The sequence below is a fragment of the Choloepus didactylus genome, chromosome 14 (assembly GCF_015220235.1).
Source record: "Choloepus didactylus isolate mChoDid1 chromosome 14, mChoDid1.pri, whole genome shotgun sequence".
NCBI lineage: Eukaryota > Metazoa > Chordata > Mammalia > Pilosa > Megalonychidae > Choloepus > Choloepus didactylus.
Window position 1 is genome coordinate 1,804,188 of NC_051320.1, and position 72,089 is coordinate 1,876,276.

The window sequence follows — 72,089 nt, forward strand, 5'->3', positions numbered from 1 at the left end:
AAAAATTCTGTACAAGTTAAGCATTAACTCCCAATTTCCTATCCCCAACCTAGCCCCTGGTAAATTATATTCTAGATTGTGACCACATGACTTTGCTTACTGCAATTGTTTCAAATCAGTGAGATTGATCATACACTATTTGTTTTTGTTTTTGTTTTTGTTTTTGTTTTTTGCATCTTACTGATTTCGCTCAACATGATGTCTTCAAGTTTCATCCAATTGTTGCATGTTTCAGCACTTCATTCATTTTTATGACTGATTAATATTCCATAATATGTGTATTCCACATTATATTTATCAATTCATTGGTAAATGGACTCTTGGGTTGCTTGCTTCCATCTTTTGGCAATTGTTTATAGTGCCACTATGAACATCAGGTGCAAATATCTGTTTAAGTCCCTGCTTTCAATCCTTTTGTGTATATACCAACTAGTGGGATTGCCAGGTTGTATGGTGGTTCAAACTTAGTTTTCTGAGGAACAATCAAACTGTTGTCCAGAACAGCTGAACCATTTTACATTCCCACCAGCAATGAATGAATGACCCTATTACTCCTCATCCTCTCCAGCATCTATTTTTCATTTTTGTAAGTGCAGCCATTCTAATGGGTATGAAATAGTACCTCATTATAGTTTTGATTTGCATTTCCCTGAAGGCAAATTATATTCAGTTTCTTTTCATGTGATTTTTATCCATTTATATATCCTCTTTGGAGAAACATCTACTCATTTTCTTTTCCATTTTTAAATTGGTTTTATTTGTATCTTTCTTTTGGAGTTGTGGAATTTCTTTATATATTCTTAAAGGTAAACCATTAATGGATATGTGGGTTTCCAAATATCTTGTCCTATTGAGTAGAATACCTTTTCTCTTTCATGATAATGACCTTTCAGTGACAAAAATAATTTTCATGAGGTCCCTTTTATCTATTTTTTTTTTCTTTTGTTGCTTGTGGTTTGGGTATAAAGTCTAAGAAACCATAGCCTAACACACAGTCCTGAAGAAGCTTACTTATATTTTCTTCCGGAGTGTGATAGTTCTAGTTATTATATTTAGGTTTTTGATCCATTTTGTGTTGATTTTTTGTATGAGGTGTGATATAGGGGTCCTTGTCTTTTTGTGTCAATGGAAATCCAGTTTTCCCAGCAACATTTTTTGAAGAGACTTCTTCCCCAATTGAATGGTCTTTTCCTCCTTTTCAAAAGCCAGTTGGCCATAAACATGAGGGTTAATTTCTGAGCTATCAATTATATTCCATGGTTCAATATGTCTGTCCTTCCACTAGTACCATGCTGTTTTGAATAATGTGGCTTTGTAACAAGTTTTCACTACAGAAAGTGTGAGTCTTCCAACTTCTTTCCTCTTTTTCAAGATGGCTTTAACTATTTAGGGCCCCTTACACTCCTATACAAATTTGATGATTAGCTTTTCCATTTCTGAAGAAAGGTTGTTGGAATTTTGGTTGGGATGGTGTTGCATCTACAAATTGCTTTGGGTAGGAATGTCATCTTAATGATATTTAGTCTTCCAATCCATCAACACAGAATGCCATTATTGAGGTCTTCTTTGATTTCTTTTAGCAATGTTATGTGGTTTTCTATGTACAAGTCCCCCTAGATATTTGATTCTTTTATTTCCTACTGTGAATGGAACTTTTTCTTGATTTCTTCTTCTGATTGTTCATTGCTTGTGTATAAAACCCCTACTACTGTTGTGTGTTGGTCTTGTACCCAACCACTTTGCTGATTTTTTTTTATTAACTCTAAGGGTTTTATTGTGGATTTTTCAGGATTTTTTGTACATAGGATCATATTGTATGCAAATAGGGAGAATTTTACTTCTTCCTTCCCAATTTGGGTAGCTTTTATTCCTTTCTTTTTTTTTTTATTTCCAATGTAGAATAATAGTGGTGACAATGGGCATCCTTGACTTGTTCTTGATCTTAGAGGGAAAGCTTTTAGTCTTTCAGCATTAAAGGATATTAATGGTGGGCTTTGCATAATTCCCTTTATCATGCTGAGAAAATTTCCTTCTATTCCTAATGTTCTAAGTGTTTTTATCAAGAAGTGTGTTAGATTTTGTCAAATGCCTTCTCTGCAACAATTTAGATAATCATGTGGCTTTTTTCCTTTAATATGTTAATGTGCTGTATTACATTAATTGATTTTCTTATGTTGAAATAATCTTGCATACCAGATATAAATCCCACTTGGTCATGATTTATAATAATTTTAATATTCTGTTGGATTTGGTTTGCTAAGATTTAGTTGAGGATTTTTGCATCTACTTCTATAAGATATTGGTCTGCCCTTTTATTTATCTATATTTAGTATGCATGTGATGTTGGCCTTATGGAATGAATTAGGGAGTTCTCAATCTTCTGGAAGAATTTCAGCAGAAATGGAATTGTCTTCTTGAAATGTCTGTTAGAAATCCCCTGTAAAGCCATCTGGTCCTGGGATTTTTTTTTTCTTTTTTATTGTTGGTAGGTTTTAGATTGCTGATTCAATCTCTTTAATAGTATTTTGTTTGTCAAGGCAAACTATTTCTTCTTTAGTCAGTATAGATACTTTGTGTGTTTTGAAGAATGTGTCCATTTCATCTAGTTTATCTAATTTATTGGCATATAATTCTCCATGGTATCCTCTTATAGTGCTTTTTATTTCAATGGGCTTGTTAGTAATACACAGTTTCATTTCTGATTTCTGTTGTTTGTGTCCACTCTCTTTTTTCCTTCCACAGTCTAGCTGAAGGTTTGTCAATTTTCTGGATGTTTTCAAACAACCAACATTTGATTTTGATGATACTCTCTACTGTTTTATTGTTTTCTGTTTCATTTATGTCTGCTCTAATCTTTGTTAATTCCTTTCCTCTGCTTGCCTTGGGTTTAATTTGTTTCTCTTTTTCTAGTTCTTCCAGTTTTGAGGTTATGTCTCTGATTTGAAGTCTTTCCCTTTTTTAACATAAGCATTTAGAGCTATAAATTTCCCTCTCAGCAATGTCTTTGCTACATCCCAAAAGTTTTGGTATGTTGAATTTTCATTTTTATTCATAGGTAGATACTACCTAATTTCACTTCCAAATTCTTCTTTAACCCATTGTTTGTTTAAAAGAATGTTGCCTAATTCCCACATATTTGTGAATTTTCCATGTTTTCCTCTGTGAAAGATTTCTAGCTTCATTCCATTATGGTTGGTCAATATACATGGTATGATTTCAATATTTTTGAATTTATTGAAACATGTTTTGTGACCTAACATATGAGCTGTCCTGGAAAATGATCCATGTACACTCAAAAAGAATTTGTATTCTTTGTTGTGTGAAGTGTTCTATATGTGTCTGTTAGGTCTAATAGATTTAAGGAACTATTCAAGTATTGTATTTCCTTAATGAACTTCTGACTAGATGTTCTATGCATTATTGAAAATGGTGTATTAAAGTCTCCTACTATTCATGTAGAACCATCAATTCCTTCCTTCAAATCCATCAGTATTTATTTCATATATGTTGGGGCTCTGCTGTTGGTACATACATATGTTCCCAATTGTCATATATTGTTGAATTGTTTCCTTTTCAGTATATAATGACCGTCTTTGTTCCTCATAATGGTTTTTGACTTAAAGTCTATTTTATCCAATATTATAGTAATCCCAGCTCACTTTTGGATACTACTTGAATGCTATGTATTTCTTCATCTTTTCACTTTCAACCCACTTGTATCTTTGAATTTAAAGTGTGTCTCCTGCAGACAACTTATAGTTGGGTCATGCGTTTTATTCATTCTGCCAATGTCTTCCTTTTGACAGGAGAGTTTAATCCATTTACATTTAAAGTCATGACTGATAATACAGAACTTTCTTCTGCCATTTTGCTAACTTTTATAAGTCATACCTTTTTGTTTCTCACTTCCATTATTGCCTATTTGTATTTATTTAGTTTTTTGCATATTGTACCAAATTGAGTGCCTTTCCATTTTTATCAGGATATAATTTTCATCAATTTTCCTCCTGGTTAACTTCATATTAAAATTTAACATCCTAAATATAGAACAATCATAATTGTTTTAATACCAACTGCAATTCAATAGAATGCAGTTATACTTTTCTTATACCATTCTGTCACCCCCCAGTTTTAATTTTGTACTTGTTATCACTTAAATCTTTGTGCATTTTATGTCTAAAACCATAGTGTTACCATTACTTTTTATGCATTTGGATTTTAGCACCTGCAGGAAGTAAAAAGTGGAGTTACATACCAAGCAATATACTACAGCTATACTGGCACTTATAGTTACCCTAATGGTTACCTTTACCACCATGTTTTATTTCCTTATGCTTCTTTGAACCACTGTCTAGCGTTCTTTCTTTTCACTCTGTACAGCTCCATTTAGCTTTACTTGTAGGACATGTCTAGTAGTAATGTATTCCCTCAGATTTAAGACCACCTAAAAGGTCTTAATCTCTCCTTCATTTTTTTTATTATTCATTTTATTGAGGTATATTCACATACCATCATATAGTTGTGCATTCATCACCCCAATCTATTTTTTAATTCATTTTATTGAGATATATTCACATACCATGCAGTCATACAAAACAAATCGTACATTCGATTGTTGACAGTACCATTATATAGTTGTACATTTATTACCAAAATCAATCCCCAACACCCTCATTACCACACACACAAAAATAACAAGAATAATAATTAAAGTGAAAAGGAGCAACTAAAGTAAAAAAAAAACACTGGGCACCCTTATCTGTTTGTTTGTTTGTTTCCTTCCCCCAACTTTCCACTCATCCATCCACAAACTAGACAAATGGGAGTGTGATCCCTATGGCCCCCCCCAATCCCACTGTCCCCCCTCATAAGCCACATTTTTATACAATTGTCTTCAAGATTCATGGGTTCTGGGTAGTAGTTTGATAGTTTCAGGTATCCACCACCAGCTACCCCAATTCATTAGAACCTAAAAAGGGTTGTCTAAATTGTGCATAAGAGTGCCCACCAGAGTGACCTCTCAGCTCATTTTGGAATCTCTCTGCCACTGAAGCTTATTTCATTTCCTTTCATTTCCCCCTTTTGGTCAAGAAGATGTTCTCCATCCCATGACGCCAGGTCTACATTCCTCCCCGGGAGTCATATTCCACATTGCCAGGGAGATTCACTCCCCTGGATGTCTGATCCCACGTAGGGAGGAGTCTCCTTCATTTTTGAAAGAAAGTCTAAGCAGATATAAAATTTTGGGTTGGCAGCTGTTTTCTTTCAGCACTTTTGAGTATTTCATTCCATTGCCTTCTTGCCTCCTCTGAGAAATTGGCACTCAATCTAATTGGAACTCATTTTTACATAACACGTTTTTTTTCTTGCAGCTTTCAGAACTCTCTCCCTGTCCTTTACATTCAATAGTGGATTAATATATGATGGAGTGTATTCTTCTTCATGTTTATCTTGTTTGGTGTTCTGTAGGCTTCTTAGATGTGCACATTCACATCTCTTACATTTGGGAAATTTTCTGACTGTATATCTTTGATTACTCCTTTAATACATTGGTACACTTGATGGTGTCCAAGAGGTGTTGTTTTAGTTTGGTAGGCTGCTCAAAGCAGTTACAGTGAAATGGGTTGGCTTTTAACAATGGGAATTTATTAGTTTACAATTGAAGCCATGAGGATATCCAAATCAAAGAATCATCACGACTATGCTTTCTCCTCAAGGACTATGATCCTTGGGTTCCCTGCCACAGGTCAAGGCACATGGTGATGCCTGCTCTTCTCACCCTTCTCTTCCAGTTTTTGTTGCTTTCAGATTCTTGCTTCTGTGGATCTGTCCCTATCTATCTATCTATCTATCTATCTATCTACCTACCTACCTACCTACCTACCTATCATCTCTATCTCTTTCTCTGTCTCTCTGTCCATCTCATTTATAAAGGACTCCAGTAAAGAGGATTAAGACCCACCCTGAATGAGATGAGTCACACTTTAACTGAAGTAACCTAGCCAAAAGATTCTATTTACAGTGGGTCCGCACCCACAATAATGGGTTAAATTTAAGAACATGCTTTTCTGAGGTATGCACAGTTTCAAACCTCCACAGGCATCTTAGCTTAATTTTGATTTTAATAATTCTTTTGTCTTTCTGTTCCTGAACCTGACTCATTTCAAATGTCTTGGCCTCAAGTTCACTCATTCTGTCTTCTGCCAGCACCAATCTGCTCTTGAAACTCTCCTGGGAATTTTCAATTCAGTTATTGTGGTTTTCAACTCTTGTAGTTCCATTTGGTTCTTGTTTAAAGTTTCTGTTTCTTTACTAAAATACTTATATTGCTAATTCTTTGTTTTCCTGATATGCTTTAGTTCTTTCTCTGTATTTCCTTTCATCTCCATGAGCATTTTTAAGATCATTTTTGTAAGAGCTTTATTCAATATGTTCACATTCTGATCTTCATTGGTGTTTTCTGGATTTTTATTCTCTTCTTTGGATGAGCCATCATTTCCTGTTTCCTTGTCTTGTACATTTTTGTTGCACACTGTACATTTTCATATTTTAAAATGCTAACTCTGGGAATTATTCTCTGAGATGTCTGTTTCTTGCTTTTATAACAATCCTGTGATAAGACAGAATTTTTGTTTTTGGGCTTCAGTTTCCTATTAGGGAGATCTGCCCAAGGAATGCTGGGTGCAGTTTTCCTGCCTTCCTCATCCTCTGTATTTTCTTGCACTTTTGCTTATTAGTTGTTTTGAAGTCCCCCTCTTTACAGGAGTTTGGCTGTCCCCTCTGTTTCTTGGAGGCAGACCACTTTCTCATGGATGTTTGAAGCCAGAAGGCCTTTGCCCAGGTTATCTGCTTCTATAATTTCTTACTCCCCTTTTCTTTTCTCAAATTATCTTTGCCATAATTTGTCCACCTTTTCCTCCCACTTTTCCTTGGCTGCTTTACAGTGTTCTTCTGGACTCCAGAGTTTCAAAATAGTTATATCAGACAGTCTGTAACTGTTTAATAGATGTTTTTCTAGAAGTACTGATTCCTAGAGCTCCCTATTTCATCTTCCCACAGTTCTCCATTATTTTATATTATTTTAATACAGAAAATTATGGAATAAATTTTCCTGCCATAAGGAAAATGACATTATATTCTGATGCTACCAACTTTTGGAACATTTTTGTTTTTTTTTTTTTTCCTTTCACACTTTAAATACCATTATATGGACTTTAGTTGTCACTATTTTATTGCCCCATTTTTAAATGTGAAGGGCACTTTGACTCTCAGAAGGAAATGTAGATATAGCTTAGGTGTGGTCAGAGAGGTTTTCTGAGTTTCATGCTAAAGAATCACTTCTGTATTTTTATGATGGTCTTAAAATATGATCTTATTGTGAGCGCCTTTAACTCCAAGAGCTTTGCCTTACTCATGAGAACTTTCTACATTGAGTTCCTTCAATGCTATAGCTATACATGTCTTGCCTTTCTAAGTAGTTCTCTGTACTTTCAATTTGTTTTTGCTGCTGTAACAGTACTTTCTGGGACCTACATCCTCCAGAGCTACCTCCCTTATTTGCAACTTCCTTCCTTTGTTTCTGCCCTACTCATTTTTCTTCTGTACATCTTGCCTCAGTTTCATTCAATTTTACTTTTAGTATTTGTTGCTTTATTCTCTCTTTCAAATATTGTGTTTACTTAAATGTCTTGTGTTTTTGTTTGCTAAAGCTGCTGGAATACAAATATACCAGAAATGGGTTGGCTTTTACAACAGGAATTTATTATCTTACAAATTTACAGTTCTAATACAATGAAAATGTCCAAATTAAGGCATCAACAGGACAATACCCTCCCTGAAGAAAAGTCACTGGCATCTTGTACTTCTCTGTCACAGGGAAAGGTGCACAGCCAGCATAGCTGGTCCTTCTCTCCCCAGTTTTGTTGCTTTCAGTTTCTGGCTTCAGTGGCTTCCTCTCTCAGCTCCTCCAGGGCCTTTTTCTCTCTAAGCTCTCACTGCTTTTTCTGTCCTTTATCCTCTCATAAAGGACTCCAGTAAAAGGATTAAGACCCACCTGGAAGGGGGTGGGTCACATCTCAAATTGAAATAACCTAACCAAAAGGTCCCACCCACAACAGGTCTGCACTCACAGGAATAGATTAAAAGAACATGGCCTTTTATTGGTACATAACAGCTAAAAACCAGCACATCTGGTAATCTTTACTGTCTGCTCATCTTTTAAAGCAGGTCACCAAAAGGATTCTTAGTATTAAGTTGCATCACTTGTTTCAGACTCGGGCTCCAATGTCACCTCATCTAAAATATATCAGACTGCCAACAGAGCACTGCATTTTATTCCTTACCCCAGCTTTGCTTTTCCTGAGAGTGTTCATACTCCATGATCTTATTTGTTGTATATCAGCCCAACTTATAGGTCCTAAAAATTATTTTGAATTAATAGCCCAGAGAATTGAAAAAAAAAGTTTTAATTTCTGTGGTTTCTTCCTTGTTTACCAATGTTAACTTTCTGTATTTGGGTTCTGGGTGTGTTAGTATGGGTGGGTTTGTTAACAATTCTTCTTAGTAAACTATAAGTTTCTGAATTCACAAAATTGTAATTACTTAAGATTTCCAGAGCCTTATACTTTTTTATGTCTGCATTTTCATAGGCCTATATAAATTTTGTAATTTCATTATCACTGAATAATCATCCACTCAAAAGTTCAAAATGTACACGTTATTCTCTCCAAACACAGCACATTAGAAATTAAGCTGTGTGGAAGTAAAATGAATTTGGATCACTATAAACCTATGTTCTAGAATATGCAAGAGATATAGTGTGGAATGATATTATTATGGCTTATCATATTTAATTATTTGTTGCAATTTAATATTGGTTACATTGCCAAGAAGTGGAAACTGGGCCTCAAAGAACTTAAGGAGTAACTTGTGTCAGAGCTATCATAAAACTTTATGTGTTATATGTTAAGATATCTTATCTGTGTTTTTTGTTTGTTTGTTTGCTTGTTTGTTTTTGTGGTAAGTAAGAGAACTCCAAATTGGATTTATGCTTTCATTTACCAATGGGGGAGACTGTCCATTTCAAAATAAGAGCAACAGAAGATCATGAAATCTGTCAATAGAGGGCAAGAATCCTTCAATTTTTCAGTGGTTTATTTTTTTAAATAAAGAGGAAAATTGATTATTTCTTAAGCTTATTTTGCTAGCTACATAATCTAGAAGTGATTTCGTATTACTACATGTAATATAGTCTCTTGAGCATAGTCTCTTTGGTTAATAATCTCTTTCCCTTGTTTTAATGGCTCAAGAAATACCTGTAACCTCAAAGACCCTGTTTTGTTTTATTTCAATATAGTGGCAAAGGGTGGTTGCAGAATAAAGTCATAGTACAATAGGAAGCAATATATGACTGACGAGTACATGCACACAAAAGATTTGAGTTGAATTTTGCTCTGGCTTGTTTTAGCTGTGGACATTGCTATTAAAAAGAAAGAAAGCAGTGTGCATGTTTTAGTTTCCCAGAATGCTTAAGTAAATACCATAATATGATTCAGCTTAAACATTGGGAATCTATTCACTCATGGTTTTGAGGCCAGGAAAATGCTCAAAATAAGTCATCATCAAGATGGTGCTTTCTTTTTGAAGCCTGGCTGCCAGTGATCCTTGGCTCTTCTGTCACATGGCAAGACACAAGGTGGCATGTGATGATCTCTCCATTCCCTTCTGGGTTTTGCTGATTTTAGATTCTTGCTTCCATGGCTTTATCTGTCTAAATTTCATTCTCTGTAAAGGATTCCAGTATTAAGACCCATTCTGACTGTGTTGGGACACACTGTAACTGAATGAACCTCATAAGAGGTCCTACTTCACATGGGTTTACATGCACAGGAATGGATTAGATTTAAGAATGTTTTTTCTTGGGTACATACACTTCCATACCACCACAGTGCACAAAATTCCATTACTGCAGCAAATTCTCAATAAATGATAACTTTTATTTTTCTCCTGCTTTGCAAACTTTGTTGAGTTTCAATGTTGAGTAGAGGCACCTGGAGTATCCTATGTTCTGTTAAATGTTACTTATGGGAGCTACTTTAAGTTAATTTATAAGGTTGTTCTATTATTAAATTCTTTAAGAATCACAATCATTTTCTCTTTTTAACTTCTGAGTCATTTCAATATGTGTTAATATTGATTTAATCATATCTAGTATAACTTTTCTTTCTGCATCCAGAGTAAATAAATATGTACACATATATATTTATGGAAATTAAATGACATTTTAAAAACTTACAGTAATTTGGGATATGAAAAATTAGATTTATAAATATTGTACTCATAATATGAATCATTAGATTTAAACCAGATAGAATGTGTACCTATTACTAATCACAAAACAAGGCTCTTATCACATGCATTTTTGAGAATTTGATTATATTATTAATTTTGAGAGCCAATATTTAATTTAAAAAATAACTTAAAACATTTGAAGATAAAAGTTCAATTTTGTTTCTTCTTCATTTATAACAAAAATTAAACTATTAAAAAGGAAATTATTTTTATAATGGTTGCTTTATTTATTTAATTAGTCTGCCAGGCCTCCATCATTGTTTCTGCTTAGTCATTCAAATGCATTGCAGTTTAAAGACCAGTGAACTTTTGGACAGTGGGCTTAACATCACAGGCAGCTTTTATTCATGGAGCAGGGCCATGAACACTCTTTCAGATTCCAAATTCTATGTATTCATTTTTTACCATTGTAGACTCAGGTATATCATTGAACTGATGGCAAAAAATGTAGCAAGACTGGTATTTTTCTTGTAAGTCCTAATCACTTATAAAGAATAATAGATTGATTTCATCATATTCATCAAAGTTTGTTTTTATAACTCAAATCTCTTCTTGCCACATCTATGTAAATATTTTTGTCTCACCCACCCTTCAGTTAATATTTTTCAATCACTCCCACTGTGGCACTTTCAAAATAAGAAAAGACAAGACTTTGGGGCTTCCCAATCAATAATTAACTCATTTGTTAAAATTAAGTGAAAAATTTGAAATATTTTATAGCATTATAGTCACTCACAATATTAGGTTAATTAGAATAGGTAGCTTGGAGTTCTAATTTGTTTTGTCTTATCATATTTTAATTCAAATAAATTGACTTCAACTTAAAATCTGCATTCTCTAACACTTCATTTGAGCATTTTTTTTCTTTTACTCTGACTTTAATCATTTCATTAATTCTAATTGGCAATTCTAAGTAATCCTGACATTATCTTGCCCAGAAAAATGTTGGAATGTGGCTTGTTTCTCCTTACAACATTATTTCCTCTCCAAATGCCTTTTGCTTTTACTTATGGGAGCTGTGTCAATATAATAAAACTGGATCTTGACATATATTGCAAATTTATTTTCACAAAATTATTTGTAGAGTATGTGACCTCAGGTATGAGTCAAAATTCCTATGGGGTGAATACATAAAATATAAAAGTAATTGTAATAAAAATGAATAAAATCTATCCATCTACCAGTGTTATATATGGGCTCATAAGTGAAACTTTAGATCCTGGTACTGGTAACTCTTTGACTCTTAATTTCTTTAATAATAGGACTATCCAGAAAGATTTTTATTTTATTTTTCTGAATTTCTTTTGTTCCTGCCTTTTTCCTCTTAAATGGTAAGCCTTATGTCTAAGTGCAATATTTTTGTTCATTTTTTTCACTATACAATGTACAGGTTTTTAATGAGTGTTTTTTAAAAGTCTAAGCTATTTGAAAAACACAATTGAGCCATGACCCCTTTTTATAATCTAGAAGACACAAATCAAATGTGACAATCTGGTTTTCTACCTTTAAAATGAAGAACTAAAAGTCTCTTCTTGATTTGCAGCTAAAGACATGAAATTAGTTTCCAGCTCCTTTTGCTTCTGGAAAAGACCCTAAGTTCTGAGAGTCCCTTAAGAATTGCATGCTGTCAATCCCTGTTTTTCACCAAGTTAAGATTAAGAAGTGGATTCCTGAAATGGTCAGACTCAAATAGTTGCTGCTGTTCTTAGTCAGAGCCATGTGAGTTTTGATACTGAGGGTCCTGGTTTGAAGGCCTGGATAATGGTGCATCTGGATCAAGGTAATAGATCTCTTTGGTTTGGATGTAGGGAATAAAATGGGATGATTCAGAAATCCCAGCTGATAATTCTGTTTGACTACCTCCTGAGATCACATTCTCTCTTTCACAACTAATATTTTTAAATGGGAAATACAATGTCTGAGTTTATTGGGTTCTGTTTTTCACTGCTGGAATTTGTGGTGACTGAGACCTTTTCTTGATGAAAGAATTAGCTTTTGGAGGTTCTTCCTTCTTGACCAGATACCAAGAACACCTCGATTCAGTTTCTTGATGATATGAATGAACTACCTGTGGTGAAGTGCCTCCATGTTGAAACAGTTGTCCAGGATTATTTCTTTCTAACAGATGAAGCAATTCCATCTACCTTTTTTACTTTTTTTTTTTTCCTTCTCTCTGCTTCTGAAGTTGTTCAGGATACTTTTCTGATTCTGGAATACATCTTCTGAGTGGCTTATTTATATTCCAATATGGACTTTTAAGACATTTCTTCATATGTTTTGTTTGTTTCTCTGCTCTTGTGAACTGATTGCAATGGTCATTATAGCAACTATCTTCTTTCTCTATGTTGGCTCCTTTATCTTGACTTATTTGTTGCTTGTTTTTCTTAAGGTGTCCATGAAATTCTGCAGAAATCTCAGGAGATAGATGATCTAGCATTTCCTTCTCCATTACTGACCCACAGCATGATTCTGCATTGGTGAATGTACCTGTATTTAGGTCATCTGTTTGCACACTAGTGTCCTTCTTGGGAGAGGTTGTAGAATTGATACCTATATTCATCTTATCACTGACTTCATCAGAGTCAGTTCTTGAATTTGAAATGGTGTTACTGGATGTGTAATATTCTATTTGTATTGCATCAATGCCAAAATTTTTAATCAATCTAGAAATGTCATGTCCCTTTTGAGTCAATTCTTGGATTCTCTGTTCTTGTTTCAGTCTCTGTGCCGGCTCCTGTGCTCTCTACATCATCTGGAATAGCTCATTTGTCTTGAAAGTCATGATTTCTTCCTTTTGCTTTTGCCTAAGTGGGTCTTCTTCATACTGTTTCTGCATCTCTTCTCATTCCCATTCTAAGTGATGTTCTTCTTCTTGTTCTTTTTGTTCCTCTTCTAGTTGCTTCTTCTTGTGCTTGTCTTCTACCTGTGCATTGATGGCTTTCCGATGTTCTGTTTTTGTCACCATCTGTTTCATTCTTCATTCTCAGCTGGGTCCAAGAGCAGTCATAGAATGGAGAAAGATTTTTTTTCCACAGGCACATCCCTAACAGCTTGTGCTATATGCTCCTCCTTTGAAGGTTCAATCTGGCTTCCAGTTGTAGGTATATACACATTGCCAATGTCAGCTAGCTCCTGAGTGTCAGGAGAGACACAGAAGTATTCTGGCTGTTTGTGTGTTCACTGAGAGGACAGTTGAGACTGAGAACCAGGATAGAAAGAATCAAAATGCATTGTCCATCTGTCATCTTCCTCACCCTCCAAAATGTGACTGGCTCTAAGCACTGAATGTCCATCAGCCTAGAATGATATCACCTGACTTGGAGACTATGACAGGATGCTTAAAGAGCTAGCTGAAGCCCTAGATTGATGAAGAATTTGAAGCATTTCCCATCCTATTTTATCACTTTCAGATTTTTTTGAAGGATTATTATTCCTTTGTTCAGAAGATTCTTTTCTTTCTTCTTTAAAGCAAACTGTTCATCTAGCTCCTTCCTCCACTGGGCTTTTTTTGCTTCCAACAAACATCTATCATATTCTCTTTACCCCAAAGTATGGATACATCACCTGGCTTCCATATATTCTCTATGGTAATTTCCTGCTCATACTGCTTAGACGTCTCCTTCTGATTATTTAAAACAGATTTATTTTCATTTGTGACAGTTAAAACAGCCTCAGTTTCTAGTAATCCCATAATGTTCTCTTTCTTTGGCTGATTAGGAATACTGTTTAAATGTAGATTATACTGACCAGTTTCCTCCTCCTTTCCATTCTCAGTCAGGGAAATAGATCTATTTCCTTGGTTTACTGTCATCAAAATCTATTGCAGTTGGTCTTGTGTTAGACACACTAAACTGCTCTTTGTATTTTCACCTGTGATGTTTCTGTGAGGCTTCTGTTTAGTTACTACATAAGTATTTAAGATGTTTCTAGTTTTCTGTATATTAGGACTTGCAGGTGAAATATCTTTTTGGATATATAGATAGTCTTTATCTGCATACTGCTTACAGAGATCTTTAGTGGGTGAAAAAGTCATTCTATTTTTTTCACCTTTTGTCAATGAGGTTTCTGAACCAATTCTTTTATTTTGCAAAAGTTTTTCATTCCTGATCAAGTATTTTGTGTTGATTTCAGAATTTGTCCAGTCTGTTATGTTCTTCAAGGACATTTTGCAATCTTGGTCTTATTTCCCATCTTCAAAGAAATTTTTGATTTACACTCATATGGAGACAGTATCAGCTTGGTTTTTCCATCCAATAATTAAGATTCAAGCTTTAAACCATCTCTCATGGAACCAGACACTGCCACCTGGGGTCACACAGGCTGGGAAAGCTCTCCACAAAGGACTCCAAAGCTCAACCCATCTTCACCCTGCTCTCTGCTGAGGACCTCCTTCCTCATCCCAGTTTACCCCAAGTTCATGACCTGACCTTCCTCATTTTTGTTAATTTTTGCAGCAATATTTAATTTACACTCTTTACAGCTACTTTAATTATGAATTATTTAGTTTTATTTCACTGAATCCAAAATCAACAATACATGAATAAGCATAATACATTCAATGAAAAATAATTTAATTCTATCCTCAGAATAATTCTTATCAATCCTACCAAAGTTTTGAGGGTATAGAAAAATAAATGGATTGTCAAGAAATTAAAATTCCAAAAAAGCAGTAGAATTAGCAACATTTTTGCTATTAAAGGAAAACAGTGCTATGTATTTAAACAAGATATTTCAATGAAACATAAACTGTCATGCAAATTTTAATTCTTTCATAATATATCTTCCCAACAAATATCTTGATTTGTTCTGTTCAGCAAAACCCCAAAAGACCTAATGTTACTGGAAAATTTTTAGAGATTAGCTCATGAAATATTACAATATATGAGTCTTTGTCTGTGATTTCCAAACTAATTCAGACATTCTGTATTTAAAATTATTTTAAAGATTAAATTTTACTAACATGGTTTGTCCTTCAATATTTATTCTTATCTCATTAGATAAATAATTATATCTTCATTCTATGAGTGAGTAGATTATAGCAAATCACTTTACACAATTGCTGAAAGATATAGATATATCTGCTGTTCTATTTCAAAGTTCTGTCCACTGATAGACCATTTCATATGTTTGGATGAGAGAAGACAATTTCTTTTAGCTGTTCACTTTGTGGGGTTTGTGAGTTAATATGAAAACAGCTGACAGAATTCAGTGGTAAAATGATCATTTGACCTGATGGTTTTGGAAATGACATGAGTTGAAAAAATGAGCCATAAATATTTGGACAGACATCCTGCCTGTCTCGGGCAGAGGCAGCCACTGTATTCTGTATGATTGTCACTCCAAAGCTTAATCAACTGATGTATAGTTTGAGGAACAAAGATGTGAAAAATGCTTCCTTGAGAATCATGTTATAGAAACCTATATTCTGGAGTAATATCTGCATGTTACAATTAAAGCAAACCCAGATGGTTTTAGCATTCAATTACAGTGGTACCTTGGTACTCATCATTAATTGTTTCTGGGATGTGTGATGAATACAAAAAACAATAAGTACAAACCTTACAGCGATGAAGCTGAACTCCTCCAGTAAGTCATCCTCCAATCCTGTAGGGTGGACAGGCACATTGCCCAGATGTAGGAGAGCTTTCAGAGGCAAATCTTTCTCCAGAAAATATTTTTTTCACTGAGGGACCAAACACTTCATTTATTCAGTCAATGAAAAATTGCCTCATGATCCAAGCTCTGCTATTTGCCCTCCATATCACATGGAATTTGCTTTTTATGACATTATGCCTCTTGAAAACTCATGGGTTTTCACTAAGATAGATGAGCAGAGGCTTGAGCTCTAAGTCCCCACTAGCATTTGCACACAAAAGAGTGAGCCTGTCCTTCATTGGTTTGCAGCTGGTAATGCCTTCTCCTCTTTTGTGATGTAGGTCTACTCAGCATTTTTTTCCCCAAAAAAGTCCAGTCTCATCAAAGTTAAAAACTTGGTTGGGAACAAAACCCTCTGCCTCTACATAATCTTGAATCTCACTGATAAATTCATTAGAAGCCTTGCCATGTCTTACAATGCTATGGATGCTGGTCCTTTTTTTTTTTAATTATCTAACCAGTGTGGCTGGGCTTAAAAACTTCAACACTCTCATCTCTCAGTCCCTGTTTGTTTTTCAAAAGATCAGCATGCGACACTTTTGCTTTTTCACATATCACAGCTTCTGATATGCTATCACCTGCTAACTGCTTCTGGTTTACCAAAATTAGTAACAGTTTTTCAGCTTCCTCAAATATTTGGGAATGTTGCTTTGTCACTACTTTAACTCCTTTCTCAGCATCAGCCTTTTATCATTTCTTTGTTCTTAATGATGGTGAAGAAGACTAGGCATGCCATATTCTTGCTAAGGAATTTGAATACTCTCATATTTGCAAAAGTACAAGAAGTACAAAAATACATGAAATGACCACAGAAGCTAAGAGAAGACCACAAGGGGATGTACACAGGGCAAGAATTATGACATGATTAATGTGTGACCCTTTGTTTTGGTTGAGAAAGATAGCAAATCATGAGGCAACCAACACTGACAAGTTGTTGCTTGCACATCAAGCACCAAACAAACAATGAGCACTAGGACAAAATTTTTGAGTCAATAGTGCTGAGTATCAAATTCAATGAATTTCAAAACAGTTGAGTACCAAGGTACCACTGTACTTCATTAATTGGTAAAAATTACAGTAACATCAAATGGCATAACACAAACCAATTGATCAACTATTGTTTTGAAATTTGGGGAATGAATTATGATTTGTTTTGGTTTGGATTAAACACTGAATCACTGTATAAGGAGGTCATTTATTCACATCAAGTATTCAGAACATAAACCTATGGAAGTAAGCAAAGAAACATCTGAGCAATACCTGAAATTTATGCCATACCCACATGTGAACACAATTCATGCTTGTAACCTGTGAAAAATATTAAATAGATGCTGGTATAGCTAGACATTCTGCTTTCTCAGCTGTTAGCATATTGAGAGCAAAATGTTAACAGATAGATATGAAGACTAAGTTTTACTAACATAAGAAATGGCAGCTGAGAGACAGAGATCAAGCAAGAAAGAGTATAAAACTAACAAAAGAAAGTATAAACTACTCTAAAAGCATTGAGTCATTTCATTGAGCTTAAAGTGCTAAAGAAACCATCAAGTAATATTAATAATATGGCGTCATATTGCTATGATAGTTAAAGTTTGGATCATTGATCTGTGATTAGGCATAGTTTTCATATTAGGTTATATAGAAAACATTTTTAATTGTTTTTACTCAAAAAAAGTACCCAATTAAAATATTAATAACCATTCAAAACAGGTAAATTTACACAGCAAATTATAAACTGAGTTGAAATAAAATTTCAATTCAGATTAAATTTACCTTGTGAATCATAATGAAGATTCATTAAAATGTAAAACTGACACATTCACCCAACATGCTATTTGTATAATCCTGACCACTTACACAATAAAATACAGCTTTTTGGGTAGTATTTATGTAAATATTGAAGCCTTGTAATTTACAGTTGTTAATAACAGTCTCTATAGTCATTAATGCAAAAGCCTAATAAATGTGAACAAAGTTTAAAACTGGGTAAATCCCCCTGGGGGGGTGGCCATCCCTGCTAGTCCTCCACAGCTCACCCCCAGCAGTAGGGATACCAGGGAACCCAATCTCTAAATGTACTAACATCAATTTATCAAAATATGAGAATTTATAAATGGTTTTACAGATCCTCACATAAACACCAGTTCAAATCAAGTCTATTATATAACATACATTCCATAAAATGTGTACTAAGGTGAAAAAAAAAAAAAGCAAACTTAGATAAAACAAATCTCCAGAGATAATAGAAAAGAAGGGCTTATATTACTAGAAGATGTAAAGTTTAAAATATGCATATACAATGCAGGATGAGCCTCTGATAGCTGCACATGTCCTTTTTGGTTTAAACAAACTGAACACTTTGTTACTACAAGAGTGTCACAATTATCATAGTGATGAACAATATCCAAGCTGGTCAATTGTTTAAAATTTGATTTTTTATCAAAGGTAAAAATAGCATACAATGTGACCAATACAAGTGCTTCAGAAATCATTTGACTGAAGTAGATTTTGAGAGTTCTATATCCTTAACTGCTTAATATTAGAAAACTCCAAGAAGTGTCAAAAGACAGTATTTAGCAATGGTTCTGATACTTCAGGATAGGTGTTCCATCCAGGAAACTACTATTTCAGAAAAGAAAGCTAAGCTACCACATCAGGGTCCAGCAGCACCATGGATACATAGGCGGAGTATCCCAATCATTATCAGGGGGTATTTTAAGAAAGTATAAAACTTTAAAAAAGAAAGCAATGTTTTCCTAAAAGAAGGAAAAAATGAGAGAAAGAAAAGGAAAGAAAAAAGAAAAGTTAATTAGTTGCATGTTACAAAAAGGGTCAATGTAATCTTCATTTTCTTCTATTTTCTTTTTGTGATTTGAAGGGGTGTGAATTTCATATATTATTCTAAGAAGGGATCACTGGTTTATCTAAAGAATACCAGGAAATGGGCTAATTTATCAAGTAAGAAATCATATTCACTTCTGAGAAGACCCCACTAAAAAATGCAGGCCCTGATGCTAGGATGCCTGAGACCCCCCTGGATGGTTTTCTCCCCTTAGCCCCTTCATGGCACTTACTCCTGCTCACAGTGCAAACAAAAGGCAATATATCAGTCAGACTTCTTTCCAATTGGTTGGAAAGAAAGAGTTAACTGCTGCTACTGCCCTGCCCTCTTCCCTCCTCGGGAGATCAGGGTGTTGAACTGCCTCTGTTTTAACCCTTTGTTGGACCAGAGGTTGAGCATGCTTACTTTCCTTAGTATAAATTTCCCAGACAGGGGCTCATCAACTTTTGATGAGGAATCAACAGGGTCCCACGCTTTAAGGCCCCAGTTAGGGAGCTGAGATACACCTAACTTTCCCTTTGGGCAGCTTATGCCCTCTTACCCTAGTGTACTGGCCTGCCAGTATTTCTAAATTTTATCCAGAGCATCTTTCAATTCTGCTTGTGCTAGCCTCATATCTTTTCCTAGATTTAATTTATCTCCCAGGTGGCTTACAGCTGCCTTTGCTGCTAAAGCTTCCTTAGTAATGGCACATACAGCCTCTTAACAATGCCCAGCCCACCACAGCTGCAGTCTGGCTACTAATCCTACTGGAGAGGTGCAAGCACCTTCATACTCCCTTGGCAGGTACCATCCATCCAGGAGGGTAGCCGCTCCTCCCCACATTGAAGTTCCAGGCCACCTCAGTATCCCTCCGGGGGTCAGTGCTCCTGTGCCTGCTGCATGAAGGCTTCTAGTCCAGCCAGAGAGTTATAAACATTTCCATACTCCCTCAGCAGGTTCCACTCTTCTAGAAGGGTAGCCACCCCTCTCCCCATAGACATCCATTCCTCCAGAGGGGGCACTCCTCCCCACATAGATGTCACGGGTCACCCTGATCCCCTGCCCAGGTGCTTCTCCTTTCCCTTCCCCAGGTTCATGTCCTCAAGTCCTGTTATTTCTTTAGCCCCAGGGCAGTTGGTTATTTGATTCTCCTGGTGGTGTTCACCATTTGTGGCCCATGAGGGTTTTTCCAGTCCAGAGGCCAAAGGAGACACTGGACATTGTCTGATACATGAACTTTCATTAGAGGCTGACCAGCAGGGTGAGAAGTTGTGGTGAGATCATGCTGGCTCTCTTAGGCTGGGTGGGCATCACAATCACAGGGAAGTTGACTGCACAATTGGAAAGGACAGCAAGCCAAAGAAATGAATTTTGAAGTGTAAGAAAGAAAATATAACAAAAGTGAAGTTTTAAGGAGACAGATGCTGGCAGTTCACTATGAAATGAAAAGTAAGAGTAACAAATTTCTGTCCATGAGGTTAAAAAAAGAACAACAAAAACAAAGCAACCAAACCAAACTGCTCTAAGAAAACAAATTTAAAATGTCAAGGACAACATCTCCTGTATACACGTTTTATTATTTTATTTCATTTAAATGTTTCAAATAACTCAACAGAGCAGTATTTAAAACTTCTCCATTTTGTCATCTGTTTGAGGAGAGCACTGTAGAAATGCAGGAATATTAAGAGACCTGTCTTACAATATTTTGCAATATTTTAATCCAGATCCCAGTGTGTTAAAATGTAAAGTTAACCAAAAGTTAAAAAGTAGGAATGTATGAAATAAATGAATGAATGAATAAATAAATAAATAAATAAATAAATAAATAAATAAATAAATATTTGCTCCTGGTAAATTCCAATTGTCCTGGGGAATTAATCGATATGATCCAGACATTTTGTTGTTTTCAAATGCATCAGGGATAATCAACAAATTGCCTAGTGTCTCCTCAGGGAGCATCTCAAGGTGAAACATATCCATATATTAATCTCACTCTGTCACCTTACGAAGCAAATGAAGAAGTCAAGATAGAGTCTTCATTACAGGTAAGTAGATAATTTCTCATAGTGCAATATTTTATCAATATCCACAATATTTCAGTGACATTTGCAATGCCCCACTATTATTCAATGACAGAGCCAAAACATATTAGGAATTCTGATTCACTGCTGTGTTTATTCTACCACACAAGTGTCTGAGCAAAATAGGACCTCTCCCTTTTTCTTTTCATGCTGATTTTTCAATTATATTCTCATGGTCAGCAGGCTAAAATCTCCTAAGCATCTTTGAAACTAAAAATTGTATTGTCTATATATATCTATGATTTATTAAAAAATTGTATGAATAATGGAAGTCAAAATTGAGATTAAATGAAACCTAACTAAAGAGATAGGAATAAAAAATTATCACAGAATTATGAGGCCACCAGCATTCAGTCTTTAATTTTGATGTCTTTCCAAACTGTTTGTCATTTAATGTCTATCCTTTCCTTCTCAAAAATAATCTAATATTTAATGCATATTTAAATAAATATATAAATGTGCATTAAAATTAAGAATTGGAAATTCAACAAAGAAAGAAAACTATAGTAAAGCAGTTTCTTTTCTTCATAGAATTCCAAATTTGGTAGGAGAAATCCTTTTTATTCTTCCTTACATTACACAAAATTGGTACTTAGCACAGTATTTTTCTTTGGCCTTACATCATTGAAACTATGCAAGATTTTTTATTGCTTTTTTATTTCATTCACTGAAAATATTATTTCTCATTATAATATTTACAGATTCTCAGTTCAGTATATCTGACATAAGAAAATTGTTTGCACAGGACAGGGTAAGATATCGGAAATTCACAACCTTATCAGCACAGTTTCATATGAGATAAGTGCACATTTCTTATAATCACTTTTATTTACATGCTTAGAATACACTCAGAGACTTCTGGCACTGCTATTTTCATTGTTATCAAGATCATTCCTTTTTGTTTTTGTTTTTATCAAAGTAAGCATCAGTAGTCACAAATTTTTAAACAGCATTCTTTTACCATAACCTGTCATCCTTATCTCACTCTGGTATTTTTTTTTTTTCAATCTCAGGTTTATTTGGGATATGCATACACATTTTCTTTGATTGTGCTTGTGTTTATTTGCATCATATACTTATACAGAGGAGTGCTTCTGGCATTAATTGTCAAATGAATTCAAAATAATATCCAGGAATCCATGAATACCTCATCTTCAGTGTATTTTAATTTGCCTCTCTGTTGTTGTGTAATATAGTGATTTTATACTATTTTTCCTTTAAAAGAAGGATCTTTTTATAAAAGGGAATTTTTAGGAGTCTTCGCTATATAAAGGCAATACCAGTGACCTTACTTTCTTGCAATCTGCTCAAATTCCCTCATATTATCCAAGGTTGTTTCATGACAATGTATATCTTATTTCTTAGAAACCCATAAATCAGTTATAATGAAAGTGCCCAATACACTATATGGATGCAATTGACAGTGCTTTTGCCCCTGTATAGAGTTGGTTGCCTGATAAACCTGGATGGACAAACAGAATCTAACAGTATTGAATGAATTCATTTTGACTGGGATCACAGACCGCCCTGAGCTGCAGACTGTACTCTGGGCTGTTCCTCATCATCTACTTATCTCCATGGTGAGCAACTTGGGCATGATCGTCCTCACCAAGATGGACTCCAGGCTACAAACACCCATGTACTTTTTCCTCAGACACCTGGCTCTCACTGACCTTGGTTAGTCAATGACTGTGGGACCCAAAATGTTAGTAAATTTTGTAGTGGATAAAAATACAATCTCCTATCATTTTTGTGCCATGCAGTTAGCTTTCTTTCTTGTGTTCATTGTTAGTGAAATTTTCATTCTGTCAGCAATGTCCTATGACCACTATGTAGCCATCTGTAACCCACTGCTCTACTCAGCCATCATGTCACAAAGGTTATGTCATGTGCTGGTGGCAATCCCCTATCTCTACAGCACATTTGTTTCCCTTCTGGTCACCATCAAGATTTTTAATGTATCCTTCTGTGGCTACAATATTGTGAGTCATTTCTTCTGTGACAGCCTGCCATTGTTGACTCTGCTCTGCTCAAACACACAAGAAATTGAAGTCATAATTCTCATCTTAGCAGCTTTTGATTTGATTTCATCCCTTTTAATAGTTCTTGTGTCTTACCTGCTCATTCTTGTAGCCATTCTCAGGATGCACTCTGCTGAGGGCAGGCACAAGGCCTTCTGCACATGTGGATCTCACCTGACAGTAGTAATAGTATTCTATGGCACTTTAATTTTTATGTATGCACAGCCCCAGTCCAGTCATTCCTTTGACACTGGTAAAGTGGCTTCCATATCTTACACACTGTTTACCCCCATGTTGAATCCCTTGATCTACAGCTTGAGAAACAAAGATGTAAAATATGCCCTGTATAAGGGTTGGAAAAAATTATATAATATATTTTCTTAAAGTTCAGTGTATACTATAATTTCTATAAATTAGATTACAGGCTTTGAATCTTGTTTTGTGTACCAACAGAGAGGGTAGACATTTCAAATAAGTTCAACATATATCGATAGGTTATCTGTTATGTACCATTCACTCTTCTAAATACTGTAAATAAATTATGAACAAAACAGTAAGAAAATAGCCTTCCTTGTGGGTGAGAGATGGATTATGAACATAATAATTAATATTAAAGAATAATAGAATGCCTTGGGGTGTGTGGTGTTTTGTATTGTGTACCCCAGTTTGGACATATTCTTGGTGTTGATCTGCATTCTGGTGGGTCTGGACCCATTGTAAACAGGATCTCTTGAAAATGTTACTTCAGTTAACATATAACACAACTGAATCAATTTGGGCTTTAATCCAAACTACTAGGGTTTTTGCAAGCAAAATGAAATGCAGGCATAGAGAGAGAAAGCACAGGAAAAAGCCAAAGTAAATGGAACTCAAAAGACAAAGGAAAAGACATCACCATGTGCACTGCCATGGGGCAGAAAAGATGAGGACCGTGTTGGCAGTCAACCTCAGAATACCACAGTCTTCAGGGAGAAAGCATCACCTTGCTAGGACTGTGATTTTGGACTAATCCTCGCCTCAAAACTTATCTACTAATAAATTCCTGTTCTTTGAGCCAACTCATCATGTAGTATTTGTTTTAGAAACTGGGAAACTAAGACAGGAAGATATAGACCAAAAAAGATAGTAAGAGAGTTGGTTTTGCTGAATGAGATTTAGGAAGAATTGTAGCTACAATGGGGTTGTTACAAGGATCCTGATTTTCCTCTCCTGTATTGGAATAAATTTTGCAGTGTCCCTGTGTGTGTGATGGTGCATTTTCATGTAAGCCCTTTGCATCTGTCTTAGCTTTCATACTCTTTCCAGAGATGTTTTAGAATTCAACTCAATTCTGGTTACAACGAGTCTCAGTGCCTCTGAATTTGCTCAAATGCTTCCACTCTAAGCCTTGAAATCCCAATCTTTCCTCATCAGTGCCATTTTTCAAATATGAGTCTATGAGTCTGTTTACACAACATACTTTGTAATTATTCAATGCACAGGATCTGATCAGATCTATTTTTGGTTAATCAGCCTATTATGTCTACATCATTTGATATGAAAAGTAAGATAAATTTCTTGATGGCAGCCATAGAAGGCCTCTGGCTTTGACTTTCTCAAAATGGTTATCGTTGTTTAATAATGTGGTTTACTCATGGACTGTTAAGCATTCTTATTTATCTGAAAAACCTGCTTAAAAGTTATGTTTCAATTGTTTTTTGGATCCTTGGGTTAAAAACACTATTCAATGAAGAATGAAGTTTGTTTCCTTTCTTTCATTGGGTTGACTTCCCTATTTTTTGGTCAATATATATTATGGACTATGTATTCATTGATATTCATTGTTTGATCACCCTACCATGAGAAGGAAAAGGAGATAATGTCATGTTTTCCACTAATCTGTATTCTAATGCAAGTAATTTCTGATACATGGCAATGGGAGAGCTATCTACTTTTAGAATATAGTTGCTTCATGCCAATCCCCACATCTTCCCATGTTTATTTTCATTTTAATTTTTGTATTCCTAGGATTTTTGTTAAAGCTATTAGAGTCTAAAATATCTCCTTAGTTTGCAAACATGAAATAAATGTCCCTATGTATCTAATGCAATGGAATACTTTATCAGAGTAAAATTAAAAAAAGTATTTAAAGATTGTCATGTGGGGATAAATATTACCAAAGTGTTGAACCATTTAGAAGGCATTTGGGGTGGTCATAACGGCTATCAGGTAAAAATAAAATCTCATGCTTATTGACTAAGATAGGCATTCTTTGTGTCTTAATTAATATAATCATTGCAACAGCTCTGTGAGGTATATTCTATTAATATATCCATTTTTTTTTCAGAAGATAAATGGAGGATCAGAGAGGGTTAGTAATTTTTCCAAGTTCACAGAGGTATTAGATTTTAAAACCAGGTTTCAAACACATATGGTCTAGCTCAAGATTTCATGCTCATAACAGTTGCCCTAATCACCTCTTTTTTTTTTTTTTAATCTTCATTTTATTGAGATATATTCACATACCACGCAGTCATACAAAACAAATCGTACTTTCGATTGTTTACAGTACCATTACATAGTGGTACATTCATCACCCAAATCAATCCCTGACACCTTCATTAGCACACACACAAAAATAACAAGAATAATAATTAGAGTGAAAAAGAGCAATTGAAGTAAAAAAGAACACTGGGTACCTTTGTCTGTTTGTTTCCTTCCCCTATTTTTCTACTCATCCATCCATAAACTAGACGAAGTGGAGTGTGGTCCTTATGGCTTTCCCAATCCCATTGTCACCCCTCATAAGCTACATTTTTATACAACTGTCTTCGAGATTCATGGGTTCTGGGTTGTAGTTTGATAGTTTCAGGTATCCACAACCAGCTACCACAATTCTTTAGAACCTAAAAAGGGTTGTCTGAAGTGTGCATAAGAGTGCCCACCAGAGTGACCTCTCGGCTCCTTTTGGATTCTCTCTGCCACTGAAGCTTATTTCATTTCCTTTCACATCCCCCTTTTGGTCAAGAAGATGTTCTCCGTCCCACAATGCCGGGTCTACATTCCTCCCCGGGAGTCATATTCCACGCCGGGAGCCTAATCACCTCTTAAAGTCAATCTTTTTTGCTTTCCTGGTGACTTCCCTGATGGTACAGAGAGCAAAACTCCACTCTTCCAAGTGTCAGATTAGAAAAGGAAAAAAAGCAGGGTGTTTAATAAAATAGTGAATACCTACAATAGTTTCTGGCAGAGAAAATTAATTCAATAAAGGTATAATTAGTGATTTAATAAATTGACTCAGAAAGGTAAACAAACCAGTACATTTTGGATGAGTCAACTCAAAAAATGGAAAGCTATCACAAAGTGAGTATAAGACATAGTCTGCGCGGGTTTATAATAAATTTGAGATTGGAGGGCAGGAATTAGCATTAAGTCATTAGGAATGCTGAAAAACAAATTAAAACAGGGCTGTATCTATTTTAATAAAACATTTCTATCCTGAGAAATTCAGCCACCATTTAGGAATTAAGATTGAGGAGAAATACAATTCAAAAAAACAAAAGCAAAAACAAAAAAACAATAAACAGCAATTACCCTGATACATAGGAAGAAGTTTGCCAGGGCTTTGCCAAGTTAGATACTCCTTTCTGTAAAAAAGAGATGTCTATAAGGAGAGTATTTCTTCCTGTCATCTTCTGCTTCCTGGATTTTGAATGTTGTTATGTGAGTTTCAACTATTTAGGGCATTAATTTCAGGGATACTGACTCCGAGCTACTGAAATTATGAAAGTTATCTGCCCCTCTAACTCCACAGTTAGACTCTTTTTTGTAAAGAAAAGAAACACTCTTCCTCGAGCCAATAATTGTTGGATGGTCCATAATATGCTTGGGAAAGCATTCCTAAATGATACAATGGGGAAAGGCAGAAGCACAACATGTAGTTGTGAAGTCTGGACAACATGTAATGCTAAGTTGTATCAATTCATATAAATAATTTGTGAAAGACACCCTCAATGATGTGCAATATATTGGATATTGCCATGATTCATGTGAAATCCAAAATCTGACAACACAGTTCTTAGGTAAAAAGGGAAAACATATAACTCAGAGATAATAAACAACTCTATTCCTCCTATATAAGTTGTCATTGAAGAAGCTCCTGAATACAAGACAGGAGAAAAAATAGAGAGAGAAAATACTACTGGGGAAGCTTGAGAATGCAAGTTAAAAATCATTACCTTTACTGTAAGATGTTATCTGTGATTCAAGAAATTATTTAGTGATCCACAATTATCTTTATAATCCCAAGTGTCAAATTTATTGGCAAATGATTTCTTAATTGGGGAAAGGTACCACTGGAGAAGTGGAAGATAGGGGAAATGGCAAATTGGTACTACATACATCCATGTATTCACTGGAGAGTTAGTAAACAAGTGGAAAGCTGAACAGAAATGCTATGAAGTAGACAGGTCTCGGGTGACGGAGAAGTTTTGGTAATGGATAGTATTGATGGTAGCACATATTGTGAAGGCAATTAATACAATTGAATTGTACTTTTGAAAGTGGTAAAATGGGAAATTTTATGTTGTATGCATGTTACCACAATAAAAGGTAAAAATGAAAAAGTCAAGCAACAGGAAAGGCTTTGTTTTAATTTCCAGTATATGTAAATGGCACATTTGGAGCTTTGAGGGACATGCCCTTCCCAATAACATGTGATGTTTAATTCATTACCATTATGTCATATATGAGCAGAAGTTTCCATGGTACTTACAGCCAGTCTTATTTGATGAGAAGAATTAAAATATTTTGTATGATATAAAATTCTCCAAATCCCCCCAAATATGTGAAGTAATACATGCAATTATAGCAAAATGTGCATACAGATGCATGTGTTTATGTAATTCATAACTCAAGATATTGGTTTATCACTCAGCAATAGAAATCAGTCAACCTTAGAGTAGGCAAAAAATAAAAATTCAGTTTTTATTCTATCAGAGACAATGTTGTTATTTTTAAAACTCACCTCTCCACAGAATTCCTTGGCAATCACATCCATCATTTATTCCATGTAAATTATGGACTTATTTTTAAAATACTGGATTTAGAAGTATAATAAAACAAGTTTTTCAAGATTTTACATTTTTGTGAAGTTGATAAATTTTCATGCATTTTTCCTAACCATAAAGAAATATAATATCCACATGAATAATCATTGTTCCTGCCTCTTGCAGAGATTGATTAATCTGTTGAAATCAAGTCTAGATATAGTCAGATTAATTGACATTTTTAATTGTTAGTTCTATCTTTTATAACAGATTCGTTGAGGAATAATTTGAAGAACATATGATTCACCCAACTGTAGTGTTAAACTCAATGGGTTTTAGTATATTTACAAAATTGTACAACCATCACCACAATCAATTTTAGAACATTTTCATTGCATCATAGAAAAACATCACACACATTAGCAGCCCCTTCTTGCTTCTTGTCAACTTCCACCACCAGACCTAGGCAACTAATGATCTATTTTTCTCCTCTATGGATTTACCCATCCTGAACATTTAATATAAATGGAATCATAAAATTTTGTCATTTTTGACTGGCTTCTTTCACTAAACCTGATATTTTCAGATTTCAGCCATGTGGTAGCAAGTATCAAACTCCATGTTTTACCCTATATAGTATTCCATTGTATGGATATTTCACATTTTGTTTATCCACTAGTGAACTGATGGACATTTGAGTTGTTTCCATTTTGTGACTAATAAAACTAACACTGCTATGAACACTTGTGGATGTGATTTTGTGTGTACATGTTTTCACTTCTCCTCGTTATATACCTGGGAGTATAATTAGCAGGACTTATGGTAACTCTATGTTTAATTTTTGGAAGAACTGCCAGACCATTTTCTAAAGTGGCCAAACTAATTTACATTTCCACCAGCGGTCTATGAGGTCTCAGTCTATCCACATCCTCACCAACACTTGTTATTGTCTGTTTTTTTTTTTCATTCTAATAATCTTAGGAGGTAAGAGGTGGTATTGTAGTTTGATTTGCTTTTCTCTGATGGTAATGTTGAGAATAATTTCATGTGTTTATTGGTAACTAGTATATCTTAGTTACAGAAACGTCTATTCAAACCTGTGATGGTTTTTAAATCGGGTTATTTGACTTTGTGTTGAGACACTGCTTGCAACTCCAAACTGTCAGCCAGACAGAGAGAAACCTATTGCCACCTCCAGGGGAGGGGACTCATTGCATGGATGGTAGCAAAGAGTATAACAGTGCCTGCTACCAGAAGAAGAAGTTTTAGGGTCCCAACCTCTGTGATTTGCAGGTATCAAGGCCACCAGCAAAACACTACTCACCCAGGTACTGGACAGAAAAATGTTTTCTCATACAGAGAAGAGACAAAACACAGCTCCAATAGTGGGCATCAGTCCTGCATGGCCAGCAGGTCTCAATCTGCAGTATATGCAGGGAGGTGGTCTATGCAGACTTCTTTTATCATGGTGCCCTCCCTGCCAGGAGCAGCAATATCAGCAGGGGTAACCTGGGTGTCATAAAACTCATGTACTTTAGCTAGTCTCTCTTCTAAGCTAGTCTTAGAAGATTTGCATATGCTAATGGCAAAAGGAGAAAGAATGTACAAGTAGGTGGCCACTGTCTGCTGTATTTAACCTCCAGGTACTCCCAAAAGGGAGTCAAAGCACAGTCATCTCCCACCCTAAGAGTCAGACTAACACTGTCCTGAGGTTTATTTGTGGGTCACAGGGAAAGGTGACAGGCTCTGCTTGGACTTCTCCCTACCACACTTTTTATTACTGAGCTGTACACATTCTTTATATATTCTAGATTCAAGTCCATTATCAGATACATGATTGGTAAATATTTTCTCCCATTGGGGCAGCTGTCTTTTCACCTGTTTGTATCTTTTGAAACATTTATTTTTATTTTAGTGATATCCAATTTATTTGTCATTTCTTGGTTGTGCTTTTGGTGTCCTATCTAAGCAAATATTGACTAAACCAAAGTCACAGATTTCAGCTTGTTTCTTCCAAAGATTTTTCAAGTTGTAGCTCTGATATTTAGGTCTTCACTCCATTTTGAGTTGATTTTTGTATATGATGTGAAATACAGGTCCAAATTCATTCCTTTGCATGTGCATTTCCAGTTGTGGCAGCAACATTTGTTGTAAAGAAAATTCTTTCTTTATTGAATTCTCTTGGCATCCTGTTAAAACTATTGACCATAAATATGAGAGTTTATTTTAGAACTCTCAATTGTATTCCATTGGACTATATGTCTATCCATTTGCCAATACTAGACAACTTTGATTGTTGTAGCTCTGTAGTATGTTTTGAATCGAGGAAGTCATCTCCATATTTGGTCTTCTTTTTAAGATTATTTTGACTATTCTGGGTCCTGAGAATTTCCAAACAAATTTTAAGATCAGATTATCACTTTGTGCAAAGAAGCTAAGTGGGATTTTGATAGAGATTGGCTTGAATCTGTAGAACAATTCAGGAAGATTTGCTATTTTAGCCATATTTAGTCCTCTGATCCATAAACTTGTGATGATTATCCATTTATTTAGATTTTTTTGAATTTATTTCACCAATGTTTGTGGTTTTCAGAGTGTAAGTTAGCACTTTTTTTGCCCAAATTTAGTCCTAAATACTTTATTCTTTTTGATGGTCTCATAAATGGAATCATTTCCTTAATTTCCTTTTTGGTCTGTTCAATGCAGCTTTTTAGACATAAAATATTTTTTGTATATTAATCTTGTATCCTGTAATTTTGTAATACTATTTTATTTATTCTAGTAGATTTTTGGTGGATTTCTTAAGATGTTCTGTATATGAGATAACTTCATCTACAAAGAGATATACTTTCACTTCTTATTTCTAATCTGGATTTCTTTCTTTATTTATTTTGTGTTTATTTATGCTATGAACATTTGCAAACAGGTTTTTGCCAGGATGTAAATCTTCATGTGCTGGGATTGGTACACAGGTGTGCACTTGATTAGTCATAAGGTAGTTTCATGTTTAGTATTTTTATTTTTTGACTGCAAGCCTTTTTCAGAATAGCTGTATCATTTTGTATTTCCACCAACTGTATACAAATTATCCAGTTTCTCCATAGCCTCAGCAGAATTTGGTGTTATCACTATTTTTTCAGTCATTCTGATAAATCTGTTTTAATTGTCATTTCTCTAGTGACTAGTAATATAAACATCTTTTTTGAGTGCTTACTGGACATCTGTATGTTTTCAGTGAAATATGCCTTCATGTCTTTTACTTATTTCCTGATGGGCTTAGCTGTTTTCTTCATGGTCAATTTCTGAATGTTCAACTTCTGAATGTTCTTTTTATTTCAGATACTAGTTTCTCTCTTTCTCTCTTTCTCTTTCTCTCTTTCTTCCTTTCTTAAGTTCTTTTTGCCTATATATATATCCAACTGTGCATGCACCATTTATTGAAATGGCTATCTTTACTTCATTTAATTGCTTTTCCATCTTCATCTAAAACCAGTTGGCCATATTTTTGTGTGGCTCTATTTCTAGATTCTTTATCCAGTTCCATTGATGTATGTGTCTTTCTCTTCACCCATACAACACAGTCTTGATTATTATAGATATACAAGGGCTTTCAGATAAAAGGATTCCTCAAACTTATTCTTTTTTCCAAAACAATTTTTATCTGTTTGGATTCCTTTGCTTTTCCATATAAATTGTATGATAAGCTTGTGTTTATAAGCAAAAAACATGCTAGGATACTGCTAGGAATAACTACATTTAAACTGCTTATCAATTAGGGAGAATTGACATTTTTACCCTGTTGAGTCTTCTGATCCATGAACACAGTATGTTCCTACATTAATTTTATATCTTCAATTTCTTTTATTAGCACTATGTAGTTTCAGCATACAAGTTTTCCACATTTTGCTATATTTTTGACTGATTATAAGGGTCGTTGCATTTTTATTGTATTTTGCATGTGTTCATCACTGGTATGTAGAACTACAATTGATTTTGTAAGTATAGTTTGTATATTGCAAACTTCCTGAACTCAGTTATTGTTTCTCAGGATTCTCTATATGGAACAGGTAATGATGGAGCATCAGCACAGCAGAGAGCCTCTGGACAAGAGAATTACAAGTGTATGAAGGCACCTGGGGACTTCTAAACAAAGAGTTTTATCTTATCAGTGGGAATCAGATGGACAGAGTTTTGGGGGCTATGCAAAGCAGGTCAGCTCTGAATGGCTAAAATTTGTTTATTTTGGCTTTTTTTTTTAAACATTTTATGTGTAAGAATGTGACTTTTGCACCAGTGAGATTTTCTAATGGATAAAAGCTGTGAAGAATTAAACAACACACATGGTCACTAAACAGAGGCCATCTTTGGTTCATTTATATAACATAAGCTATGAATTGTGCCTCAGGGTTGAATATGCAGTACTAATAATCTATAGGGTGATATAATGTTTCTGTGTGCATGATTATCATGCTGCAAATACTCAAGGAAATGCCACCTATGTCAGCTTGACCCACTGCTGCAACATACCAAAAGTGGCTTAAGGCACTTGGGGACCATACTTTTTGCACTGAGTATAATACAAATTTTTTTTGGAAGTTCACCACCATTGGAAGGATAGGTTTACCGGAGCTCTTGTCCACTAAAATGGTTATACTTTCAATCTTCTTGTAAATGAGATGAAGTGAAGTCCAATTGTCCTGTAAATGTTATTGAACAGATGAAATATCACACACAACACTAATCTGAAAGAGAACTCAGGAATAACTTGCCAAAATGAAGATCCCAGTCTATGTGATAAGATGAGGGAAATAAAATAAAGTCATTTATTTGTAACAAAGGAAAGTATATCTTTTGGAAGTTGGCATGATTGTTTAGGTAGAAAAACAATCTACAAAAATCTAGAACTAATAAGTGAAAATAGCAGTGTCATAGTATGCAAGGTAAACTTACAGAATTCGATTGTATTTCTGTATACTAGCAGTAAACAATTGTAAGTTGAAATGTAATTATAACATAATAAAACCAAAAACATATGAAATATTTAGATATAAATCTAACCAAATATAAGTAAGAGCTGCATGATGAAAACTGAAATACACTGATGAAAGAAATCAAAGGAAATAAATGGAGAGCTATATCCTGTTCATGGGTTGGATGACACAATGTTGTTAAGATGTGAAACTGATCTATAGTTGCAGCACAATCCTGATAAAATCATCCCAACAGAAAAAATCAACAAGTTATTTCTAATATTTATAAGAAAAGGGTAAATAATCTAGAATAGCTTAAGCAATTTGTAAAACAAGAACAAAATTGGAGGACTCATGCACTAGTTTTTTTCTCTAAGCACACAAGCTTAGAGCAAGGCAAGATGGGAGCTATTTCTTAAAAACATAACAAATAAAAGAGATAAAATAGTAACAGATTTAGAAATGTAATGTAGAAAGATTAGGAAAATTGTTGCTTTTTCTGTCTGAGAGTAAAATTTCACATATAGTTCTTCTCATGCATCATGGAATGATTTTTGCAAGATTAACAGAGCATAATGATAGTATTAGCATTTTTCAAACCTGAAGATGTTCATTCTCTATGCATATTGTCAATGAGCATTATTAATATTGCAATGATCATGATTATTTTTTGATTGGAACTAGTATTTTATGGTATTAGCTTCTTATCCCAAATGATTGTCTTAGATGATTTTAATTAATTGATACCCATATCTTATGTGTTCCAAAATCTATTTGCAAAACCAGTCTCTTTTACAACTGTATTTTCTATGATAGACATAACTAAAAACTTTTTCTCCTGTTTTAAATCTAGAGTTTTTGTTAACAAGTTGAATGTACCTGAATAGTCAAGTATGAACTAGCAATTATAAAGACATTTGAATATTTTCTAACTGTCAAATAGGCTTTAAGAATCTCAGATTTCCTCCTCTAATTTCACTAATAAATAGAGCCTCAAAAATACAGAAAAAGAATGAATTTAATTCCAATTAATTTAATGTTAAGGCAAATATATTCCCCACTGCATTTTTGTTCATTGTAAAGGTTGGCATTATAGAATAATGGAAACACAGAATCACAAAATTAATAGAGAATTGATTCAATAAATAGATGATACTTTTGATTACCTTATTCGTAGTTAATGTAATGGGATTCTTATAAAGGAAAAGTTTCTTGAATTTGAAACATCTTTTTGGCAATTAAAAAAAAATCTTGAATGAAAATAAAGGAGATTCTTAAAAGTAGAAATAAAATGAATGTTGAAAATTAAATATTCTAAAATTACACTTCAAGGCATCCTATATATATGTAACTAAAATTTTAAAACCTGAGGAGATAGTTGCATGAGGCTCCTTTTATAGTCTCAGAATTAATTGTAAGGGCAGCCAGACTCTCCCTTCAGAAATAAAGAAATTAAGGCCTAGAATACGGGAAAAAACAAACAAACAAACAAACAAAAAGCTAGCCAAAAAAACATATTTATGGAAATGCTAATTGGAAACAAGCTTTCATTTTTTTTATTTGAATAGGAGTCTCTCATTCTTTAGAATATTTAAAATATAATTCACACTTCAAAAATGAAGAAAATATCCAGCTATATGATTTGATTATTTTTATATTCTGGCAATGCAAGGAACTTCATCCCCCTTTCCCCTTAGGAAGCACTCTATATCTTTATGTCCTTAAAGAAAACCTTATATCTACATTTATTTTCTCCAAATAACAGTGAAATATATATGTAATACTGTATTTTATATTGTATTTTTTATTGATTCAAAGATTAATAAGCTAGAACATCAAAAACCTGTGTGATAGGCTACAGTTTTATGATACAGTTATACAAATCACATAACCTTCTCTTTCAGGCTTGCCTCCTTATATGACAAGTAAGTATATAGAATGAAAGGTTCTGTACACTGCTAAAAGCATTAGCATTCATGGAATTCTTATGAATGTTAATAAATTAGGACTGACTGGCAGAATGCTATGAGGATCAATGGTGATTTAAAATCAATAGGGAAAATGCTTCATTTCTATGGCCTTTTTCACAGCATCCTTTACCTCTTTGTTTCTCAGACTGTAAATCAATGGGTTTAACATGGGAATCACCAGCACATAGAACACAGAGACCACCTTCTCCTGTTCTACAGAATACTGGGAGCTTGGCTGAATGTAATTAAAACTTACTGTGCCATAGAGTATGGTCACAGCAGTCAGGTGAGAGGCACAGGTGGAGAAGGCTTTCTGTCTGCCTAGTGCTGAGTGGATCCTCAGGATGGCAACAACAATGAACATGTAGGAGATGATCACAATCAAGAAGGTGCCCATGGCAATGACCCCAGAGAAGGTTAACAGCAACAGTTCATTCACAGAAGTATCAGAACATGACAGCTTTAGCAGTGAGGGATTATCACAGAAGAAGTGACTGACAGCATTCGGACCACAGAAGGACAGTCTCCCCAAGCTTATGGTGTGTATTAATAAGTTAATTATCACACATACCCATGACCCAATGACCAGCACTACACACTTTCTCTTAGACATGACTGCAGTGTAAAGCAAAGGGTTCACAATGGCCATACAATGGTCATATGCCATCACTGACAGCAAGAAGCCTTCTGTGGTGACAAACACCCCAAAACACAAATGCTGCACCATGCAAGCATGAAAAGAAATGGTGTCCTTTACAACCAGGAGGTTGATCAGCATTTTGGGGGCAATTGCAGTTGAATAGCAAGCATCTACAAATGATAGGCAGCTGAGGAAAAAATGCATGGGTGTGTGGAGTTTGGGAGTGATTTGGATTAGGAAGATCATGCCCAGAATCCCCACGAATGTAATGGCATAAATCACTAGGAACAACAGAAAAAGCACAACTTTTAGTTCAGCATGGTCTGTCAGGCCCAAAAGAATAAACTCAGTAACCACTGTGCCATTCTCTTCAGTCATTTTCTGGTTTTCACAAAAACTGTTCTGAAAGAAAAAGACACAGGGATTATAATTTATTAGAGGAACATAGAAAAATATATATTAACATCAAATACACACAGTTAGTGCTTTTCATCTTTGGATAAATAATATTCTTTCTTTGGATCTGAGTTCTGTCATCAATGAAATGAGCAGGTGGATTAGATGGTCTCTCTTTTCCTTTCCAGTGTTGGCATTTTATCTGCTTATATTCCGTAAAAACCAGTGGGCAAAACAGTTTGTCTCTCACAGCTTCAGTCTGTCTAAAATTCCTACCTCAATAATAAAGTGACTAGCATTAAGAAAAAGAAAAAAACTAATGACAGTTGGAATTAGTAGAAGTGTATATAATGCATATTGTTGCAAAACTAAATTTCTCTCAGTGAAGCTCACTTCTGACCACTTTTTTTGTCTTTATTACTCATCTACCCATACTCTGGATAAAGAGAGTGTCAATCACACAGTTTTTGCAATCACAAGCTGACCTGTTTTAAATATGAAATTATTGGGCATCTAAAATGATCTCTTTCTTGAACTTATCTGTAGAATTGATCTGTAGATGCTTTATTATTGACTCCAAAGTGACCACAATTATGAGGTAAAATGGCACAGGTGTCTACAGGGATGGCATTTAAAGGTACCAAGGACTCTGCCTTCTGGGACCAAGGGCATCTCCTAACTAAAACTCATGATATAAAACCTGTCCCTTGCATGACACTTTTAGAAAGTATTCCAGACTCTAGTTTGGGGGCAATCTTCCACATGGCCTGGTGGAAGAGCAACCCTGAAAGGTCACTGATTGAGACTAAGACACACAAGCTGTATCTCACATATCTGAGCCAGATGGAGGTTTCCTGCTTTTACTGAGACCACAAACAAATTTAGACAGTTAAACTGACTAATTGCTTTCTGAAACTTTTTTTTCATATTCTTCATCCTACAACAGATACATAAGACAAGTCAAGGCTTTCTAAAACTATGATTTCCATCAGATGGTTGGTTGTCTTTTACCTTCTCTACAAAGTTGTCTGTATTTACTGAAGAATCAACTCCTTTTTTCCCCTTTTTCCTCTATTAAATTGGAAATGATGATAAATGAATTGTGATCAATTTAGCTTACCCATATTTTATATCACTTATTTATCTTATTAAAACATTTCAATTTTCACAATGCAGAAGAGGTAGAACTCCATCAGACCTGAGCCAATTCCTATTACAGCCAAAAATTGCCTTTATGATGTTGGACCATTTATTTAAGTTCTTAGATTCTAGATCTACTTATATTTCCTCCCCCAAGACTGCTGTCAGGATTGAAGGAGATTAATTCCAACAAAGAATTTCCTGTTGCTTTGACTATAAAATTAGCAACTAATAAAATAATATTATGTAGCTATATGAGCTACAGCTAGCTAGATAGTTAGAATAGTGATGTTCTGATGTTTTTTGTTCAAGGTGATGGATGTAAGTTTGAAAACACTGTAATCAATCCCTTTCAATTTTAGAGTAATTCAGAATATTTCAGCAGTATTAATTTACTTATTAATTATTGTCATTAGTATTAGTAGTTTGAGGGATCAAATTGTCATTTCAAATGATTGCTTGAAATTTGCCCTGTTAAATGTGAGATAATACATACTACAAATAAGTATATACTTTTGTGATTTTTTCATGTGCTGTTTAGAGATTGCCAACAGATTTGACAACTTGGGTATTCGACAACTTATTCAGCTTACTTAGCCGAGTTATTTATCTGAATGAAAGATCAGCTCCTATAGATATGGATTTGACTGAAAAATATAATTTAGGAAATATGTGCTTAAAAATAATTAGAAATTAAATTATATTAGCTATCCTGTGTGATGTATATAAACATCAGAAAAAATTTGGTGGCAATCATGAAACAAGAATTAATAAGATAAGGAATAGGCTGAGGTCAACTTTAACACTCAAAATACTTATAATATTCTATCATATTTAAAATTTTAAGTTATCTGCAGAATGAAAGCCAATTATGGGTAAATTTAAAGAAATAGGAAGACAATAAAAGGCATTAATGTAACTCACCAAAAGAAGTTAAAAAAAGTTTAGGTTACCAGATTATTTAAAAAGCTCATGTCCATTTCCATGGTTTCTAACCCTCCCCTCAAAAACAGAACCAGTTAATGTATTTCTCACATTCAAAATGGTCCACATTTAAACAGGAAACACCAGAAGATGATTCCAGGTAAAATAATTTGAGTAAAATTTAGGTTTAATTACCAATCATAATGGAAACAAACAAAATAAAGTATTACATCTTTAATATTTCCTCAAGGAGGACAAATTTGAAGGATGGGACCAATGCATATATATACATTTTTTTGCTCTAATGAGGCCAGAGTACCTGTGCTTCAGAAGCTTATTAAACTAGCATAATCACAACAACACAATTACATTTTGGCTTGTGGTCCGGTTTCTTAAGAGACTTTCTCAAGGTATCCCCATGGAAGTGGTTTTATCTAAGGTGTGAACTACAGAAAAAAAGTTACAAAGAATAGAGGGAAACATGAAGCAAAAGATGAGCAAGTATTAGAACGTGGGTTGTAAATAATTTGTATGAATGGAATAGAATTCCAGTAAAATATAAAGTGGACTGGGATACCCTTTGTAATTCAGAAATACATAAATAAGAATCCAGATTGATAATATGTTATTTTAGCTCAACCCTCTTCAAGCAGCAGCAGCCATTTATCAAATATTGCTTGAAGGACAAAGACAAGCCAAGCATTGCATTAGACATTAGAAAGAAAAGAGTTATTAAAAATATACAAGAAAACTGGTTGGACTTCAACTTCTAGCAAGATAGAAGACTAGGTGTAATTCTAGATATGTTAACTCATAAAATAAAAATGAAATTATCATTGGGTTCAAAATTAAGGAAAGCAGAAAACCAGAAGTGAAAGCTGACATTGACAACATAACTCACTCATGTCTTTTGCAAAACTTTATAACCGAATATGTGAAATCCAATATTTCACAAAAGTACTATAGCTTTCAACCCATGAAGAAAAGAAATTCTCATGTAAACCTTGTGCACTTTGAAGAACTGGCATTCTCAGTATAAGTGCTAACTAAATTAATTCTGCTTATCAGCAAAATTTTAAATAAACATTCAAACCATGACCCATCATCTTAGCAGTAAAAACTTCTCTTCTGAGAGGCAGTAACCACAAGCTTGGCCTCACATGCATTGAAGTTTGGATTTGCTGCCTGCACAACTAGGCAACTTCAACCTGAGAAACTAACTTAAGGTTATACACATTGGTAGCACAGTGGCACCCCTGAGAACAATAAAGTAAAAACTTCTATGGAAAGATGCAGTCTTAACAAAGTCATCCAGGGTTATCATAGAACAGTTCTATTAAATGTAAATACACCATTCACTTACAAAACATAATGAGTAAGCACATCCCCGAAACCTAGAATATAGAAAGTCATCAATATATTTAAAATATTTAAGAAATAGTTGTTGTCAAAAGGTTAAAAAACAAACAGTAAAAGGAATGAGACCTCTTCCAAAAAGACTGGTGACAGGATGATTGAATTGGCACTGCTCTAAGCAATGGATCTGGAAAATAAAGAAATGGTAGATGGATAGATGGATGGATGGATGGATGGATAGATAAATAGATTAAAAACAAAATAAAACGAATGAATTTGTGAGGAAACCAACCTAGACAGAAATAATTTATGCCTTGGTTTGGTAAATAAATGGTAGCCCATTGCTGTGAGAGAGATTAGGATATAGTAAGAAACTAATTGAGGGAAAAGATGTTAGCTTGTTCATTTTTTATGTCCCAAAAATTGTCCAGGCAGATCACTACCTATCTCTCACCACTGATTCTGACTCAAAGCAAAGCCAACTCAGCTCTACCTCTGAGGTCATAGGAAGCTTTAGGTTGCATATAAAATAAGAATGGATGAGGTGCTTTGGATGACCACTGCATATTCCAGTGTTCTGATATTCCTTTTTACCTGCTCATTTACTTCAGGATTAAATGCTTTTAAAGTGTGGCACCCTGGAATGTTTTTTTGCAGGCAGATTGCCTCATAGGGGACTTACAGGGGAATAGCATACAAGATTAACAGGAAGGGTATTAAATGACAATTCCTTGCTTTGAGGAATAGTCTATAAATCACCAAATTGAGTAATGGACTTGTCCCTCTTACACAGGGGTGTACATGACTGGTTAAGAGATACAATTCTCCAGAAAATAAGAGTTCAACTGGGAAAATAATATCTGGAAAGAACAACTTTAACTGTACTTCCTGTAACAGAAATAATTTAAGAAACAGATGAATGCTATAAAATATGGCAAATGAATATCCTCAAAATGGTCAGGGAATGATGTTGGTAATATAAAGAAGGACTTCACCTTCTAATAGTGTATTGAATTGCATCTCTAAAATAATGCTCTTTTTTTGTATACTGGCTGAGCAATGCATTTCAAAGTATTGCTGCATTGCAGGAAGAAAGAACAACCTGAAAAGCTAACAAAACAAACTGTAAAAGCAAACGAAAGCACATTTTGAGCTGAAAGCTTGGCAGTAAAACCAAAACCAGTATGGAATGGAAGATAAGTCTGACAGAGCTGAATTGGAGGCTCTAGTAGAAATACAGGTATTATACCTATCACTCAGCCAAAGCAAATTTCTATATTCCCAGAATGAGATTATTATATACAGTTAAGCTGGTTACTCAAAATACCATGGTATTGCTAGAATTTTTGGAAAACAAAATATATAATTGCATGCATATCATCAAGTAGGCCAGCAACCAAATTTCCCAGAGTCTAAAGAAAAGGAAACATACATTCCAGTCAATAAGAATTTCATATATATGAAGTAACATATTCATATCATAAAATGAATATGAAGAAATATTTTCAGATTCTTAAATGATGTGAAAATTTTGAAAGGTAAAGAATGCATTTATACTAGGAAATATTAAACAAAAGAAAGCAGGATACCTGCATTAATGTTAGAAAAGTGTCTTTAAGAAAAATTGTTGAGATATAGTCAAGACACAATAAATAAGGTTTAAATAATTAGTGAAATATAATTCTAAATTGGTATGTATCAGTTTCAGTTACTGGGGTAGGTCTGTTACTTCTTCCCCTTTTTTTTAAGGGATGCTCTAAAAATGTTGACTCTACTAAAAATCCATGTAAACATGTTGTTATTTTATCAGAAGGAAGATAACCAGGGAATTTTTCTCTAAAACATGCCTCGCTTATCATAAATAATTTAGAAATTCATGATCTTATGCTGTCCAAGTAGCCAGAAAATGGAAGCAAATATGTATAATTGTTTTATACATGTGTGTTTACCCAAATGTAAAACCTAAGAAGCCCTAAACCCAAACTCAGTGAAAGTGGCTAAGTGGATAGATAAAGAATGCCAAGCACAGGAAAACTTAGCAAAACAACGCTATTATCCCCTGCATCTTATTAGAAAAATTGTTGAAAACTAAAACAATAAGGCAGGAAATGGAAGAAAATATATTAAGGAGTAAAGAAACAGAAGCTTTCTCAAATTTCTATGGCCATCTGGGCAAATAACTAACCATGGATTACATGGAAGTCTACGAAAGTAGCTAGTGTCCCAGCCAGGTAACCTCAGAATCCTAAGAATATTTTGTGAAAGCACAGGAACGCTTTACAGAGAAATGTGAATGGAAATCTGATAGTCCCATGACAACATACATTCTCTGAATAAAGAATTAGATGGCATATTGCCAATTGCAGATACAGCTGAAGGAACGGGGTCATTGGATTGAAACTGATTATCAAGTGAATACAAACTTTTGTGAGCTGAATTTTCTGAAAGGTGTGACAACTGACTTCTACTGGGTAAAGACAAGGATTTGGCAAATCTGCCCTGACAGAGGCAACTGCCCACTCTCTCATTGGCTAAAAAATGGAACACCCCTTCTGACTCTGTAGGAGTGTTATGGTTGCAGGCAACCCCAAAAATGTTGGTTTTACAATCAGAGAAAGCATGCCCAATTTAATGCTGTTGACACAGATATTGATGGGGGAATCCACATTACTGTATGTAATCTCACTCTTGGAGGGTCAGGAAAATATTCAGGAAGGAGTAACTGATCTGTTAGTTAAGTTAACCAAACATAAGGCTAAATTTTGGGGAAAAATTAATATTATAATCTAGAAATAGATGGTGCTGAAAGTTACTCAGTGTTGTCACTGTAATTAATGTTGAAGAATTGTCCACTTAAATGGCTTAAATGATTTTGTCAGGTATATTTTAGAGCAATTCAAATAAATTAATTTAATAAAAGAAGAAAAAGAGTAGGTAAGATGAAAATATTTTAAAAAGAGGCAGTGTAAATTTTAGATGACTTTTAAAAATATAATTAAAAAGTTGAGGGATTGCTGTCAGATATTTGAGAGGGTATTATTGATATTTAGGGAATGAAAAACTGACTCCTATCCTAGCTGTGAACCACATCTCTTAAAGGGACCTGTCAAATTAACTCCATAAATGTTAGCTTTGGAAAAATAAAAATCCCATCATGTAGATTATAATTAATAAAAGAAAAACTTGAACATGAGCTGAATTTATCCTATCAATTAAAACCATACAATTCAAAAAGTCTGACTAAAGGACCTAGGTATGTTCAACCTGCCATCGTCTTGCCACACAGAGGATCCAAAGTCTTATTTGGTGTTTTGGGTGAAATGGCTTATGTATGGTAAGCAAATATTTTGAGATTACTAGAAATGGGTGATCAATTTTAAATCACTCCCAGGGATAGAGATGACATTATGAAAGGCCAAGGATTTGGAGATGCTATAGGAGAGTATGCTAAAGTCATTCTTGAATGTCAAATTGGGAATTTTATCTGGAAGGAATAGTCTGTGGTTGGATCATCATTACCTAAATGTACTTGAGACTGTATTATGTGCCACCTGGGTACTATGCCTCTCTCATTCCCTAATGGACTCTTGCCCAAGTGCACCCTTTCCATGATTTTAATTGAATATGCAAAATGAGAACTTTGCACTGCTGTGTAGCAAGCATTAGCTATTTAGAAATATGGGCCATCAACAAAAGATTGCTTTTTTGATTAAGGAAATGGTTGGAACAGGAATACTTATCCAAAGAAAGCAATCCTAAGAGAAAAGTGCCCAGCTGAGTCTTCCCCCAAATTCTGACATATAGAATCTATGAAGAAAATAATATGGTTGTAATTCTTATTCACTAAATGTTGGGGTATTTTGTTACACAATAGCAGTAACCAGAACAATGAAAACTGATTGATAAAAGTATTGATCAAGTTTAACTTTATTAGACTTAAGGACTACTGTTCATCAAAGTACAGTATAAAAAAAGCACAGGCAGGATTTTGTGTTTTTTTTATTTTTTGCTTTATGTTTTTAAAAAACACTCCCCCTTCCCTCTCCCCACATGCCCCAGTGGACTCTAATCTGCTGTCAAGGTTCTTCCAAGGTGCAGCATGTCTTATAACTGCTTTTTATGGCTGAATAAGATTCCATTGCATATATGTGTGACATTTTCTTCATTCATTGGTTGATGGACACTGGGTTGTTTTCACACTTAAGCTATTATGAATAATGCTTCTATGAACATAATTGTGCAAATATCTCTTTGATACCATGTTTTTGTTTTCTCTAGGAATATACCTAGAACTGGAATTGCCAGGTCATATGGCAAGTCTATATTTAGGTTTTGGAGGAAAAGCCATATTGCTTTCAACAGTGGCTGTACCACTTTACATTCCCACCAACGCAATTGAATTCTGATTTTTCCACATCCTTTCCAACACTTATTTTCCTTTTTAAAAATAATAAATAATAGACATCCTTGTCTTTGTGAAGTTGTATCTCTTGATTTTGATTTACATTGTCCTAATGGCTAATGATGTTGAGCATCTTTTCATATGCTGATTGGCCGTTTGCAAATTGCTTTTGGAGAAATGATGTTCAGTGTTTTTGCCCAGTTCTTTAATTGGCTTGTTTGTCTTTCTTTTGTTGCATTGCAAAAATTATTTCCATACTATGGATATAAAGCCCTTATCCTATATATGGTTTGCAGCAATTTTCTCCCGTTCTGTAGGTTGTCTTTTCATTTTTTTGTTAATTTTTTTCAATGCACGAAATTATTAATTTTGGTGAAATCAAATTTATCCATCTTTTAGTTAAAAGATATAAGAATTTATTGTCAAATTCCAGGGGATGAAGATACACCCCTATGTTATAGTCTAAGAATTTTATGTTTTATCTCTTATATTTAGGTCCTTCATCCATTTTGAGTTGATTTTTCTTTATGGTGCGAGGTGGTCTAACTTCATTTTTTGCATGTGAATATCAGGTTTTCCCAACACCCTGATAATAGTGTATATGATAAAAATGACAGTAATGGATAAATTTGAAATCATGTAATAGAGATTTTATATATTGGCTTTAAAATAACAACAAATAATTGGTATAGGGAATGCAAAGACAAGATGGGGAATTTTGGCAAAGAATTGGAAACTACAAAAATATACTTAAGTGAGACTTCCTCTTCCAGGTAGGAAAGGAAGAGGAAACACAAATTACAGTGGGGCAATAATCCAACTTACAAACTATAAAAAGCTATATAACTTTCATAACTTTTTAAAATCGTATTTTATAGCATCAATGAAATGTGAAAACTTTTTTTTTCATGCACTCAAATTCCAAATGCAGATACTTTTTTCAAGACAACAAAGAATCTTCAATGATTTCTGTCTGGGGTTATTTGCTTATTCTGAGATAGACTGTGGGCCAAACTTGCCCAAGTCAGCATCCCTGATGGGGTAAAGAAAATCTGCAAAGCTTCAGTGAACAATGCTAAGATGACAAATATGAAATTTGAAACTACACAACTGCATGACTGATTCTCAATGTGAGATTATTTTGGAACTGAAACTAGGGTTAGAGAACTGAACAAACCTGTAAAATGCAGAGCACATTCTTCTTTAGTCTGACCAGTGTGTTAGAAATGAAAATTTTCCAGAAAATGCATTAATCATAAAATTTATATGAAAATAGGGGCTCAAAAATAGCTGAAGTCTTCTAAAACCAAAATGAGAAATACTACTTTCCCTAGATGCCAAGACATATTAGGAAGAATAGAGTATAATAGTATCACAGAAATAAAAAATAGATCAGTGGAACAGTAGGAAGATCAGATCACTGGAAGAGAAGAGAAATCAATGAGTCAGATCCTTTCCAATTATACCAGTTGTTAACAGAGATTCAAAAATGAAGAAAGATGTAGATATTATAAATAAATATTATTTGCAATATAAATATATTATCCACAGCACATTTGGCAATACATAATCATTTTTAACATGATAGGAAGGTACCCATTCAAAAAATCTATCAGTACGGAACTGAAGGTCTGAACCTCTGGGGAGGCATCAGATTTGAAGATTTCTGGATAGTGGTATGTGTGTGTATGTCTGGTGTGTGTGTGTGTGTGTGTGTGTGTGTGTGTATAATCTTAGATGAAGTTAAAGGGGATTCTTCAAAGGAGAGTTGGGGAGAATACTAACTTTTATCTCCCCCAAAATTAATTTTGAATTATTTAGACATGCATCTAAACATTTTAAAAGTGGATTCTTTATTTCAAGCTGAGAATTTTAATATGTTCATTTGCTCTGAACTCCTCTTTTGTTGTTGAGGGCACTGTGGTCTAAGAATAGGAAGAAAAGAAGGAAAATAACTAGTAGGTAGAAATTACATTTAGAATCAAACCCTCCAATTCAGTTAACTTGGAAATTTGCTAATAATTATAATTGAATTTAAATTTTAAGAACAAAGACCAGTAGACATCTTAATTTCATGAATAATTTAAAAAACATTTTCCTTTGAAAAATTCTAACCCCATATAACTCTAAAATGAAAATACACATATATACTCAGTAATCCAAATATTAGAAAATATACATGCACTTGCAGCAGATTGATTGATTCAGATATTAATGGCCTAGGATCTTAAGAGAGTTGAGTTTTGAATTACTATTTCTAAAATGCTTCTCTTCACTGTCACTTTCACTTTCTAGGATTGTTTCCTCATAGAAAAGATGAGTTTGTGGAATAATATTATTTGAACAATCCTTAGAAATTCTGGAATTCACTGAATTTCTGTGAATGTTAACAAGTGGAAAATTGACTGGTGGAAAACTGTAGGATAAATAGTGACTTGAAATTAACAAGGGAAATGCTTCATTTCTATGGCCTTTTTCACAGCATCCTTTACCTCTTTGTTTCTCAGACTGTAAATCAATGGGTTTAACATGGGAATCACCAGTGTGTAAAACACAGAGACCACCTTCTCCTGTTCTACAGAATACTGGGAGCTTGGCTGAATGTAATTAAAACTTATTGTGCCATAGAGTATGGTCACAGCAGTCAGGTGAGAGGCACAGGTGGAGAAGGCTTTCTGTCTGCCTAGTGCTGAGTGGATCCTCAGGATGGCAACAACAATGAACATGTAGGAGATGATCACAACCAAGAAGGTGCCCATGGCAATGATGCCAGAGAAGGTTAATAGTAACAGTTCATTCATGGAAGTATCAGAACATGACAGCTTTAGCAGTGAGGGATTATCACAGAAGAAGTGGCTGACAGCATTCGGACCACAGAAGGACAGTCTCCCCAAACTTATGGTGTGTGTCAGTGAGTTAATCACTCCACTTGTGTATGACCCAATAACCAGCACTACACACTTTTTCTTAGACATGACTGCCGTGTAAACCAAAGGGTTCACAATGGCCACATAGCGGTCATATGCCATTGCTGACAGCAAGAAGCCTTCTGTAGTAATGAACACCCCAAAAAACAAATGCTGTGCTATGCAGGCAGAGAATGAGATGGATTCTCTCACAACAAAGAAGTTGATTAGCATTTTAGGTGCAATGACTGATGAATAACAGGCATCTACAAAAGAAAGACAGCTGAGGAAAAAATACATGGGTGTGTGGAGTTTAGGACTGATTTGGATTAAGAAGATCATTCCTAGATTCCCCACCAAGGTAATGAAATAAATCACCAAGAACAACAGAAAAAGCACAACTTTTAGTTCATCACGGTCTGTCAGTCCCAAAAGAATAAATTCAGTAACAACTGTGAAATTCTCTTCAGCCATTTGTTAAATCCTTTTCTTGAAATCTCATGTGGCAAACATAAACAGAATAGAATGGATACAGGAGAATCAATTATGTAATAAAATCAAATGGAAACATTTATATTCATCTTGTTGGATAAATACATTATTTCACTGAACATAAGTTTCCATATTTATAATAATAGGAGACTGACTAGATTATCTCAATTTTTTTTTTTCTGTGCTAATTAGGTTTTTATCCCATTAAGAGGTAGTAGAAACAGTGTTGTGGCTCATAAAATTTCAGTCTGCTTCAAAGTGCCTGCTTCAATAGGATGGTGATACCAGCATGAGGAACACTGATGGCCATTGAAATGAGGTTGAAAAAATAAATTTAAGCCCTTTGAAGAACTGTCTGTTCATTTTGGATATGACTGGAGTAAATGAAAAGATCTAACATAAGCTCTTCTATTTAGTTAATCCACAAATGACTACAGCATAACTAGAGAAGTAGCAAGCATTACTAGATAGGCAATGTGTCCTCCAAAGATGATGACATGATACTCTAAAAGTGTCAAAATGTCCGGTCTTTTCTGATGCTTCCCTGTAGACATAATAGAGAAAGACATGTCATGGACATCTCAGAGACTCACATAAACACACAAACATATTTGAACTAATCTCACTTCAAGTGCTCAATAATCATTCACTGCTAGTGATGACCACATTGAACAGAACAGATTATAAAACATTTCTATCACTGTAGAAATTCCTATAGGTTAAACTATCTTCTGACATTCTGCCTCATATTTTCGAGTAACAATTGAATAATGTTTCCCAAAGAAAAAAATACCATAAATAATTTCCATGGCAATCATATTAAGGAAATTATACATCCCAATAGAATTTAGAAATTCAATTGTGTCACTCATTCATGGTTTGCTCATTCTCTGCAAAATTTGAGATGAAGTTGTAAACAGAATTGGATGATAGGATGTGCAGTTGGAGTAAATGACCTCTAATATTCTTAACACTAATCTTATTCTACCAGATTTACAACTTAAACTTTGTACCTGATCTACCAAATATGAGGATATTAAAATAAATAAGGGAAAACATTTTTATAAAGTAAATTAAACTTACCAAAATAAAAGATTTTAAAATTCAAGCTTTAGAAACTTCATGTCCATTTCATTTCTACCTCTACTTAAAAACAATTTTAGTTACTGATTATCTGATATGCTGAATTATTAAGTATTTTAATAGTATGTAGCTGAAGATAATTTTAGGTAAAATAATTGAAGGTAAATCTATTCATTAATACAAATCAAACAGAACAAAAAATAATAGGTTTTAATGTATTTATTATTTTCTCTAAGAGGACAAATTTGGAAAAAAGGGACAGCCATATGTGTATGTGTGTATATATATATATATATATGTATATAAACTGCACCCACACACACACACACATTGTTTTTTACAACCACCACTAATGAGCTCTATCACTGATTAAAAATTATACTGTCCAAGTTGAACCTTGGGAAGCACTCAGTTTCTTAACGGACATCACATTTTCCCATGAATTACCTATCTCCCTAAAGTGTATAACTAACCAAATTGCTACAAAGTGCTCAGGAAAACAAGAGAAGGATGGGGAATGTTTTGATTCAATAAAAGACCATGAAAGAAATAATCAGAAATAGTTGGCTTGAATAGAACAAAAAATAACAAATAACTAGATGCTAGTAGGATAATTCAAAGTGTGTCTTTAGAACAATATGAATGAGAAGTATTCATGAAAATTGCCAATATTTTAAAGGCTTCTTTAGAGGCAATACAGACACACAAAGTAAGTAAATGAATTTCTGTCAGTTGCCTATCTCTATGTTCATTTCAGTACGCAGCTTTTGCAATGGAGGAATTCTGTGACCAATAAGGTTTAGATTCAATATTTACATTCATTAAAATAATATTTGCTGAAGGATGATATACTCTAGGCATTTTGTTACCTACTATCAATAAAGGGATTGCAAAACATTCTTTGACATTTAAAATTGATAGTTCAAATCACAGGAAAAAATGAATAATCACTGTGAGAGTAAAAATGAGAAGGGTGCATAAAATTAGGCTAAGGGATTTGTCAATCTTTGTAACTGGTTTTGGGATTTAATAATTCTGCTGCTGAAAACAACTGGATAATTGGAGAAAATATATACAGCAAGTATTCTTAGACACTTGACAAATGGTAGCACAGGACTATAATCTATGAGGGAAGGTAGACATCCAGTGGTCACTGACAAGGGGTGGGAATTGGGCACAAGGACAGCACAAGAGTAAATGAGACAAACAGGAAATCTGGAATATGTGCCTGGAATATGTGGAGATAAGTACCGGATTAGGGAAAATTAGGCAGGGAAAGATGGAATATTTTGCAATACAGAATTTAGGGAATAAAAACTAGATCTTAGTAAATTTATAATATTCAAAATCTTACTGAGTGCTACAGCACACAAGATGGCAAAATCAAATATTTAAGCTTTCAAAATCAAGTATTTTGGAAAGCTGGAATCTAGTCAAAACACTTGTAATAAGGAGGGGAGGGGTGAATGAAGAAATAGCCCTGCAAATTTCAGTGAACCTTGTTGTTTCACATAATTGTGTCAAGTCCAAGTCCCGCAGCCCCAGCCCCAAGGCAGGCAGCTAAGTGGATGGCCCCCTGCATTCCTGCCATGGCTTGCCTGTGCCAGGGTGGACAATAATGTCCTGCTCCTCCAAATGTTGGTGCTGTGTGTTTTAATCTGACTTATGATTCACTGAGGAGCCTGTACAGAGTTGGCCATTGTTTTAAACCCCTCAGGATGAAGGAGCTACTGAGAAATATCCCTTGAAGGTGTTTAAAGAGATAGATAACTTTTTTCCTTTCTTATTGAAACCAGGAACTTAAGGAAATCATTGTTAGAGCCCTTGATAACCACAGAGATAATGAAACAGAAATTTCAGTGACCATACATGCATAAATAGTTTAGAAAAGTCACTAAACAAACTGGCATCTGCAGCCCACAACAAGTCTCAACATCGTGGGTATGGAAGAGAATTTTATTTTCAGATTTACCACATTTAATATTGAAAATATCCAATTCTCAAAAAAAATGCATAAAATGATACATGAAAATAAAATCCATTCAAATGAAGAAAATAAATTAAAAGAAACTATCTCTGAAGAAGCCCAGACTTTGAATTTACTAAACAAAGGCTTCAAATTAGCAGATTAAATATACTCTAAAACCTGAAAGAAACCATGTACAAGGAACTGAATTAAATTTGGGGAATGACATATGGACAACAGGGGAATATCACTTAAGAGATAGATAAATATAATAAAAGGAGCCACATAGAAATTCTGGAGTTGAAAAGTATAGTAGCTTAAATGAAAAATTCACTAAATGTTTTCAACAGCAGATTTTAGCAGAAAAAAGAAAGAATCATTGAATCTGAAGGTAAAACAACTGAAGTTACCTGGTCTGAAGAGCAGAAAGAAAAAGAATTAAAAAATGAACAGATCCAAGGGAAGTGTGGGACACCATAAAGCATGCAAACATACACATTATGAGAGTCCCAGAAGAGAGGAGGGGGAGGGAGAAAGGAACATAAAATATATTCACAGAAATAATGGCCTAAAAATCCCAAATTTAGTAAGAAATCTAAACAGACTCCAAGCAAGATACACTCAAAGAAATCCACTCTAAGATACATTGTAATCATATGGTTGAAAGACAAAGACAAAGAAAGAGTTTTGAGAGCAGCAAGAAAAGAAATTTTCATGTACCAGGGATCCTCAATAAGATTAACAAATAATTTCTTTTTAGAAAAAAACAGGTCAGAAGGCAATAGAATTCTGTATATAAAGTGCTGAAAGGAAAAAAAAAAAAAAAACGTTCAACCAAAAATTCTGTATCCAGTAAAATTATCCTTCAAAAGTTAAGACATTTCCAGAAAATGAGAGCTAATGGAGTTTTTATTAGTAGACCTAAACTACAAGAAATTCTAAAAGAAGTTTTCAGGCTGAAATTGAGACATTGGATAGAAACTTGAAATCATATAAGGAAATAAAGATTATTGATAAGGAAAATATAAAGCAGATATTGTGGTATTTGTGGTCATAACTCCTCCTTTTGTTCCATATGACATAAAAGACAAATGCATGAAACAATAGTTATAAATCTATGTTAATGGCCACAATGTATAGTGTTGCAATTTGTAACAATAGCATGAGGGACAGAACTGTACAATGGCAATTTTAATGAATGCAACAAAAGCTAGGTTAGCTCCAATTAATACTAGATTTTTGTAAATGTAATATAATGATATTCCCATGTTAACTTTTATACAGTAGCAGCAATATATGGAAAAGGATATAGGCAGGGATGTAAATGGTACATGAAAAAAGCAATAAAACACAAAAGAAAGTAGTGTTAGAGCAATTGAGGAACAAAAAAAAGAGACATGATGTAGGAAACAAACAGCAAAATGGCAGAAGTCATTCATTATCATAATCTCTTTAAATGTAAATGGGTTCAATGCCTATTAAAGGACAAAGATTGTCAGGATGGAATTAAAAAAGAAAAACATAATTTGACTATATACTGCTTACAAGAGATTCACTTAAACCCAAAGATACAAATAGATTAAAAGTGGAAGTACTGAAAAATATGTTCCATGCAAGCAGTAACAAAATGAGAGCTGGGAGAAGTATAAACATTAAAGACAAAATAGACTTTGAGTCAAAAATTGTTACAATATGCAAAGAAGGACACTATATACTGACAAAAGTGTCACTTCATCAAGGAGACAAAGCAAATTTGAAAAATACACAAACCACAGAGACCAAATATGTATGATGCAAATATTGACAGAATTAAGGATAGAAATAGAAATTGCTAAAAAGTTGGAGACTTTAATAACCACTTTCAATAACAGATATAAAAACTAAATGAAAGATCAATAAGCAAATAAAGAACTTGAACATTATTATTAACCAATTGGTCCTACAGACATAAGTTGAAATCTCCACTCCAAACAGCAGAATACACATTTTTCTCAGGTGAACAGGGAATATTCTCCAGAAAAGCCAATATTTTAGCCTATTAAAAAAACACTCAAAAAGTTTAAAAGATTGAAATCATAGAAAATGTATTCTTGAACCCACAATTGAATAGAGCTAGAAATTAGTAACTGATAATTATTGAAAACTCACCAATACATGAAACTTCAACAACACAGTCTTAACCAATAGTTCAAAAAGAAATGTCAGGGAAAATAAAAGAAAAACACTTTGTTGCAAATTAAGATAAAAACACAACATACCAAGACTTATGGGATGTAATGAAAACAGTGCGCAGAATGAAACTTAGAGTTATAAATACTTACATTATAAAAGAAGAAAGATTTCAAACTTTTCTGGGTTGCTAATGCTGCCATTATGCAAAATACCTGAAATGGATTGGCTTTTATAAAGAGGATTTATTAGGTTACAAATAACCTATGTTCTAAGGCCATAAAAGCATTCAAGCTAAGGCATCATTAAGAGGAGACCTCACTGAAGGAAGGCCAATGGTGACTGGAACACCTCTGTCAACTGGAAAGCCATGTGGATGGTGTCTGTTGGTCCTTTGCTCAGAGTTTGCATTTCAAAATGGCTTTCTCCAAAATGTCTCTGGGCTTCTGTCTTCCTTAGCGTCTCTCTTTCAGCCTCTGTGTGTCTTTGTTCAGGCTTTGTGTCTCTATTAGCTTCTCTCAGCTCCTGTGCATCTTTGCTTGTTTTCACATAGCATTTCTCTGTAAGCATCCAGGGATCCTCTCTTAGCTTCCCTGGGGGAAACTCCAGGCCTCATCTCTTAGCTTAGTGTCTACAAACATCTTTCCTTCAGCATCTCCAAGTGTCTCCAAGCATCAACATCTTTGTCAGCTCTTGAGCTCTCTTAAGTAGTTCACTGAATGGGTGGGTCCACAACCCCATGGAAATAATTTAATCAAGGTCTCATCCATAGTTGGGTGAGTCATATATCCATGGAAACATTCAATCTAAAGGTTCCACCAAGTAAAATGGACTAAAAGATCATGGATCTCCTGGAGTCTGTAACAGTCTCAAACCAGCACAACAACCAGCAACTTAAATTTACATCTCATGGAATTGAGGAGAAAAAAAGAACAAAATAAACCCCAAGCCAGTAGAAGAAAAGAAGTATTAAAAATTGTAACAGAGATAGAGTATAGAAAAGCAATAACAAAATTATTGACCAAAAATTTATTTACCTCAATCACCAAAATTAATATTTCCATAACCTAGAGGAGATTTGAGTGTAACAAAAAGGCCCAGTCAGACCTTAAACACACAAACAGGAACAAGGAGCCCCAGATGCTAATCAGAACAGATATTCTCCATCACAGGGTCCCCTCCTCATCCAAGGTAGATAAAAACCACTAAACACTATAGACTGGTTCCTCTTCTCTGGCACAAAGTGGGATATGCAACCCTGACACAGAGCAATTTTGGGCCACCTTAGGAGATAGGCCATGAGGGGACTCTTTCCCCCATTGTTTTGAACAATTTGTGTTAAATAAGTGGCAGGTAGATTTACCTTTTCTGGACTCTTTATTCTGTACAATAAAGGTATTGTTCTGGTTTGCTAATGCCGCCTTTCTGCACAACACCAGAAATGGATTGGCTTTTATAAAGTGGGTATATTTGGTTAAAATGTTACAGTCTTAAGGCCATAAAGTGTCCAAGGTAAGTCATCAACAATCAGGTTCCTTCACTGGAGGATGGCCATGGTGTCTGGAAAACCTCTGTTGGCTGGAAAGGCAATTGGCTGGCTTCTGCTCCAGAGTTCTGGTTTCAAAATGGCTTTCTCCCAGGGTATTCCTCTCTAGGCTGCAGTCCCTCAGACATGTCATTCTTAATTGCTCTTGGGGCATTTTTCCTCTTTTAGAATCTCTGGAGCAAAAGTCTGCTTTCAATGGCTGTCTTCAAACTGTCTCTTATCTGCAGCACCTCTCTCAGCTCCTGTGCATTCTTCAAAGTGTCTCTCTTGGCTGTAGCAAGCTCACTCCTTCTGTCTGAGCTTATATAGTGCTCTAGTAAAATAATCAAGGCCCACACTGAATGGGTGGGACCACACTTCCATAGAAATCATCCAACCAGAGTCATCACACACAGTTGGGTGGAGTGTATCTCCATGGAAACACTCAAATAATTACAATCTACTCAAAACCAATACTTCTGCCAACACAAGATGGCATCAAAGATAATGGCATTTTGGGGGACATAATACATTCAAACTGGCACATTACACCCCTTGGACCCCAAAATGACATGATCTTTCCATATACAAAATGCATTCACCCCATCACAATATCACAAAAACTTAAATCATTTCAATATCAATAGGCAAGTACAGAATCCCATCAGAATTAGTTACAGGCATGGTCTTTCCTAAGGCAAAATTCCCCTCTAGCTGTGGACCTGTGAAACTTAGAACAAGTTATGTACTGCCAATATACAAAGGGGGGACAGTCATGGGTAAACATTCCTATTGCCATAAAGAGAAAGAGTAAGGAAAACAGGGTTAGCAGGACCAAAACAGTTCCTAAAACCCACAGGGCAAACTCCATTAGATTTCAAAGTCTGAGAGTCATTTATAGAATGATGTTTTGTCCTTGGGGCTTGAGAGAGTGGGAATCAATCCTTTCCAAAGGCTTCTGTGGCAGCCCTTTTCTCTACAAACACTAGGATGAGTGCTCCAACATATCCACACATTGGAGAAACCACCTTCTCAGCCCTATCCTCCTCAAACATCAGGATAGCACCCAGATTCTCTTCCATTTCTGGGACACAGATTCAACCCCTTCAAAACAGTGGGTTGAAGGCCAGTCCCTCCCCAATTCCCTGGGAATGTGCTCCACCCTCTATGAGGCCTGGGGTAACAGCACTCTTCCTGAACATTGAGGTGGAGGGCCTACCCTAGACCTCTGGGGAAAATTCACTCTTTCCATGTGTGGGGGCCACTCCACTCTCCCAGCCTGAGACCTCTTGACACCAGACCTCATTCTACATGGCTCTGTATTTAAAGAAAATTTTCCTTCAGTTTTTTCCTTGTCTGTCTCCTCCAGTCCAGATCAGCAGCGGCTCCATCTATAAAGATATCTCAAAAATTCTGTTGGCTTTGCATGAAGCACACAGGGGCTAAGCCATCAGACAATAGGACTCTCCACAAATCCTTTCTGGATAACTCCATCTCCAATTCCAGCTTGTACTGAAATAGCAGCTGGGTTCTGTGTTTGGTTAAATCCTCACTTTGGGCTGTAGTTTCTGGGCTTCCACCCCCTGGAAGCCCAGAATTTTCCAAGCCATCAGTTTCTGGTTTCTTTGAGCCTAAGAATTCAGTTCTAAGTTTATCTCTCTCTGCTCAAATTTTACAATAAGCTGCAAGGAGAAGCCAGGCTATATCCACAACTTTTAGTTTTTAAATCTCATCAACCAAGTATCCCAGATCATTGCTCCCAAGTTCTTCCTTCCATCCAACACCAGGACTCAATTTTTCCAAATTCTCTGCCACTTTAAAACAAGGATCCTTTCTTACAGTTCACAATAACACATTCATCATTTCCACACAGGGCCTCATCAGAAATACTTTTAAAGTCCACATTTCTACCAACAGTCTCTTCAAAGCAGTCTAGACCATTTCCATCAAGCTCCTCATGGTTTTTCCAGAGTCTTTCCCTTATCCATTTAAAAAGCCATTCCAACATGTTTGGTATTTGCAAACCCAGCAGCACCCCACTTCTCTGATACCAAAATATGTTCCAGTTTGCTACTGTTGCCTTTTTGCAAAACACCAGAAATGGATCAGATTTTATAAAGGGGGTTTATTTGGTTACAAAGTTACAGTCTTAAGGCCATACAGTGTCCAAGGTAAGTCATCAACAATCAGGTACCTTCACTGGAGGATGGCCAATGGCATCTGGAAAACCTCTGTTAGCTGGGAAGGCTTGTGGCTGGCATCTGCTCCAGAGTTCTGCTTTCAAAATGGCCTTCTCCTAGGATGTTCCTCTCTAGGCTGCAGTTCCTCAAAAATGTCACTCAGTTGCTCTTGGGGAATTTTTCCTCTCTCAGCTTCTCCAGAGCAAAAGTCTGCTTTCAACGGCCATCTTCAAACTATCTCTCATCGGCAGCTGCTTTCTCAGCTCCTGTGCAGTCTTCAAAGTGTCCCTCTTTGCTGTAGCAAGCTTTCTCCTTCTGCCTGAGCTTATACAGTGCTCTAGAAATCTAATCAAGGCCAATGCCAAATGGGCAGGGCCACACCTCCATAGAAATCATCCAACCAAAGTCATCACCCACAGTTGGGTAGGGCATATCTCCATGGAAGCACTCAAAAAATTGCAATCTAATCAACACCAATATTTCTGCCCACACAAGATTACATCAGAGATAATGGTGTTTGGTGGGAAATAATACATTCAAACTGGCATAGGTATCATTTGCTAAGTTTCTGTGGTGCCCTGAACCTGTGTTCACATAATGCATCATTGTAAAACTCACTCCACAGTGAGTAGATAAGAGCTGACTTTTATTCTGTTTACACAAGATTTTGAAAATTTCCATGACTCCTGGCTTCTGATTATAGACACTCTTATGATCTCTAACAGCTGATCACATTTTGTAGACCACAGACATTCATCATCACCCTTATTAATTGGTGTTCACTCCTGCAGTACTGGGATAAAAATATCAAATGCTATGAATTGAGCATGTTCCCAGATCTGTGTAGTTTGTGGAGCTGATAGTGGCCAATGGGAACACTTTTTAACTCTGTAGCAGTAACCATGTGTTTGTTTCTGCCAGTTTTGTTAAGGACCAGGATCTTCACAATCTTGTTTTCAGAGTACTTTCTGACCCAGAAACAAGAGTAGAAAGTTTGAAACCAAGAATTTTCCACGTCTCTTGTTGACACCATGAACTTGTCCTTCTGTTATCAGTCACTTCTACTGTGATAAACATGTCATGTTATCTATGCTGTACTCAAATACGCATACAATAGAGAACAATTTTTATGCATTAGCATCTGATTTGATTTACTTCCTCCTGAAATACCTAGTGCTGTAATTGATGATTTTATGGCCATGTTTCAGATGCATGGTTTGTAGTTAGCTGAGAAAGGAATCTGGGATCAAAGTGAAAAAGTGCAGAGAACATGGAGTATAAAAGAAGAGCAAAAATAAGATACTTAGGTTATGTGAATGAAAGGGGTAAAAAAAATTTTAAAGGTGATTATTCATGGATAATATAATGAATTAAAGCTATTGTAAAAAGCAGGAGGTAACATACACATGATCTCTAACATTGTTTTAATGGATTTTGATAATGTTTTATTGCTAACAAAGGAATAACATGTTTGAGGGCAAATTACCCTAAGGTTAAATATTTTCATTTCAGAGAATCCAAATAACTCAGGAGAGCCACTGTATGGGAAATAGGATTTTCACTAATAGATGATACATAAAAGGATGGTGAGTTAAATTCTACTGAATTAATATTTACTCTATTGACTACTTTTCTCTTTATTTCTCTTTATTTTACATTTAGTCACTATGAAACTTTGGGAATGAACATTTAAATCATTTCAAACTCCTCTCTTTCAAACAAAACAACAAAATATTTTCCTATATTTTGTGGGTTTTTTTTTTTTTCTTTTAGTAAAATAATTAAAGTTATAGGAGAAAATTCCTGTGATGGTTAGGTTCATGTGTCAACTTTGCCAGGTGATAGTACCTAGCTATCTGGTCAAGCAAACACTGGCCTAACAATTGCTGTGAGGACATTTGAGGCTGGTTAATAAACCAACAGGCCTGTTTATTAAATTATCTGTCAATTGACTGCAGCTGTGACTGATGACTCACCAAAGGGCATGTCTTCCACAATGAGAGACTGCAATTGGCTGGATTTAATCCAATTAATCAGTTGAAGACTTATAAGCAAGACAGATAGAGGACCTCCACTTCTTCTTCAGCTGCCCAGAGAACTATTTCCTGAGGAGTTCATCGAAGTTGCCAGTTCGTTTCCTGAGGAGTTCATCGGACATCTTCCTTGGAGTTGACAGTTTGCTGACTGCTCTACAGAATTTGGACTCATGCATACCCACAGGTGTGTGAGTCACTTTTTACAATTTGATAGTCAGAGACACCTCTCATTGATTCTGTTTCTCTAGAGAACCCTAACTAATACAACTTGGTACCAGGAGTGGTTCTTGAGAAACAGAATCTTAAAATGGGCTTTTACAATTTGTTTTCTACTCTGATTAGATTCAGAGGCACTAATGACTCTTTTGCCAATAATCAAGAGGACACTGACAGTCCATGGCATGAGTTGGCAAAGGAGATATGCAAAATAGCAACATTCGATTCTCCTAATCATACTCTAGTACAAAGCAAAGCTCTGGGTGACAGTGTTTTCAACACCTTCACAGAGTTTTGCAGAATTAAGAGGTATAATGATGTTGGCTTGCTGCTCTTAGATACTTTGGATAAAGTTGTAAGAGAAAGGGATGAGCTAAAGGCTTCAAATTCAAAACCTAAATGCTGTATGACAGATGTAAAGGTTTCTAAGTGTGCCCTGAAAGAAAATCTTATTTCCTGTGCACGCAGACTGGAAGTTTCTGAAAACCAGATGCAGACTCTCTTTGTGCAAGTAGCAGATTTACAATGTAAACTAAAATCTCAACCTCTCAGGGTGTCTGCTGTTAAAGTAAAGGCATTGATTGGAAAAGAATGGGATCTGGAAACTTGGGATGGGGACATAAGGATTGATAATAATGGCAGTGAGGACACTGGAACCCTGGATTCTGCTGAGTCATTGTTAGATTTACCTGTACAGGGCTGTCCTGAGGAAACTGTTTCCCCACCTGCAGTCTGGCCTAAGGAGCCTGCCATCCAGCCCCCACCTAAGGAGATTAACCCTTCAGTGTCTGCTAATCCTGTAATTACCTCCCCTGAGAAAGCAGCCTTCACTCCTCTGTCTGGAGGGATTAATCCTGTTTTAAGAGATGAAAAGGCAACAGAATGTCCTGCGGTGAATGGCTTGAGAGATAATTCTAACTCTTTTCATGACCCACCCCCACCACCAGTTTTTGCTTCAAGACCTATAACTAGGCTAAAGTCCCAAAAGGGCCCAAAGGGTGAGGTACAAAGTATGACCCATGAAGAGGTACGCTATACTCCAAAGGAACTGTATGAGTTTTCCAACTTGTACAGACAGAAACCAGGGAAATATGTGTGGGTATGGATATTAAGAGTGTGGGATAATGGTGGAAGGAATATAAGATTGGATCAGGCTGAATTTACTGATATGGGTCCACTAAGCAGAGATTCTGCATTCAATGTTGCAGCTTGAAGGGTTAGAAAGGGTGTTAACAGTTTGGGTGGTTGGCTGAAACATGGATCAAAAGGTGGCCAGCATTACCAGAGGTTGAAATGCCAGAACTGCCCTGGTATAATGTGGAGGAGGGGATTCAAAGGCTTAGAGAGATTGGAATGTTAGAGTGAATTTATCATGGAAGACAAACTCACATGTCCCTGGAATGTCCAGAGGACAAACCTTTTACAAGGACTGTAAGGAATAAATTTGTGAGACTAGCTCCATCATCCCTGAAGAGCTCTGTAGTTGCCCTTCTCTGTAGGTCAGATATTACTGTAGGAATTGCTGTCACTGAGCTGGAATCCTTAAACACAATGGGGATAATCAGGTCCTGAGTTGGTAGAAGCCAAGTGACTGCAGTTAATTGCCACAGACAAGGTGGGCATGGCTACCATAATGGAAAACAGGCTCAAAGCAGCAATCAAAATAATATGACTCTCAGAGACTTATGGCATTGGCTAATGGATCATGGAGTACCAAGTAGTAAAATAGATGGGCAATTGACTAAATTCTTGTTTGAACTATATAGGCAGAAAAATTCTAGGTCATATGAGCAAAAGTCTCCCTTGAATTACAAAAACAGAGAGTCACAGCCCCTTAATCAATTCCCAGACTTGAGACAGTTTACAGATCCAGAGCCCCTTGAATGAAGGGAAGGCCAGATACCCTTAGGGAAGGACCCTGTTACACTGCTGAAAATGTATACTATTAATCCTTCTCCCAGCCTTCCCCAGGGGGACCTACAGCCTTTTACCAGGGTAACTGTGCATTGGGGAAAAGGATATGATCAGATGTTTTGTGGATTATTAGACACTGGTTCAGAAGTGACATTAATTCCTGGAGACCCAAAACATCACTCTGGTCCAGCAGTCAGAGTTGGGGCTTATGGAGGTCAGGTGATTGATGGAGTTTTAGCTCAGGTCCATCTCACAGTGGGTCCAGTGGGTCCCTGGACCCATTCTGTGATTATTTCCCCAGTGCTGGAATGCATAATTGGAATAGACATACTCAGCAACTGGCAGAATCCTCACATTGGTTCCCTGACTCATGGAGTGAGGGCTATTATGGTGGGAAAGGCCAAATGGAAGCTACTAGAGCTGCCCCTGCCTAGCAAAGTAGTGAACCAGAAGCATTACCAGATTCCTGGAGGGAATGCAGAGATTAATGCCATTCTTAAGGACTTGAAGGATGCAGGGGTGGTGATTCCCACCACATCCCCATTCAACTCTCCTATTTGGCCTGTGCAGAAAACAGATGGGTCTTGGAGGATGACTGCAGATTATCATAAGCTTAACCAGGTGGTGACTCCAATTGCAACTGCTGTTCCAGATGTGGTATCATTGCTTGAGCAAATCAACACATCCCCTGGTACCTGGTATGCAGCTATTGATCTAGCAATTGCATTTTTCTCAATTGCTGTCAGTCAGGACCACCAGAAACAGTTTGCATTCAGCTGGCAAGGCCAGCAGTTTACATTCACTGTGCTACCTCAGGGTTATATCAACTCTCCAGCCCTATGTCATAAAGTTGTCTGCAGGGATCTTGATCGTTTCTCCCTCCCACAAGACATCACATTGGTCCATTATATTGATGATATCATGTTGACTGGACCTAGTGAACAAGAAGTAGCAACTACTCTAGATTTGTTGGTAAGGTATTTGCATGGCAGAGGATGGGAGATAAATCCAACAAAAATACAGGGGCAATCCACCTCAGTAAAATTTCTAGGTGTCCAGTGGTGAGGGGTCTGTAGAGATATTCCTTCTAAGGTGAAGGATAAGCTGTTGCATCTGGCCCCTCCTATGACCAAAAAAGAGGAACAATGCTTAGTTGGCCTCTTTGGGTTTTGGAGACAACATATTCTTCATTTAGGTGTGCTACTCTGGCCCATTTACCGAGTGACCAGAAAAGTTTCTAGTTTTGAGTGGGGACCAGAACAAGATGAGGTTCTGTGAGAGGTCCAGGCTGCTGTGCAAGCTGCTCTGCCACTTGGACCATAAGATCCAGCTGACCCAATGGTGCTGGAAGTGTCAGTGGCAAGTAGAGATGCTGTTTGGAGCCTTTGGCAGGCTCCTATAGGAGAATCACAACACAGGCCCTTAGGATTTTGGAGTAAATCTTTACCATCCTCTGCAGATAACTACTCTCCATTTGAGAAATAGCTGTTGGTCTGCTACTGGGCCTTAGTAGAGACAGAACACTTAACCATGGGCCACCAAGTTACCATGAGACCTGAGTTACCTATCATGAGCTGGGTATTGTCTGACTGCCCAAGCCATAAAGTTGGATGTGCACAGCAGCACTCCGTCATAAAATGGAAATGGTATATATGAGATAGAGCTTGAGCAGGTCCTGAAGGTACAAGTAAATTACATGAAGAAGTGGCCCAAATGCCCATGGCCCCCACTCCTTCCACCTTACCTTCTCTTTCCCAGCCCACAGCTATGGCATGTTGGGGAGTTCCTTACAATCAGTTGACTGAGGAAGAGAAAACTCAGGCCTGGTTTACAGATGATTATGCACAATATGCAGGCACCACCCAAAAGTGGACAGCTGCAGCACTGCAGCCCCTTTCTGGGATGTTCCTGAAGGACAGTGGTGAGGAGAAATCCTCCCAGTGGGCAGAACTTCAAGCAGTGCACCTGGTTGTTCACTTTGCTTGGAAGGAGAACTGGCCAGAGGTGTGTTTGTATACTGATTCCTGGGCTGTTGCTAATGGTTTGGCTGGGTGATCAGGGACTTGGAAGGAAAATGATTGGAAGATTGGTGACAAAGAAGTCTGGGGAAGGGGTATGTGGATAGACTTTTCTGAGTGGGCAAACAACATGAAGATATTTATGTCCCATGTGAATGCTCACCAGAGGGTGACTTCAGCAGAAGAAGATTTTAATAACCAAGTGGATAAAATGACCCATTTGGTGGATACCGATCAGCCTCTTTCCCCAGCAACTCCTGTCATTGCCCAATGGGCTCATGAACAAAGTGATCATGGCAGTAGGGGTGGCAGTTATGCATGGGCTCAGCAACATGGACTTCCACTCACCAAGGCTGACCCAGCCACAGCAACTGCTGAGTGTCCAATCTGCCAGCAGAAAAGACCCACACTCAGTCCCTGATATGGCACCATTCCCTGAGGTTATCAGCCTGCTACCTAGTGGCAGGTTGATTACATTGGACCACTTCCATCATGGAAGGGGCAGTGATTTGTTCTTACTGGAATAGACATATACTCTGGACATGGGTTTGCCTTCCCTGCATGACATGCTTTTGCCAAAACTACCATCTGTGGACTTACAGAATGCCTTATCCACCATCATGGTATTCCACACAGAATTGCTTCAGACCAAGGAACCCACTTCATAGCAAATGAAGTGAGGGGATGGGCACATGCTCATGGAATTCTGTGGTCTTACCATGTTCCCCATCATCCAGAGGCAGCTGGGTTGATAGAATGGTGGAATGGCCTATTGAAGACTCAATTACAGTGCCAACTAGGTGAAAATACCTTGCAGGGTTGGGGCAGTGTTCTCCAGGAGGCTGTGTATGTTCTGAATCAACATCCACTCTATCGTGCTGTTTCTCCCATAGCCAGGATTCATGGATCCAGGAATCAAGGGGTGGAAACAGGAGTGGCACCACTCACTATCACTCCCAGTGATCCACTAAGTAAGTTTTTGCTTCCTGTCCCTGCAAGCTTAAGCTCTGCTGGTCTACAGGTCTTGGTTCCAAAAAGAGGAGTGCTTCCACCAGAAACCACAGCAATAATCCCATTGAACTGGAAGTTAAGACTGCCACCTGGCCACTTTGGGCTTCTTATGCCTCTGAATCAACAGGCAAGGGAGGGGATTACTGTACTGGCTGGGGTGATTGATCCTGACTATCAAGGGGAAATAGCACTGCAACTACACAATGGAAGTAAAGAAGAGTTTTCCTGGAATACAGGAGATTCCCTAGGGCGTCTCTTAGTACTATCATGCCCCGTGATTCAAGTCAATGGAAAACTGCAACAACCCAATCCAGGCAGGACTACCAATGGCCAAGAAACTTCAGGAATGAAGGTTTGGGTCACCCCACCAGGCAAAGAACCACGGCCAGCTGAAGTGCTTGCTGAGGGTAAAGGGAACACAGAATGGGTAGTGGAAGAAGGTAGTGATAAATATGAACTATAGCCTTGTGACCAGTTACAGAAATGAGGACTATGACGACATGAATATTTCTTCCTCATTTTGTTATGATTATGTTTGTATTTGTCTGTAAAGCAAATATCTTTATTTATATCTTTATATATTTATATATGTTTATATCTTTATTATCCCCTGGATAATTTCTAGGGGGTGAAATGTGCCAGTTTGAATGCATTATGTCCCCCCAAACACCATTATCTTTGATGCAATCTTGTGGGGCAGACGTTTTGGTGCTGATTAGATTTGCATGGAAATGCACCCCACCCAACTGTAGGTAATAACTCTGATGAAATATTTCCATGGAGGTGTGGCCCCATCCATTCAGGGTGGGTCTTGATCAGTGGAGCCATATAAATGAGCTGAGGGGCAGGGGGAACTCAGTGCAGCTGTGAGCAATGTTCTGAAGAGGAGTCACAGCCAAGAGTGACACTTTGAAGAAAGCACAGGAGCTGCAGATGAGAAAGTAGACTCTTGCTCTGGAGACGCTGAGAGAGGACAAATATTCCAAGAGCAACTGAGAGTGACATTTTTGAGGAACTGCAGCCTAGAGAGGAACATCCTGGGAGAAAGCCGTTTTGAAACCAGAACTTTGGAGCAGACACCAGCCACGTGCCTTCCCGGCTAAGAGAGGTTTTCCAGACACCACTGGCAAACCTCTAGTGAAGGTACCTGATTGCTGATGCATTACCTTGGACACTTTATGGCCTTAAGACTGTAACTGTGCAACCAAATAAACCCCCTTTTATAAAGGCCAATTCATCTCTGGTGTTTTGCATTCTGGCAGCATTAGCAAACTAGAACAATTCCCAACCATGAATTACAATTTAAAGAAAGCAAATGAAACTCAGTTTTTACCCTCTTCTTTGTTTTGGTGTAGATATTTGCTCTTTTTTTTTACTTGTTAAATAAGATTGCTGGAAAAAGACAAAGTAAGTAAATGTTAGCATCATAGTGATAGTACTTAGCCCACCTATTGTTGTTGTTGTAGTCTTAAACATTTGGGCCACTGTTCTGGTTTGCTAATGCTGCTGTTTTACAAAACACCATAAATGGATTGGCTTTTATAGAGGGGGTTGATTTTGTTACAAATTTACAGTCTGAAGGCCATGGAAATGTCCAAATCAAGGCATCACCAAAGGAATGACAATGGTGCCCAGAAAACCTCTGTTAGCTGGGAAGGCATGTGTCTGGCATCTGCTGATCCCAGGTTATGTTCCAGCTTCTCTCTCAGCTCCTGTGCATTCTTCAAAACATTGCTCTTGGAGCATTTTGTCCTCTCTTAGCTTCTTTGGAGCAAACTCTGGGCTAGCATAAGTCTGCTTTCAATGGCCATCTCCAAAATGTCTCTCGAAGCTTCTCTGAGTTCCTTCTGCTTGTCAGCTCTTTTATGTAGCTCCAGTAATTTAATTCAGACCCATGCCGAATGGTGGGTTAACACCTCCATGGAAATTATTCAATTGAAGATCTTGTCCACAGTTGATTGTGTCATGTCTCCATGGAAACACTCAATCAATAGGTTCCAGCATAATCAACATTAATACATCTGCCCACACAAGATTGCATCAAAGAACATGGCATTTTGGGGGGCACAATACCTCCAAACTGGCACATTCCACCCCCTGGACCCAAAAATGACATGAACTTTCAAAATATAAAATACTTTCATCCCATCACAATCATCACAAAAACTTAAATCATTTTAGTAACAATAGGAAAGTACAAGATTCCATCAAAATCAGCTACAGGCATGGTCTATCCTAAGGCAAAAATCCCCTCTGGCTGTGGACCTGTGAAACACAGAACAGGTTATCTGCTTCTAATATACAAAGGAGAGACAGTCATAGGATAAACATTCCCACTGCCATAGGGGGAAACTGAAAGGAAAACAAAGTTTAAGGTACCAAAACAGTTCCTAAAAACCACAGAGCAAACTCCATTAGATTTCAAAGTCTAAGAGTCATTTATAAAATAGCAGTTTATCTTTGGGGCTTAAGAGAGCAGGAATTCAACCTTTTCTGAGGGCCTTTGCAACAGCCCTTTTCTCTCCTAATGCTGGGGTGAGTGTACAACATATCCACAGATTGGGAAGACCACCTTCTTCTTGGCCCCACCAACCTCAAACATTGGGGTGGCACTCAGATTCTGCCTCTCAGGGACAAAGTCTCTGCCCTCTCCCAACAGTAGGGTGGCAGCCAGGATCTCCCAAATCCCTTGGAAATGTGCTTCACCATCTCTGGGTCCTGGGGTGACAGCACTCTTCCTAAGCATGGAGGTGGAAGGCCTGCCCTCTGCCTTTGGGGCAAACTCACCCTTTCCATGTGCATGGACCACTCTGGTCTCCCTTCCAAGACCTCTTGGCTCCAGACTTCAATCTCCATGTCTCTGTCTTTGAGGACATTTTTCTTTCAATTTGTTCCTTCTCCATCTCCTCCAGTCCAGACCAGCAATGGCTCCATTTATACACATCTCACAAAAGTCTTGTTGGCTTCACATGAAGCACACAGGGGTCAAAACTGTCAGACAATAGGACATTCCACAAACCCTTTCTGGATAAAACCATCTCCAATCCTGGCTTGTACTGAAATGGTGGTCAGGTTCCTTGTTTGGTTAAATCCTCATGTGGGGCTGTATCTTCTAGTGTCTCACTTCTTGGAAGCCCAGAATTTTCCAAACTATCAGTTTCTGGTTTCTTTGTAACCAAGAGTTCAATTCTCAATTTATCTCTGTCCTCTGGCATTTCACTGTAAGCTGCAAGGAGAAGCCAGGCTATATCCACAACTTTTAGTTTTTAAATCTTATCAGCCAAGTATCCCAGATCGTTGCTCTCAAGTTATTCCTCCCATTCAACATCAGGACCCAGTTTTGCCAAATTCTTCACCAGTTTAAAACAAGGATCAACTTTCTTACAGTTCACAACAACGCATCCATCATTTCTGCTCAAGCCTCTTCAGAAGTAACTTTAGAGTCCATATTTCCACAAACAGTCTCTTGAAAGCAGTGTAGGCCTTTCTAGCAAACTCCTCACAAATCTTCCAGAATCTTCCCCTTATCCATTTAAAAAGCTGTTCCAACATGTTTTGCATTTGCAAACTCAACCGCACCCCACTTCTCTGGTGTCAAAATCTGTTCCAGTTTACTAATGCTGCAGTTTTGCAAAATGCCAGAAATGGATTGGCTTTTATAGAGGGGGTTTATTTGGTTACAAATTTACAGTCTGAAGGCCATGGAAATACCCAAATTAAGGCATCGGCATGAGTATGCCTTCATGAAAGGAAGGCCAATAGAGTCAGGAAAACCTCTGTTAGCCAGGACGGCATGTGGCTGGTGTCTGCTGATCCTGGATTATGTTCCAGCTCCTCTCTCAACTCCTTTCATCCTTCAAAATGTTGCTTTTGCATTTTGTCTTCTCTTAGCTTCCCTGAAGCAAACTCCATGCTAGCATAATTTGCTTTCAATGGCTATCTCCAAAATATCTCCCAAAGCTTCTCTGAATTCCTTCTGTTTGTCAGATCTTTGATATGGTTCCAGTGATATAATCCAGACCCATCCTCAATGGGTAGGGTAACACCTCCATAGAAATTATCCAATCAAAGATTTTGCCCACAGTTAGTTGAGTCAGATCTCCATGGAAACACTCAATCAGTAGTTTCCAACATAATCAACGCTAATACATCTGCCACCACAAGATGACATCAAAGAAAGTGGAATTTTGGGGGGCATAATACATCCAAACTGGCATAGCCAGTAATCTAGAAAACTCCAAAAATGAACTAAAACAGAAACATTGTCATAAAGATTTCACATTTAGGAAAGAGCTAACCACTCTGAGGAATTTGAGCAATGGTGTTACTTGGCAAATTATAACGGACATATGATCATGGAACAACTGAATAGCTAAATGTGACCAATGGATTTCATTTCCTAACCATTTACCACACACAAATTAACTCATAATGTATCAATGACCTAAACAAAAGAGATAAAAATCCTGGAAAAAAATCATAGGGATAATCTTAATAACCATGAACTAGTCAATGGATTCTTTTATTTGTTACCAAAACTACAAGCAACAAAATAAAAAAAGATAAATTAAACTGCAGAAATGAAACAAAAATTGCGCATCAAAGAACATTATCATGGAAGGGAAAACAAAAGCAGCAAAGTGAGAGAAATACTTTCAAATAATTTAAATGATAAGGATTTAGTATACAGATTATAAAAAAAGCTTGCAATTCAGCACAAAAAGACAACCCATTTTAAAAAAGTATAAAAGATTTGAATGGGGAGTTTTTACAAAAACTTTATATAATAACAAACAAGCACATGAAAAGATGCACAACATCACTAGTCATTAAGGAAATCAATTCAAAACCACAGTAAAATCCCACTACATGAAGTCCGGTTTTAATTAAAAATATGTAAAATAACATATTTTGCTAAGATATGGGAAAATAGAAACCCTCCTACATTGCTTGTGGGAATGTAAAATGATTCTGCCACTAAGGAAAACAGTGATATTTCCTCAAAAATTAAACATAGAATTACCATACAACCCTGAAATTCCACTCCTATGAACATAACCAAAACAATTAAAAACAAATACTCAAGCAGATATCAAGCACAATTGTTCATAGCTGCACTGTTCACAATCTTCAAAGGTGGAAACAACACTGTTCTGGTTTGCTAATGCTGTTGGAATGCAAAACACCCAGAGATGGATCGGCTTTTATAAAAGTGGTTTATTTGGTTACACAGTTACAGTCTTAAGCCATAAAATATCCAAGGTGACAAATCAGCAATTGGGTACCTTTACTGGAGGATGGCCAATAGAGTCCAGAAAACCTCTGTTAGCTGGGAAGGCATATGGCTGGCATCTGATCCAAAGTTCTGGTTTCAAAATGGCTTTCTCCCAGGATGTTCCTCTCTAGGTTACAGTTCCTCAAAAATGTCACTCTTCATTGCTCTTGGGGTGTTTGACCTCTCTTAGCTTCTCCAGAGCAAGAGTCTGCTTTCAATGACCATCTTCAGTCTCTCATCTGCAGCTACTCTCTCAGCTTCTGTGCATTCTTCAAAGTGTCCCTCTTGGCTGTAGCTCCTCTTCAAAATGTCACTCTCAGCTGCACTGTGTTCCTTCTCTTTGCCACCTCATTTATATGGCTCCAGTGATTTAATTAAACCCACCCTGAATGGGCGGGATAACACCGCCATGGAAATTATCCAGTCAGAGTCATCACCCACAGTTGAGTGGGGCACATCTCTACAGAAACACTCAAAGAATTACAATCTAATCCACATTGATATATCTGCCCACAAAAGATTATATCAAAGATAATGGTGTTTTGGGAGACATAATACATTCAAATCAGCACAAACACAAATAGCAATCCACAATGAATAGATAGGCAAATTGTGGCATATACATATAATAGAATATTATTCAGCCATAAAAAGGAATGAAGTATTGGTATTGATGAACACTATCACTTGAATGAACCTTGAAAACATAGTGCTAAATGAAAGAAACAAGAAATCAAAGATCACATGTTGTATACTTCTGACTATATAAAGTCTCCAAAATAGAAAACTTCATGAAGATTGAATGCAGATTTGTGGTTGTCAGGATTGGGGTGGAGGGAGGGAGTGATTGCTAAATTAGTAAAGGGTTTGGGAGAGTGATGAAAAAAATTGAAATGAGAGAGATGTAGTGGTTTCACAACACAATGGATGCACTAAATGCCCAAAATTATACATTTTAAAATGTTAAATTTAATATTATATAATTTCACCATAATAAAAGTCTATTACTTAGTATACTCTCTGACTCTAATGAAGTTAAATGGAAATTTAATAAAATATTTACAAAACTCTTAAGCATTTAGGCATTTTTAAAAAATTAGTTCTAAGTATTCTAGCTTTTCTAAAAGAAATTAGAGAGAAGGATTTCAATACATAGTGAAACTACAAAATATGAAAATTTTTGTGGTTCAATTAAAAGCAGTGCTAATACAAAAAGTTACAATTTTATACATATATTAGAAAAATAAGAATTTGATAAAAATAAACTTGGAAGAGAAAATCCAATTAACCCAAAATAAGATGGAAGGAATAATAAACACAATTAGACAAATCACTGAGATAAAAAAAACAATAGATTAAATGAAAGTAGACAAAAATGTTTATTATACAAATCAATTATGTTAATAAACTCTAACAAGAATAGTTAAGAAGAGAGAAAGGAAGAGAGGAAGAGACACACAAAGACAGAGAAAACTAAAATAAGCTATGAAACAATTGTTCATGTAAGAGGGAATACAGATACAAGGGTAGCATTCAGTAACAATATAGGAAGGAAAACATAAAGAAATATGTAAGCTTAAAACTTTAGATGAAAAGGATAAGTTACATGAAAGACAAGATTGACAAAAGAAGAAATTTTAAAAATATCTTTATAGCCATATTTAAAATCTCTCAATTTAATAAAAATTTACCACAAAGGAAATTCCAGGATGAGATGGTTTCTCAGATATATTCTACAAAGAACTGAGGGAAAACTATTTCTAATCCTTTGCCAAGTTTTTCAAAAATAATGTAGTAGTGACCAGTACCAACTCATTTTATGATGTCAGAATAATCTTGATCCGAAAACCTAAAAATAAATAAATAAATAAATAAAAGCACTGGAAGAAAAAATTGTGGCTACAAACATAATGAATATAAACTAAAAATTTGCAATAGAATATTAACAAATTAAAGAATGTATTAAAAGGATAATGTATGATGAAAGTAGGCTTTGTTTTAAGACTAAGGTTAGTTTATCATTCAAAAATCAATGTAAATCAATATATTGAGGAACAAATGGAAAAAAACATGATAACCTCAACCAATGAAGAAAAAGCTTTTGACATAATTACAGTCACTCATGAATAATGAATGATCTCAGAAAACTAGGAATAAGAGGGATATTACTCAATTTAATAACTGGCTTCTTGCTATTGAACATCTTTTCATGTGCTTATTGGCCTTTGTATATCTTCTTTAGAGGAAGACTTCATATTCTGGCCATTTTTTTTTTTTTAATTTGAGTTGTTTGTCTTTGTTGTTGAATTGCAGGCATTCTTTATATATTCTGGCTAATAAATCCTTATCATATATTATTTGTAAGTATTTTCTCCCATTATATAGGTGTCTTTTCACTTTCTTGATAATATCCTTTAATATGTAAATTTTTTAAATTAGCTGAAGTTTAATTTAACTTTTTTTTTCTTTTGTTGCTCTTGCTTTTGGTGTCACATCTAAGAATGCATTGCTCAATCTATGGTCATGTAGATTTTCTCCTATAGTCTCTTCTGAGAGGTTTTGGATTTGTTTCATATTTAGGTAATTCATCCTACTGAATTTATTTTTGTACATGTTGTGAAGAAAAATATCAGATTTGTTCTTCTGCATGTAGAAATCCAGGTTTACTAGGGACTATTCTTTCCCTATTGAATGCAATTGACACATATTGAAAATCAACTGGCTGTAGAAATGTGTTTTATTTCTGAACTCTTAATTCCAAATAACATATATTTAGCATAGTGAAAACTTCATATTTTTCTTTGAATAATAAACTCAAGAAAAAATACTGTTTTATAATGTTATTTACTATTCCAGCATGACTTCACAAACAATTCAATTTTATTGGGATGAGCCAATATCTAATTATGTTCCCTATTGTAATTTTAATCTTTGACTCTTTGTGAGTGACTTTACATCACATAGGTCCCCATGGTATTGTACAAACCATTTATGTTGTCTTGTTCCTTCCTTCAATTGCCCTCATCTTTTCTCACTGGGGAATAGGTAGGATGTCCTACATAATTAACCAGTAAGGGAAGATGATTCTTAAAGTCTCCCAGATGATTCAGTCATAAGAAAGAATTACACAGTGCTTCCTTAGGGAGCTTCACCACGTGAGAGGGAAACCAAAAATTCTTCCCATGGAAAGAAAAGAAAGAGAGATTTGGGAGGAAAAAAAATCCAGTACTTGATTTAAGGTGAGAGAATAAGAATTGTCTTTGGTTTTGATTACACATGGATTTTGGCTAATTTCTGAATATATGCTCTTATTGTCTCTGAGAGCTGATCCCATCAAGTACTACCCAGACACACATTATCTTCTCTATTCATTGGGGTTCACTACTGCAGTATGTTGTTTGTAGGGCATTAAATTCTATGAAATGAGCATATCCCAGGACCTATTTGTTTTGGATGAGATGATAGTGATATTTGGATTCAAGTGAAGAGGGAGTTAAAGTATCTGAAAGCTTCATCAATGATCTACTCTAATAGAATATTTT

The 72,089-nt window shown here is 35.8% G+C and overlaps 2 protein-coding genes and 2 pseudogenes across 2 annotated transcripts; 1 reads left to right on the plus strand and 3 right to left on the minus strand.

Moving 5' to 3' along the window:
* Window positions 1-11,855: 11,855 nt before the first annotated feature.
* LOC119509348 lies at window positions 11,856-14,769 on the minus strand (annotated as a pseudogene).
* A 7,607-nt stretch (window positions 14,770-22,376) lies between these two features.
* LOC119509109 lies at window positions 22,377-23,315 on the plus strand (annotated as a pseudogene).
* An 11,662-nt stretch (window positions 23,316-34,977) lies between these two features.
* LOC119509111 (olfactory receptor 5J2-like) lies at window positions 34,978-35,916 on the minus strand. Its single transcript, XM_037802972.1, has one exon. It carries the CDS (start codon window positions 35,914-35,916, stop codon window positions 34,978-34,980), a length of 939 nt encoding a protein of 312 aa, XP_037658900.1.
* A 10,281-nt stretch (window positions 35,917-46,197) lies between these two features.
* LOC119509110 (olfactory receptor 1052-like) lies at window positions 46,198-47,136 on the minus strand. The gene has a single exon (XM_037802971.1). It carries the CDS (start codon window positions 47,134-47,136, stop codon window positions 46,198-46,200), a length of 939 nt encoding a protein of 312 aa, XP_037658899.1.
* Window positions 47,137-72,089: the final 24,953 nt, after the last annotated feature.

What these genes read in the sequence shown, in the direction of transcription:
- LOC119509111 (XM_037802972.1), bottom strand. Translation starts at nt 35,916, where the DNA reads ATGACTGAAGAGAATGGCACAGTGGTTACTGAGTTTATTCTTTTGGGC.
- LOC119509110 (XM_037802971.1), bottom strand. Translation starts at nt 47,136, where the DNA reads ATGGCTGAAGAGAATTTCACAGTTGTTACTGAATTTATTCTTTTGGGA.